The sequence below is a fragment of the Setaria viridis genome, chromosome 5 (genome assembly GCF_005286985.2).
Source record: "Setaria viridis chromosome 5, Setaria_viridis_v4.0, whole genome shotgun sequence".
Lineage (NCBI taxonomy): Eukaryota > Viridiplantae > Streptophyta > Magnoliopsida > Poales > Poaceae > Setaria > Setaria viridis.
The window spans coordinates 3,117,359-3,188,363 of record NC_048267.2 but is presented as its reverse complement, the minus strand read 5'-3'; the positions used below and the strand labels follow the sequence as shown (position 1 = coordinate 3,188,363).

Here is a 71,005-nt window from a genome sequence, read left to right as displayed (position 1 = left end):
CACGGCCACACCACAACACAACCGGCCAGGCCTACGGCTAGCTGGCTACCTCACTCACTCCAAAAAGGAATCGGTTGCTCACACATCTTTGCTTCCTCGGAGGAGAAATCGCCCTCGCTGCTTGCCTGTTGCACGACATGATGAGAGATTTGCTTTGATGCCAGGATGGATGCACGTCTCCATCGTCCGAAACAGCCGTGCAACTGCAACTGCAATAAACGCTCCCCTCTATCTTGCCTCACATATGCCCACACACAGATGGATATTCTATTTTGTTTCTGAAAAGAAAAATACAGTATGTCTGCAAAATTCGACATATATTCTCGCATGCAGTTTTTTTCTTCCTATATATATTGCTCTTGAAGGCCATGAGTGCAGCATGCCAAAGTGGGCCAAGAACAATTTATATATGTTAAGAACAATTTGAATAAAAACCAGTACGGGGTAGATTAAGACGATCAAATTAAATGCCGTTCTTGAACAACCGAGTGAGTCAAGTCCATATTTCGTCGAGAAAACAATTGTAATCAAGAAATTAAAAGTTGATCCATTCCGAAAACAACACATTCATATTGCCTTCTCTAAACCGTTCAAACCTTACTAGGTCATTCTCTTTGATGTAGAGTTTCCAACCACTAACTAACTCCTTGGGTACGTGGGGATTAGACCACGCAACATTCTAAAATCCAACCATGTCCTTCCATTCCTCAGCTTTTTTTCAACTGCCGAAATGCGCCGGATTCTCGTTATTCATGACCGGATGCATAATACATGGACGATGAATGAATCAAACATACATGTTCAATATAACTGCTATGAAATTGATTGACGAATGAATGATGATTAGTTGATAGAAGTCCTAAGAATATACTTAAAACATAGGAACTTATTATAAAAACTATGCATTGCATTCTTTATTTGTACCCTGAAGGGAGAATATTTGTAGTTAGTACTTTGAACAGAATATTATTTCAGATGTTCAGCATAACATTGCTTATTGTAGCTGCCGACCGGCGCCGTATAGCAACAAGGAATACACAGCACTGGCTACATGCGTTCCATGTGACCATTCTCTCAACCACCTCGATCGAAATGTAAAATGCAAGATTCTCCTCTCTCAGCTTTTGAACTTAAACTAACAAAGCTGGATTAACAAGACCGGTTAAGTTGAGCTAGTCGACAAGCACCTCAAACCATCGCTTTCCAGGAAACTCCTCACACGCTAACTGTATTTGCTCTGACAAAAAAAAATCTCAAATTAATCAGAGACATTCATGTGAGGACGATTATATTTCTTATAAGCTAGTAAAGTTTGAATGGTTTGAAGAAGCCATACATTAATTCCCGTATGAGATTTTCGAATCCATATCCGCATCGTTTTATTCAGATTAATTTTGAGATAGATTCCCAAAATTTGCCGGAGCAAGGCCTGTTTGTTCCATACATGCAGGGTATATGCTTTCCCGAGCACCAAAAATCGAAGTCAAGTTAGCCAAGTGGAGCAAATTTTGTTACACTAGTTTTGTCATATGTGCTACAATATGCTAGTACTATAGATAAACAGCATGATGTCAAGACTCCGAGTTCATGCGTGCATACAAAAGAATTTTAAATTCAGGCCATCATCAGTTCACAAGAAGATCCACGGACGCAGCATGGCTCCAATTTTTTTCCTGACAATGATGTAACATTCTTTTAACCTGTTCTGGCCTTTTCTTCTAGCAAGGAACAAAGTATAAGATCGGATTAGGTAAGGAGATATTCCACGTGTGGCGAGAGCATCTATCTCAGTTCATAGTCGTTAGTTGAAGCAGCCTGGGGGAGAAACGAAATCAACAATCTTGACCTCTTCATTGACAAATACTTACATGTCAAACTGCCATGTGGCCTCCTATTAACGGTATCGAAATTGTTGTGAGGCTTCATTGTGAATTGATTGTGGGTTTCTTTAGCCGGCTTATGCACAGTTGCTATGTTGCTGACCTATTTCTAGGGCACTTGGTCATATTTCAATGTTCTTGCACATTATGGAATTAACCTGCTGTTTCCAATCGATGGATAGCCCAATCGGCAAGACACCTCGATTTTCAATTTCATAGTGTTTGATTCCCACCTAACACGGGTTCGGTGTGTTATCCGTGTAGTTTTTTATATTATTTTGTAGAATTGACGTCTACAGCATGTGGTTATAAGATTATTATCTAAAAAATTAACTTCGGTAACCAATAATTGACTTTCTAATCTTGGAAAAATGATGCTACCCCCATCAATTATTACCTTTTCTAGCTCCAAAATGAAAATCCAGCTCCTTGAACCCAACCCAACTCAACCATAACAAATAGACTGAAAGTAAACTGAGGAGCCAGAGCTAGTAGCACTCTATTTCAATCATCATAAGTAGGGTCTCTACTCCAGTTCCAGACCCCCAACATGATGCCTACTCTATCTTATCATCAAAAGGCCTAGCATCTGTCCCATGGCATATATTCCTCTTAAACGTCAAGTAATTTTTCTCTAGGCATACTTATAATTTTCTTCAGGTTGACACTTTTCGCACTCTGGTAGTGAGGCACTTGATCAGTTAGCAGAATTAGGTGTAGCTTTATCGATCACGCATATGCCGGAACAGTGATGCTGAATTGCTGATGCTGTATATTCATTCTTGCAGCTTGCCACCGTCTAGCTTTCAGCCTTTCACATAGTTGTTGAATGAGGACCGGTTCATCGATCTTTCTTTTCAGCCAGAGCAGTTACCTTACCTGTTACAGATAGAGTAGATGTCGTAGACAGACTTCACTAGAAGAACATGGATCAAACTAAACGAGTTAAAGATATGTTTTTTTTTCGCGGAGGGGGAGATTAAATTTAGTTGTTGATCCACACAAACATCACGTTGTGATGCTAAGCCTGATCCGCCCTTCAACCATGGACCCTGACGCAGTCCTCGCCCAGACGGGCAGACACGGTGGTTAGTTGAACATGACCACTTGGTTCATCAGGCACTTAGTTCAGATTTGCGTTTAGCTGAACACATACAGACGTCAGTCGAGGCCCCCAACAACTCCCAGTCAAAACCTCACCAGAACTGCAAATACACACCGAATCTGTTACATCCACGGTTTGGTTTCGTTGCGCCCCTGCTGATCGAATTTCAAACTAATCCGTGTAGCTTTCGTACTCGCGTCGCACCGACAGTAACTGTATTCAGTGAAACGATCACTGACGGTTTACTCGCTCATGAATCTGCCGCAGATTTTTTGTTTTCTTTGCAGTGGCCGGTGAGCAAGGAAGCCGCTGCTGCAGTAGTTCCGTTTCATCAACTGCTTGCGCAAGGCGAGTGACCGGGAGGGAGGCGAAGGACAGCAACGGGCGTTGCAACAGCAGTTTCGTTGGCGTGCAGGAAATCCGCTGCTACAGTCCAGCAACGGAAACCCACGAAACCAGGGCAGATGGGGATGGGGGAGAGAGAGAGAGAGAGAGAGAGAGAGGAGCCGAGGGAAGTTTCAGGAGAAGCCGGTGGGGGTGAAAATGACCTGCCTGTGCTGCCTTTGGAAATTAAGCACCTGCTATGCTACCAGATGAGAACGTTGGTGTCAGAGGGGGTTGTTCTTGTTGATCGGCGCAACAAGAAGGCAGCGCCATCCGCCGTTTCCTTGTTGCGCGGCGCGGCGCGGCGCGGCTTAGTAAACTGAGTGAGCCTTTGTTTGTGCTCGGCGTTCACCTGCCGCCGGCCTGAAAGCACAGTGACAATATGGACAGAGACATGGAGGAGGACATCATGCAATGCAATGCTATGCAGGGATCGATCACACGAGCCATAGAGATTGGTGCTGAAGCACTGCAACAACAAGATTGCAACATGGTTGGGAATCGGTTCTTGTTGTTCATCTTCTTCTTCGTACAAAGGGAAGAGAAGGGGGAGAAAAAGAAAATGAAATAACAGAACAGAGCATGGAAAGAAGAGAGAGGGAGACGGTAAAAAGAGGAGGCAGCAGCAGAGAGTATCTGATCTGCCTTTGCCTTGCGCGGTTTGCGTTACAAGCGGTTTCTTTTGCATCCACCCATTCACAACCAGAGCATCAACATTGAACAATCTCGTCGATCTCATCTCACCTGCTTGTTGGTTGCAACTCGTCTCGTCTCCCAAGCAGAGTCATCAGCAGCGGCAAAACTGAGGTGTGAGTCAGAATCAGCAATGCCACGCTGCCCCACACCAACACGAATCGGCCACCGTTCGTCTCCTCTCCTCTCCCAGCCTTGTTCTTGGTGATTAACTTCTTAACCTAAGCTAAGCTAAGCACGTTCGGGTTCATCCTCGTCGTCACCGGGGCTCTCGTCTTTGACCGCCTCCGGTACGTACAACCGCCGCCCGATGGGCCACCGATCATGTCGCGCCCACGCCGAGGAAGTCGAAGAAGGTCAGCGCGACCTTGTCGTCGGAGCGCGCCTCCCGGTGGCGCGCCGCCGACGGCGCGGAGAAGGCGGACCGCGCGCTCGGCGCGAACGCGGCGGCGCGCGGGGCCGCGTCGTAGCCTGCGAGACAAAGCACACGCACAAAACGGCACGTCAGCTTGGGCACGACGTGGGAACGCACCATCAGAGCAGACCATGCAGCGACGAAGTCGAGGACACTTACCGGGATTGTACGCGCTCTGGTAGAAGCAGGGGGCGGAACCGAGGGAGAGGTCGGTGGTGCAGGTGGACGCGGACTCGTCGGACTCGCCGCCGCTGTACGCGCGGGTGTCCGCCGCCGCTGCCTCCGTGGGGACGCCGTGCGCGCCGGCGGCGGTGGCGGTGGCGGCGGCGTGGAACGGCAGCGGAGGGGAGCCGGCGTAGTGGTGGTGGTGGAGGACGACGACGGGGGCGTAGTGCTGCGGCGGCGCGGGCCCCGGCGAGGACGAGGACGACGAGGAGGTCTTGCGGCGGCGGAGCGCGCCGGACTGCTCTCGCTGCTTGCGCGCCATGAGGACGTGCCAGTGGTTCTTGACGGCGTTGTCGGTGCGCCCTGGGAAGAGGCGGGCGATGAGCGCCCACTTGTTGCCGTAGGCGCGGTGCGCCGCCAGGAGGCGCTCCTCCTCCTCCTCCGAGAACGCCCGGCGGTTGATCCGAGGGTCCAGCTGGTTGAACCACCGAAGCCGGCAGCTCTTCCCTGCTCCATTATTATTCCGTCCAGAGCACACATCGGTCAGGAACACGAACAAACGATTGAAACCTTTTTTCTCTCTTCTTTCCTCGGATAAAGAATGCACGTTCGAATCCACCACATTGCAGTACTCACCTGATCGGCCGTCGAGCTTCTCGGCGATGAGATTCCAGTTCTGGGGCCCGTACTGCGCGACGAGCTCCTTGAGCTTGGCGTCCTCGGCGGGGCGCCAGTGGCCCCTGGCGCAGAGCTTCCCCTGCCCACCGCCGCCGCCGTGCCCGTGGCCGGCGTCGCCGTCCTCCACGTCGTCGACATGGTACACCTCGTCGGCGGCGTCCCGATGCCGCTGCTCGTCGCGGAACGAGGCCAGAGCCGCCGCCGGCGGCGGAGCGGCGCCAAAGAAGGCAGCCATCTCGTGAGCCATGCGGGTCCGAAGCCTGATGAGAGAAGATAGATGCAGTGGAGAGGCGGAAGGAGAGGGAGGGAGAGAGAGGAGAGGGAAAGGGACAGCTTCTTGTTGCCGCTGCAATGGGAGGCGGGGCTAATATAGCAGGACGGGGAGGCGGAGGAGGCTCTTGTCTCGGCTGGAAACCACAGCACAAGCCCAACGAAACAATAAGCAGGAAATAAATGCCTTCTTGTTTTAACACTTTCTCTCTCTAGTTCTTGTGTAACCTCCTCCGTTCCTGGTTGGGTTTTGGATGCCTGCCTTTTTAGATAGAGAGAGGGAGTGGGAGATGGGATTGGTTTGGTTGGGCTTTCAGGCTTCCCTTACTTTGAGACCGTGGCAAAAGGGATGAGAGAGAATGGAGGAGAGAGAGAGAGAGTACAGCAGCAGGCGTTGTTCTTGTGTCGTCCTAGAGAGAGAATTTCTGTGATTTGTTTTTTTGGGTACATGTCCAGAGGCCGCTCGTGTGGGTTTCGGGAGTCCAACCCCAACCACTACCGGGGGCTGGAACTCTGTCCCTCCCGGCCTTGACAAACCCACCGTCAAGAGCCCTCGTCTCTATGCGCACCCACCCAAAACCCCACGATTTTTCCTCCCATTTCTATCCTCCTTCCAACCACATCGATCATCTACCCCGCCCTTGTCATTATTAGCACCGTGCATGACATAAAAATGATGGCGCTGGAAGTATCCAAGGACGGGCGGCACGAGTCCTGTGTGGAACGAAAATATTCGAGATCTTTTTGGGTTAATGACATAGAGCAAGAGGATCTTAGATGATTTTTATTATTCATTCAAGTATAAATAAGCCAGCAGCGGTTGAATGATTTGCAAACGCATAGGAGAGCTGGACGGAAAAAAGTAGAGGTGATAGATTTACAGGTCATCTGGGCTACTTGAAATGGAACATGGGAGATGCAATGGAAATCTATATGGTCAATGTCGTTCAATTCATTCTACTAAACAAGGTAAGTCATGAATGTTCATTTAGCATTGCCTTCTAATTCAAATGGTTGCACAATAACTCTATAACTGTCAAACCCCGGTGAAACAGGGTGCGTTAAGGGTCGTAGTAGTAGCACCAAAACACGCAATAACATACTCCCTTCAAACTCCAAATATCTATCATTTTGGTCATGTGCAATCAACACGATTTACTTTTGACCATCAATATATTTTTAATATAGAAATTAAAATTTAAAAATGGTATGGCTAGATTAGTCTTCAGTAATAGTTTCAAAATATTAAATGTTTGCTATATTTGGAATGTGTTCGACACTATTAGTTTATGGTCAAAACAGTATATTGGTGACTAGATCATTGTCTTGAACTACAATTATTTGAAACTCGGAGGGAGTAAACAAGTAGTTTTATTCTAAAATTGATATGACATATATGTAATGCTTCTAGCCTAAAATCATCATGATTAAAGGAGGCTGCTCATGAATAATCATAAAAGCAATGTCTATCGGGATGGTAACAGAATAATATGGACAACCCGGAATAACAAGTGGTTACAAAAGGCTACAACAAAGGGTAGCATATATTGCCTAAGTTCAAAATTGTACTTTTATTCGCAAGAATTAAGATATACATAAATGATCCAATACAAATTAGGTATTACTTTACACTACATGAAGTCACGATAGTCTATAGTAAAATTAAATAAAATATGTGTCCTTTTGTTTCTTTCTACAAGACATGCCTCCATTTCTAGATTCAAACTTCATGACATATGTTTGACTCGTGACTTGTGGAACATTCATATATGAGAGGAGTGGTAAATAAGAGTACTACCTCCAATCATAAAACCATATTGATTCAATAAATGGCACGACGACAAAATTTAACTTTTCTGTTGCAACAGATATACCCATGTACATATAATTTCTATGTCTCTAATGATACTTTAATAAGAAAGATATGTTTATATCCAAACTCAAAATTTGAACTCCATGTACATCTACAGAAACAATGAGCAGTTAACAAGAGGCGGAACTATTACTCCACCAATCTCTATATGATCTAATACTTCACAATGCAAATAACATATGCATCTCTAACAATAAAAAAACAAGTCTAAAATATATTATATGAATATCTTATGGATATGATCATGTTTATTTGAAAAGTAATCATATAATAATGATGCTTAGCTTCTTCCAAAAAGATTATTCTATTGAATAGTTTAATTTTTAAAAAAATGATATGCAATTATGTGATGCTAGTAGTCATTGCATCTCAAGTTCATCCCAATCAAATGAGGCTATTCATGAAAAATAGTACAGCATTGCTCTCTTATACAAATAGTAGTTTTAACAAAATACCCAACAAACTAAAAAAAACGCAATTACGGCTGGTTACTGTTGATGGCAGTTAGCATGCCAATTTGTGAACCGCAAGAGCACGGACCATCGTAGCTTTTCTCTTAGAATATTTCATCCAAGGTTTATCAATGCGTGGATCAGCAGTGAACTGACTAGGGTTCTCTATCTAGCTAAACGGATCTAGTCCTATCATGAAGCATGAATTACATATAAAGGTAAACCCAATCATGAGATAAGTATTATAGACAGGGTAAACAGATCACATCTATATATATAAGGTAACACAACCAAAGGTAGCATGAGCCTATTGTCTTCCTGTTGTAGTTCTAGCCAAAGTGGTAACCAATCTATGTAGCACCTTGATAAAGAGTCATCTCTAAGAAAGGCGGCTCATAAGCAGCCTACTTTCATATGGTCGCCACTGCGAGGTGCGTGTTGATGCCTCCAGTTTCCCAAAGCTTTACAGGTGTGTGTGCATCCTACCGTGTATGAAAAAAACTTACTCCATGTAATATCTTAAGAAGGCAATTAGTAGTTCTAGCCACATGTAGTGTAGTATTATTACTCCCGGTAGTGTCCCAATGGTATGCAGCCCTAAGATTAAATAAAAATACACATTTGTAAGGAAGCAAGGCCAATGAATATATTATTACTTCCAAATAAAGAAACATAACCTAGAAGTCTTTTAATTTGACAAATGAACATAGAGTTGTAGGCTACAATAGAGTTAAAAACTTCTCTTTGGTTAACACTAGATGGCGCCATGAAGTCTATGTTGACGTGACACACTGGCTAGTTTTATTGGATCTTATTTAACACCATATTATTCTACAATGTAGATAGAGTTTTTCAACTAGCTATGTAGGTAAAACTAGCCATTCAATCCACACAATTTTTGAAGCAACCTTGTAACCGTATACTCGACAAGCTAACACATCTCATGCTGCAATTGCAACAGGGTGAAATACAAACACAGAGGGGAAGGTACGCGTAGTAAAAAGGGAAGTGCATCGTACGAACACGCTACGCTACTCCTTGACGCCGTTGAAAGCCGTTTGGGTGCGGAAAAGCCATGGAACGGAACGCACAGGCAAGGGGAACGGGAGGGGGTAAAATTCAAGAAGGCATATTTCTGCGTGACGTGACGCTGGCAAAAGTACTGGCAGAGAAGGAAATTAAACCTGCACGGCTTTGCCTTTTTCCCAGCTCACCCGTTTCGTTTTGCGAGTCTTGTTCCCGTTTTACCCTCTGGACTTGCTCGCATGGTAAACCCGCAACGCCGATGGATGGACGTGTTCCTGTCCGGTTAGATGGAAATTAATAGCAAAGCAAAGCAAAGCTGCATTGTTTGTAGGAAGAGCACTGTAGTAGTAGTGGTGGTGGTAGTTTAATCTAAAAAAGTAGTAGTAGTAGTAGTAATTGGAGGGAAAGTGAACTGGATGTCAAGAGATGTTTTTGTGTTTCTCACCATAAAAAAAGAAAAAGACGTGTTCTTGTGTTTTTATTTTTGTGTTGCTGTGTTTGAGTATTGGAAAATGTGTGCAGAACGAACATCGTACTAGCTTGTAACCGAACGGGGCGGCTTGGTTTTGGCACGACGCGTGGAACGTTTCTCGAGTTGTAACCGCGTGGAGGGTAGGTAGCTGCTGCGGACATACTACATGCGCCTGGGCCTGGGCCTGGCCCTGGAACACGGTCGCTGCAGGTGCGGGAACGGTCAAAGCCAAGGAAAAGGAAGGCAAGATGAGGCACAAACTTTGTTTGCCAAAGGGGGCACCGATCAGTAGCGCTCGTTTAATTTCGTTCCTGCCTGCGGTCAAAATCACGGTTACTTTAGCCCGGATCGCTTGATTCATTCCCGGGAATTAGCTTTGTCCTGTTATCACCACCAGGACTGCGGGCAGCAGCAGCCGCGATTGTGCTGGGCAGGCGCGACCGTGGTCGGCAAGCAAGGCGATCCAGGCCAGGCATCCGTTTCCCAGCCCGACGACGGCAAAATTGGCACTGCGTCGTGGCATCCGGCCAGGGGGCAGTCGAGTCCGTTGGTGCGCAGGCAGGTTTCGCGTGATGAGGCTAGCGGTTAGTGGCGTGGCGAGCGTAACGACGGAGCCGCAGGAAGAAGCGGGCAGCAGAGCAAAGAAACCGCCGTCCGTCGATGGCTTTGCTTCCACCTCGGCACTCGGCTGCTGCTACCCTCCGCCTGATCGTTCATGCCCCCTTTCGGCAGAGCGCGGCACGCCTCTAATGCCACTAAGACGTGGTTACGGGAAAAACAGTTATCGTCAATTAACCATTTTTCTGGTTATACGATGATAAAGCAAGCAACGAAGCAAAAACAAACAAACCGTGCTAGGACGTACTATCCGGTAGTATCCTTTTTTCCCTTTTCCACATGAACGCATCAACTAATCACTGACAGAAAAAAGGGCCTGAAAGGAGGAAGAGGGGGCTAGCAGCTCGCAGCAGTACAAATTTGACTAAGTACATGACTAGTACATGTGCTGATGTGCAGTGTAGCAGCAGCAACAGCAGAGACCAACGACATCAAGTACCTGCCTGCCGTAAAGACACGAGGAGTTTAGTAGTAGTAGACGGGAGAAACCGGAGGCCCTCCGCGTCGCTCCCAGGCGGCGCCGAGGGCGACTACCACCGCCAGCCAAAAAAGTCCCCGCTCGACTCCCCTCACCGCCATTGCCGCCGCCGGCACTCCAAGTGGCGCTCGTCGTTCCCCCTTCTAACTACCTCTGTTTCTCCCTCTCGTTTCTTCCTTGAGGCCAACGATGGAGCAAACCAGAGGGCCGGCCACCAAACATAGCTGCTCCGTCCCATGCAAAGGACACATCCGGTCTGGAGAGGCTTGCTAGAGGCCTGATGTAGTGCCGAAGCACCTGGATCTAGCTGCTCCCCGTCGATGCTGGGTCAGGCCTACAAATCCAGCGAGGGCACCTCTTGCTCGTCAAGCCTGCAGATCCAGCGCAGGCACCGTTTGCTCATCCAGTGCAGGCACACCGTGACCGGGCACCGTAGGCTAAGGTCGGCGCACACCTCAGGTGGGCAACGCCTCGAGAAGCAAGGGGTAAGCCAATCGCGACCTTTGGAGGACTAGTCTGCCCCGGATCTGGAAAATCCTGGAGGGGAAGCTCGGGGCTCCCTAGGCGTTCCTCTCTCAGATTTTGCGGACTAGGCTGACGCCGGTCGACACCATGTTGTGGCTTCCGTTGTCCTCGATGCAGGCGGATCCACCGGAGCTCCTTACCATGCATTGCCTGGGCCTGGGACTGGGTGGGGTGGCGCGTGGTGGCGGCAGCCGGTGAGGCTGCTGTCTATATATGTGCGCCAGTGGTGTGAGTCGCCGACGAAAGCCTAGTTTCCTACCTGCGACAACAACGATGCCTGCGGGCGCTGTTCTCCTCCATGAAGGCGTTGTCTTGCGACTCCTATACCATCTCCATCGCTGGTACCGTTCACAGATGTGGCGGAGGCTGTTGTGCAGTGAAAGCTTCGCGCCGGAGTGCGAGGGTGTCTCACCTTTGCACAATCAGTTGTGGTCCTCGGCTGCTCGGTGCCTCCTATCTTCTTCATCTCTTCATTGTCGGTATATTTCTTGCACTTGTTGACATTGGTTGTTGGCTATCGTCGTGGTTCGGCGAGTGTCCCCCATTTGGTGCCTCTACTCAGTTGGCGCTCTTCTTGTTGATGGTGCCATCAAAATTTATGCCAGATGGTGTTTCCACCTCTTCCACCATTCCCCTTCAAGGTTTCCTCCCCTTGAATGGCAGTGGATGATGGTATGTGGAGCTTGGATGTCCTTCTAAAGGTGTTACCATTAGTTTCAAGGAAGATCGTCGTGTCCGGTAGGCTCTGGTTTGTGCACCTCTCGCCACCTTTAATCCCCCTTCGTTGATGGTCCCTCAGATGGAGGGCAACAACGAAGCGGCGTAGCTACGAGGGGTGGTGTGGTCGTTGTTGGTGTTTAGACTCGGCAACCTACCGAGGGGGTGCCCGAGGTAGTGTTTTATGCATGGGGCTCGCCGAGATCAGGAACTCGAAGGTGAACTCGAACACACGATTTAGACAGGGTCGGACCGCTGAATAGCATAATACCCTACGTCATGTGTGTTGGTTGTGTTGTATTGGATTGAACTTGTTTGGAGGAGGTCCCTAGCTCGCCTTATATTGCCGGGGCAGGGTTACAGGTCAGTTGTTTACAAGAATACTAGTCGGATTCGACTAGTGAGTCCTACTCTAATTGCTACGAATAGTTTCCTAATTCTCGACTAGCTCTTGTCCTCCACGTAGACCACGTCGTCCTGCACCGAGCCTCGGATCTAGGACTGTCCAAACCTTCTAATAGGTCCATAGATGTATGGGCGACAGTCGTGCAATGGTCAGGGCGTATTGGCGAGTATGTTGTTTAATGGTGGCTCTAATCAGTTGGTTGTTCTTCGGCTTGTGTCATGACTTGTGTCTGAATTGTATACGTGTTGTATTTCTTTGTGGTGTCTAGTTGTACTCTTATTTTGTTGCTGAAAACCTTGTACTGTTTTGGTCTGCTCAAGACCTTTAAATGAAATTCAGGTGGGATTCTCTCCCCGTTGACCGTCAAAAAAAAAGTTCAGTAGTAGTAACTCCTGCGTTTTCAGACCCAACTATTCAAAAGGGAACCCTGCAGCGGCCTCCTCTGCTACCCCCTTCATCACGCCTGCTCAGGTTCAGCGGCATGCAGAGACCCTTCAATCCTGCTGCTACCCTCCTCTTCACTGTGCCCTGCGCGTACTCGCTCCAATGGCAGGGCCAGGAGCAGGTTGATTCTAGTAGATCTCGCCATTTGTTTGTTTGTTTGGCTTGTCTCTTGTCTTGACCCTCGCTCGCACTCGGTCTTTGCAGCACAACTCTCCTTTTCCTGTTCCTGATAACGACAGTCAACTAGCTCCTTCCTTTTTTATCACTCTCCTGCCAGCTACCACGACTCCAGGAGAGACGAGACTGTTACATAACCGGCCGGACCAAAAAGGCTTGATGCCTCTCCTCTCCACTGCCTGAAAATTAACCGAATCCACCATTGCTGAATTGTTTTGTTCATGGCGAACATGAATACACAATGGACTCAAGAGCAGAGCAAACACATCGACTGTCTCATTACTACTGGTCTACTACTTCCTCCGTTCCAAATTATAAGTGATTTCAACTTTCTTAGAAAGTCAAATCATCTCAAATTTGACCAAATTTATACAATAAAGTACTAATATTCATAATACCATGCAAGTATCATTAGTTTTTTTATTAAATAAATTTTTATAATATATCTATTCGGTACCATAAATATTTATGATTTTCTATAATTTTGATCAAATATAAAATAATTTGACTCTCTAAAAAAATTGAAATGACTTATAACTTGGAACGGGAACGGGAGTACATACTGAAAGCAGGAAATCTTATCTTTTTTGTGCATATTTAATGGTGGGGATTTGGACATGTGCGGTGCAGCGAGGCGCTCAAAGATCCCGGCGCTGTTAATGATCCATGCACGTATGCTTTCCGCACTCGCAAACCCTATTAAATTTAAAATAATCGGCATCTTGGCCTTTCCCGGGTCAACAATGTCTGCCCGGATCGTGGCCATTGTTCCCCCTGCTTCCTTCCTCCATCTACTGCCGCAGCGGCGGCGCCGGCGCCGCCCTAATCATCTGGCTTTGCGTCGTTAACCCACCCACTTTAAAACTAACTCGTTGGAGAAGGCACTGCAGGTAGCCAGGTCCATCAACTCATTGCATGCTTCCGTTCGTTCATCTCTGCTTGCATGACATGGCTCATGAGTGAGTGAGTGGTAACGGTGACGTGGATGATGTGTCACTTTTGCGAGGCTCAATGCGTACGATCGAATGAATCAGTTTCCGCTGCGGAGTTTTTCTTTCTCTTCTTTTCCTTTCAGCGAGTATGTATACTGCTGCTGGCTAGGGCAATCATGGATGGATGGGGGCCGAAGCTAGGGTAGGCCGGCCTCTCTCAGCTTTTCGTAGTTTTGTCAAACACTCGCCTGCCGTGAACTGTTGGTGCAGTAATTTTCCTCCCTCCTGTCACTTCCATCTGGTACTGTACAAATCTAGAATATAATAGTGTAGTAGTAGTAGTATGCCTAGTAAACGCCCCTCGGATCTCTGCAAACTGCTCGAGCCTTGAATGAACATTGAGCGTTGCCATGATCCTACCGAAATGGATTCTGCATGCGCAAGTATATATTCATTTCCCACTGACCTTTTTATTTGGAGAGGGGAATCTTGTTTTCATGCTATACGGAACTAAGTTTACTCGATAGTTGCTTTATCAATGTATAAGTTTTGTGACATCAAGCTTGATATTAATTACTATCTTATTGTTATTCTTTTTTGTGTGTGGTATACATAAATTGCTAATAGAGTAATTGTTGGTGAGAGCCTTATCCTAATCAAACAGTGTATATGAGTTTGTAAAAACAGATGTCAAATATATATCTTTTCATGTACTCTCCCCGTTCCAAATTATAGGTCGTTTTAATTTTTCTAGGTTCATAGTTATTATTATGCATCTGGATATAGTGTATATCTAGGTGCATAATAAAATCTACGAACCTAGAAAAGTCACAATTTGGAACGGAGGGAGTACTTGCTATCAAATATAGGTGTGGTCCCTAAAATGCACGCTCAAACCTTCATAACCTCCAAGTTATTCTTATTGATATTACTATCTTATTGTTATTCTTTTTTGTGTGATATACATAAATTGCTAAGAGAAATTGTTGGTGAAACCCTTATCCTAACGAAACAATATATATGAGCTGTAAAAACAGATGTCAAACATATATCTTTTTTCATGTACTTGCTATCAAATATAGGTGTATCCCCAAAATGCTCGCTCAAACCTTCATGACCTCCATGTTATGTATCAACGTTGTCATGTAAAATCTATACTAGTGATGGATTCGCTAGCTGAAATATTTACGAGTTAGCCAATTTATCAATGTATTGAATGAGGCATAAATTGGATCTGGTTTGGTGAAAAGGAAGTTGGCATACCAAATGTACATATGTCCCTATAAGATATACCAAAAAAAGAAGAAGAAGAATACTAGTTCAACTCTACAAGAACAACGTATAGTACTAAAAAAAATTAGACTGCAGTGAACTAAACATCGAGGAGGAAAAGACAAGACGGGTCTTGCAGCACTAACAACAAGGCATGCATGACGGCTCAAAAACAACCAAAAACCCACGAGCAAGGATTCCCATATGCAGCAACAGGTAACTTTGGCCCCAGAAAAGGGTGGCCTCACCCAGCCCCATCTGGGGAGATTGGATTGGATCACTCACCCTGCCATTCATGAATTCCACCAAGAGGTACGTAAAAAGCAGAGAGGAGTAAAGTGGCAGCAGTAGGCCAGAAGGCAGTAGCCCTAGCTCTATCTAGCGGCATTGGCAAAAGGCAGCGCAACTGCACAAGGAACAATTTATGTCACGTACAGTACATGAAGACATGAAGTCTAGTGAGAGAGAGAAAATCAGAGAGATTCGCAGAGATAGAGAAGAGAGAGAGATTAGTGCAGGGTACTCTGGTTAAAGATTTTTGACAGGCCTAGCTAGCTAGAGTTCACAGGGCTAGCATTACCAAAGCAGCCAAGAGGCCATGCGAACACTGTTCTCCCTCTCTCTCTCTCAACCAACTGAATGGTTTCTCTCTCTATGAATTACTGCAGGTGTCAGGGAGACAGCAAAGCAAGTTGTTCCCTCCTTTCCCCTCAACTGTTGTTCGCTTCTGTTTGCCTTTCCACCTCTCTTCTTTGGCTTCTGTTCCCCACTCCCCCCGTATCCACCATTCCACCTGTTTCAGTTTCAAGCTCACGTCTCTTCTTTTTCTCCTCTTTTTCTGATTTGCTACTGTACTGCACATTGCTTCTCTTTATCCATTGCTCCAGTACTACTTTTTCTCGAGTGCATCAAAATGCCCGAGAGGAAAAGAAATTGTTGTGCATGTATAGAGTCCAGTACCAGAAGCATACGGTTGGGAAGAGAATGATCCTGTACATACCGTGTTGCCCGTGTTTGCGTGTTCATTGTAACGGGAACTATTCACTGGTGCAACAGGGTAAGAAAGGAAAACACAACGGTGATCTACAGTCAATGGACACACTGTGGGCACCCAAAGCAGAACGCCTCTCTCTCTCTGCCTCAACCAGTCACCACTGTAACGGCTCGGCGCAAGGCGACAAGCAGAGCCGGGGGGCGGGACCACCCACCTGACACCTCCTCCGCACACGCACACGCTCGGCGCCCGCGCCAGCTTTTTCCCCGACGCGCCGGCAGGTGCGGTCACCACTGGCACGATCCACGAGGTGCCTGCACCACGGGGCCCACCACCCAGGACAAACGGCGTCAACGCGTCCAGATGATGCCCCACCCGTTCTCTGTGTCTCTGGCACCCCGGCCTCCTCCTTCCCTCCTGCCGGCGACTCTAACGGCCGTGAGCGGGTGCGGGGCCGCGAGGCGATCTTGTTTGTCGGGTAGCCTGCCGGGAAAGGTCGGAAACCACTCGGCGGGCAGGAGGGGCCGGGCCCCGAGACCGCACGTGGACGCGTGGACGGCTCGATGCGACGTCTCTTGTGGGGTACGAATGGTCGCGATGATGGGCCGTCTCGTCTCATGGCGCGTGGCTCTGTTTCGGTGTGCCAGGCCCGCCGGATGCGTGGGTGGTGGTGGAGCCCAAAAACCGCTTCCTTTCTCGCTGTCGTCGTTTCGCGTCGGCCCTTCTGGGTTTGGGCTTTTCTCCTCCACGGTGCTTGCTCAATTTCTTTCACACTTGTTTCTTTTTTTCTTTTTTGAAAAGACTTTCACACTTGTTTCACCAGCAGCATGCAGGAAACAAAACGCTGGAGTAACCATTAGCATTGCCAGATTACCATGCTTGCGCTGCTCACCTACATTTCCGGATAGCTTCCTTTGCATCTTCCGCCGTTTGGCTCCTGCGCGTGCTCTTGGCCGCTGTGCTAATTCAAGTGTTGGCCGGGCTCGCGCCGAAAGCGGTTGGGTAAGCATGGCGCATGTCCTGGTAACTAGGAGCAGAGTGTGAACATGTCTCTTGGCGTATCAGGCCCTCCAGTGCTGCTGCTTGGGTTTGGGTAGGTCATTAGTCTAATCGAATCGCTCAGGTCCGTTGGTTTAGTATAATTAATGCTACTGCTAAGTACTCACTGCAGTAGTTCATCAGCTGCAAAAGCAACATCATGCCTGACGGGGTGGACCCACACACCGCAGGTTGCGCGCACGTGGGGGCTTGGACTGGAGCGCGACGCCCCGCGGCCGCTTCTCCTGCTGGCTCCGGCGGCCTCGTGCGCCCCGGCCCTGCCCCGATCGAAACCCGGCACCAGCCGCTGCGAGAAAAAGTACCTTTCATCCTGTATACATGTATATGTACGGATTATTTTTTACCTTTGTACTGGATTATAACACCACCCGATACTAAAAAGATCCCTTTTAATACCAGATGGTGTTATAATCCGGTACTAAAGGTTCTTGTAGTACCTTGTCGTAATACCACTTGTACTAAAAGCCTCTTCAAAAGTGTGCTTGGTATGTGAGATAGTAAGGAAGGCTCGCGCTAGGCTAGAGGTCCCCGAGTGTTCGTCCATATTTTTTCTTTATTTTTTAGACGAGAAAAACAGTTTAGTAACACTAACCGGTACTAATATGAGCCCTTTAGTATCGGTTATTTGACTGGTACTAAAGGACTCCTTTAACACCAGGTACCGGTTGCGAAACCGGTACCGGGAGGGTCGAGCACGGGTAACAAATGGGATTATGGGACTTTGAGCACCGACTACCTGGCCCAACTGATTAACTGGGTTAATTAACTAGTACTCCTGCTGTCCTGCTGCATGTCGTTTTTTCTAACAAGCTTGTTCCAACGACAATTTTATTATGTAATATCTGTACTTTTGTGACTTTTATTTTTTTCAAGTCATCAATAATTTGGAACGGGGAGAGTAGTACCGACCTCTTGTTAGTCTTTTATGTATCGTTAGACTTCCTTGTTGAATTATCATCCTTATTGATTTCTTTGTGACATTGTCCGAATCGCGCATTTTATATCGCGGTAGACTGGTAGTGGAACGTACCTTTCACTCCAACTGTGGCACCACAACATTTTGCTACAACGACAACGATGCTCGTCATTAAAAGATCACAATCTCCATTATCTATTCTTGTCTCCCGGGCGGTACGACGATGACATTCGAGTGTACCAAACCTTTTAACAAGGGTCAAACCAACGTCAAATTTCCAGCACAACCAAGTGCCGTTTTAACTGGCATTGGCCACATGCTTTATCTTCATCTTCTCGTGAAGCGTAATGTACAAGTTGAGGACACATCACTGAAAGCAGCGGCAGTGTGTTTTGAAGAGAAGCTTTTGTCGTGTTGGATGGATGGATCATGGATGGATATGGATGTCCTTAACCGCAGACAGGATCGAGTTAGGCAACATGTTCAGCGCCTTTTCATTCAGTTTTCTTCGCGGCCGCGTGAAGTCGTACGATCCAGTCAAAAGGCAGTGGTAGCTACAACTGCAAGTCGGTGCATGCATTACACAAGAGTTTGAGGTCCTGTTTGGATACACCAGACACAATGCTAAACTTTAGCATAGTGCTAAACTTTAGCACTTCATTTGAGGGTGCTAAAGTTTAGCACTTGGGGTTGTTTCGATACAGTGCTAAAGTTTAGCACCTTGAGTGAAAAATGACTACATTACCCTCATTTATGACTGGCTTAGGGAAAAGTGGATAGGAAAGAGAGGGGGCAACTAGGAAAAAAGTGAGCTTGGAATTACCAAGTGCTAAAAAGTGGGGTGCTAAAGTTTAGCACCCCTCTCCAAACAGGGTCTGAGTTCGTTAAAGGCTATCCGTCCTAAGTCGTTTTATCTTTTTTAATTTATAGATTTTACTATGCACCTAAATAAATATATATTATGTTTAGATTATAGTAAAACGTATGAATCTAGAAAACTCAGACCAACTTATAATTTAGGATGGAGGGAGTAGTATCATTAGTATCATCAGTGCACACGTCTACGGGCGGCAGGAGTCATATTTTCGTGCTCGTGGCAATTAGGGATCTCGACCGGCCGCCGTCAGGATGGCTTTTGCGCCTCAGGACGCAATGCAGAGAGATGGCTACATTTTGCCCGGTTCCAAGGAGAACGTGACACCTGAGGCACTGCCTTTTTTCTTTGTCCTGCTTTTGGTGGTGCTCAACGCTAGCTAGGTTCCAAGATCTGGGGTTTGTATGCGTGTGCCGCACCAGCCATCTCGGCTGTTTATTTTAAGCACGAGGAGTGGAGGACACAACAAAAATCAACACAATCCTTAACTGAGAGGTCGTTAAGCTGATCCAGTTATATATGATGAATAACTGGTGTTTAGAATTTCACCACCGGCCCAGTTTCAGTTGTGACCAGCTGCAAGCCATTTTAGTTATTAGCATCTGTGTCGGCGCATGCAGAGCAGAGGGATCGGCGCACTGGACAGTGGACCAGAGTGAGCAAAACAGGAGAGAGCTCCCAGTGCCAAGCAAACAAAGCCAAGGGCAAGCGAGCAAGAGGGATGCACCGTGCACGGGACCAGACTGATCTCAGTTCGCTACTAGTCAATTTAGCCGCTAACTAACGGAAGAATGTGCAGACCACATTATACTATATCCGAAACCTACTAACTACAGAGGCAGAGACGGTCAGAGAATCTATCTGCATCCCTGCACGATGTGGTCCAGGAGCACTGAAACTAGAGCCGTCCCCTGTTCTTAAGCTAAGCTAGTAGGAGTACCCACTAATTCCCATACTAAGCTACCTGATTTTGTTTGCCTCATGCTATCGTACTATAATGCAGGTGGCGCCTGCCTAAACCCCCTACCACCCAAACCATTTGAGTATCTTGGGTTAGCTACCTGCCCTCACTAAACACCAACGATTGCATTTCCGAGGGCACTCAAACTCCCATAAGCTCGAGATTAGTTTAAGCAGGCAGGGCGTGCAACCAATACTACTCTGTCAGTCAGTTAGAGTATAGGTCTAGTCAAAATTAACGGTGAGGAGGCCGGTCAATACTGCGTGTGTGCATCCTCGTTCCAAACGCCGGCCGGCCGGCCGGCGCGGCCAGCCATGCATGCACGTGCCGTATGTGCAAAGCCGTATGTGCTGTCGTAGGAGAATAGAGTGTCAGTAGGCTTGGTTAGGCATGGATACTTTTTTTTGTTACAGGAGAGAGGTTCTCCAATTAACCGAGCTCCCATGCAGTCTCAGATCAGCTCGCCCCAAGCACAGTCTCGGCTCGGCTCACAACAAAACCGAGCTTTTGTGAGATGCATATGCTTTCTGATTTAGAGGTGACTGACAAGCGTATATAATGATCACCTTTTCTTATTGTATTCTTCTACTTAAATGAGAGTCTCGCACCATTTTTTTTTTCTACCATTACATCCACGATACCTGTTAGTTGTTATTGGTATATGTGTTTCTATCTATGACATAACATTTCCTTTCATTTTTACATTAGTATTTAAATAGCACTAGACAATAAGAGAAATACCTAAATTAATAAATGCATAGATGAAAACCACATGGAACAATGCAGGGCAATGGTAGTTTATGTCAATTTTATTAGAATGATAGATGAGGGTAACTTAGAAGCATGCATTTGGGGTATTTTAGGCTAATTTATTAATGACATATGCATGCAGGTAATTTATAAGCATGTATTAGGTGCACCTTTATTTTGTAATGATAGATGTTGAGTGATTTTTTTTAAACATATGTGGACAACTTAGGAACATGTATTAGGGTTTTGGGTTAACTTTTTTATTATAGCAAAGGTGATTAATTTAGAAACAAATATGAATTACTGGCTATTTGTTACATATGATGATTTGAGTCCATGGAATGTCTACTTCTTAAGCATACTTTTGCGAACTCCTCCTTTTTTAGCATGTCTCATCTAATATTAACGTGGAGGGTTACAAAAACCTTCCAATTAATAGTAGTATAAAATGAGAGAAACGACCTAACTACTTCTATTCTGTAAGAGTTAAACCACTATATTCACCGACAAAAAGAAACGAGTTAAACCAGTATCTGAAACAGTTCATAGTTACTTGGTGGAAGATTCCTCTGTCCCCATCAGCACCTACGCAGGATTTCAGAACTCTTCTTACAGCATCCTAGGCCAAATTTCAGATGATGATGGTAACTACATCTCTGGGTCTTTGGGCAGTAAAAAAAAAAAAATCCTAATCTCAGACTGGCTTCATCCTGACCACGGGGGATTTGATGTTTGCTAACCCCACTCCACTCCTCCTGTACACCACCGGCACTCGCCAGGGCCGTGATCATGTCGCACCAACGCCGAGGAAGTCGAAGAAGGGCCGGGCGAGCTTGCCGCAGCCGTTGTCGGAGGCCGCCGCCCGGTGGCGCGCTGGCGAGCAAACGGAGAACGCGGAGCGCGCGCTGGGCGCGAGCGCGGCCGGCGTGGGCGCGGCGGCGCAAGGGGCCATGTCGCAGCCTGCGGCGCGGACAGACAAAAACAGACACCATGTCAGTGGATGAACACGCCGTGAGATTGACGAGAGCAAAGTTTGCAGGGATGAGGACTCTTACCATCGTAGGAACTCTGGTAGAAGCAGGGGACGGCGGCGGCGCCGACGGAGCCGAGGGAGAGGTCGGTGGTGCAGGTGGACGCGGACTCTTCGGACTCCCCGCCGCTGTGCGCACGGGTGGCGGCCGCCGCCGCCTCCGTGTGGATGTCGTGCTGGATGCGCGCACCGCCGGCGTGGAATGGCGGTGGAGGCGAGCTATAGTGGTGGTGAACGGCGACAGCGACGGCGTGGGTGGGGGCGGTGGCCAACGACGACAGGGAACACGAGGAGGGCTTGCGGCGGCGGAGCGCGCCGGACTGCTCGCGCTGCCTGCGCGCCGCGAGGACGTGCCAGTGGTTCTTGACGGCGTTGTCGGTGCGGCCGGGGAAGAGGCGGGCGATGAGCGCCCACTTGTTGCCGTAGGCGCGGTGCGCCGCCAGCAGCCGCTCCTCCTCCTCCTCCGAGAAGGCCCGGCGGTTGATGCGCGGGTCCAGCTGGTTGAACCACCGCAGCCGGCAGCTCTTCCCTGCTCCATTATTCCATCCATCAGAGCACACATGGATCAGGATTCAGGAACAAGAAGCAGGCGAGACGAAAATGCATGGTTGAATCCACCGCATTGCGTCGTGTTACCTGATCTGCCGTCGAGCTTCTCGGCGATGAGGTTCCAGTTCTGGGGGCCGTGCTGCGCCACGAGCTCCTTGAGCTTGGCGTCCTCGGCGGGCCGCCAGTGGCCCCTCGCGCAGAGCTTCCCCTGCCCACGGCCGCAGCTAATCTCCTCTGGGTCCTCTACATGGCCGTGGTACACCTCCTCCGAAACGACGGCCTGCTCCTGTTCCTGGTGGTGGTGGAAGCGGAACGGATACAGAGCCGCCGCCGGTGGAGCACGGCCGGAGAAACAAACCATCTCATGATCATGAGCCATCTGGGCCCAAGGTTTGAGGAGAGATATTGAGAGGAAGCTGCAACCGAAAATGGAGAAGACAGGAGCAGAGGGAAAGGGACTGCTTGCTGCCGCTGCAAAGGGAGGCTGGCTAATATAGGAGGCGGCTGAGGCTCTTGCTCTGGCTCGAACACTCCAACAAAATGCCTGCTTCTTTTATCTCTCTTTGTTTCTAGTTTTTTTTTTTAAGTTGGATGCCTCGGCTTTTAGAGAGATGGACATGGGATGGGTTTGGCTGTAATTTCAGGCTTCCCTTCCCTGAACTTCTATGACTATGATAGCATAAGGGAGGCAGAGACAGATTGGTCATCCCCAGGATCCGATACACTCTTCAACTTCCAAGTTGTGTAAACTCAGCTGCCCGATTTTTCCTCGAGCGGACCGATCGTGCTGCTACAGTACTCGGGGTGTTTATGATTTGTTTTCCTTGGGTTCATCTTCAGAGGCCGCTCGTGTGGGTTTGGGGAGTCCAACTCCAACCAGGCAACCACTACCTGTGGCTGTGGTGTGGAACATTTTTGTCTCTCCTCTCATCGACAAACCCACCAGGACCCCGTCCTCCCTACGCGCACCCACAGTCCCACACAGAGAGTACAAGATTTCATCCTCGTTCCAACCACACCCATCATTAACCCCCCATGACATTATTAGCACCATATGACAGTGTGACATCAAAATAATCACAAGGATGTATAGCATCCAAGGATTGGCAGCATGAGTTCTGTGTGTGAAAAACATTCAAGGTTTGTTTTCTCGATTCAACATGGTTCCATCATTTGGCCAACAACAAGTGTGCGTGGGAAGATCCTCTAAACCCAAAAAATGTAGCATTTTTTATGAGAATATGTTGAGGATAAAATGTGCATGTGAGTTCTTATTTAATATTAGCCAAAGGTTCTTCAAATTGGATTCATATATTGCTAAAAGCGTGATCTCGTGACCCGAGGTGGCCTACAAATAATCGTGTATTTCACAAATCAAAATGTAAACAGCATAAATGTACCTCCAAGGGAAAAAAATAGAGTTCTTTTTTAAAAAAGCTGTTCCGACAAGATCACATAGTACACGAATATTTTATTTGAAAAATATAGTAGTTCCTTGGTTTCCTACTAACGTTTGTTTTATTGAATTTAAATACTAATATAAATTGTACAAACTACATAAAGCTTCCACCTAGCTAGGTAGGTTAAACTAGCATTTCGATCTACCTACATGAAAGCACATTTCGTACGGAATATGGTGAAATACAAATGGTAATGCAGTAATTCTGTTCCACGGTCAAGAAGGAATGGATGGAACGCAGATGGAAACAAGGGGTAAGGAAAAAAAATTGAAAAACATAGCACTATAGCTGCTGCGACATGAGATCGGAGAAGCAGAGAAATTGCGAGGAAGCCTGCACGACTTTTGTCCCCTGCTCGCCCTTTTAACTCTTTCCTTGTTTTGTCCTTGGTACTCCAAATGGCAAAAGGTAATTTCCAGAACTAGTCCATAGTGCTCCCGCAGGGGCTAATATTCTTAAAAATTATTAAATCTGAAAATTATTTAGAAATTAAACTTCTAGCTAATAATTAAAATTGTTTACCTACTATTATCTCATTTTTTCAATACTTCAACATAATACTTATGTACTTATCTTTATTTGGTTGTGATTGATTTTTAATTAGTAATTACTCTGTAAAATTTTTGATCCACATTCACACTTTTTTCATTTTGTATCGCACCACCATATATTGTGTTTAGCATAAAAATCTATATTTTTCATCAATTCCTCACATACATATATAAATGGTCTAAATGGTGACACTCATCATATGTATATACTTTAACTTAACTTAGTATCTCTATATTAATAATGACATAGATAGGTAATTTAGAATCATGTATTAGTTTACTTTTGGACATTTCTATATGATGCACGTGAAGATAATTAGATTAAGATTTATGTGTTTACTTTATGTTATTTTTAATAACGATGTACGTGGCTAACTTAGATACAAGTTAGATACAAGTTTAGAATGACATTTTAAATTATGCTTTATATGATATGTATGAGTAAATTGGATAAAGATTATTAGGTTACTTTAGATTATTTTTTATAATTGCTGACCTGAGTAATTTAAATATAGGATTAGAGTTTATTTTGAATATTTTCATAACTATAGTGGTGGGCAAATTTTTAGAAAATATAATAGATCAATGACTATGATTATTAGAGTTTACAGGATTGGTGTTTGATGTTTTTGATTTTTCTGAGAATTTTTAGGGTTTGCCTATTTTTCTAGCGTGTCTCGTGGGAACTAATGCGTAGTCCCCAATGAAACAAATAAGATCACATTGCTACGAAAATATTACCATGAACTACATTTCATTTGTTAAATATTCGATCACAGTATTTATATAGATATATACTTATTATCTTCATCCATTTGTGATAGATTTTAGTTAGTATTACTCTATAATATTTTCATCCATATTTATAATCTTTAACTTTTCACTTGCATCGCAGGTATGCGCTTGAATTTTTTTAATGGACCCCAAGTTTGAGCTATAATTTTAACATATATAGAATTCTCATCACTTGCTCTATATCTTTATAAATGGTGACCCACATCATGCGTATATTCCTTAGTTATTATATCATATACCAATAGTGTAGAAAATAAACAATTTAGACTCATATATTGCTGTATATTTTTATTTAAGGTGATTGGATTCAAATGTAGGGTTACCTAATGTTATTTTTAATAATGGTATATGTGGGTATAGATACAAATTTAGGGGTTATTTCAAGTTTTTTTAAGTATTATTGTGGGCAATTTAGTTGCAAATTTAGGGGTTATTTTAAATATTGGTTATAATGTCATGAGTGGGTAATTTTGATGAAGATTAGAAGGTTTCTTTAGTTAATTTTATATAATGGCAGAGGTGGGTAATTTAGGTATATATTTAGGGGTTATTTTAGGCTATTTTTATAATGGCATTGGTGGGTAATTTTTTAGAAAACATAATAGATCTAATGGCTATGATGATTTGAGTCTACTGATTGATGGCCAGATGTTTTGCTTTTTTGTGAGAATCTCTAGGATTTCTCTTCTTTTCTAGAATGTCCACCTAGGAATCCTAGGTGGCTTCATCTGGAGGCTTCAAAAGAAGCCTCCAATTAGTAATAATAAGATATGAAAACTAGACTGTGACTGTGCATACGTTTTCTTAACTAAATGAAGTCAACTATTTATTTTGATACAATAAATGCTACAATTATTTTTGAGAACAATTTAAAGGGAGATGATCAGATAAAAGTAGATAAATGATAAGTATTCTTCCCCAACTTACTAAGTACTCCCTCCGTCCCAAATTACTATTGGTTTTAGCTTTTCCAGATACATAGCATTTGACATGCACCTAGATATATATTATGTCTATGTACATAGCAAAAGTTATATATCTAGAAAAGTCAAAACGAATAGTAATTTGGAACGGATGGAGCAGTTGCTTACCCAAAACGAGTGTGGAAGTTGCAGTACAGTGATGGCCATCTACAGTACTTCAGTGTAAAAGGAAGAATAACATGACCAGGTCGAATGCAGGCATGTGCTTGGACCTGAGTGATCGCAAGTACGCTAGCAACGTCAGGGGTAAACTAAACGGGACACGATGATCAGAATAGGAAAGAGATGAGGGCATCCCTCCGATCCATCTTTACCTTCTCTCTTCCTCCAGTCAAATTTACCGTCACATTTTCCATGTCGTCGGCGACGATTTTACAGTCTCGTGTGAAAGTTTGCTCTATCTAGTTACCTGAAGTAGCTAGGCCACCAGCAGGCTAGCTATCTCCCTGCCGCTGCTGCTCACTGGCAGCCATCTCGGCTAGCAAGCTGCACAGTTCGGTTGTTCCTATCCTAACATCGTTTATGCCCACTCTTGCATCATTGGACAGAACTCATGAAGTGGATACTGTTACGGGCTGGAAAAAAAACACGTTAGGATGCCTGCAGAACCTTCGTGCCGTTGTCAGAACACTGCTAGCGACGTGGTCATTAGGATGCCTGCAGTGTCTGATCAGACATCAGACCATCACGAGGGGGAAAAAAGAACAAAAACAAAAGGAGCGTCGTTGATTATTCCACACGCACGCGTGAAAGGACCAGCGTATCACTGGCGGATCAGATGGTACGCTGGCGCAGGGTTTTTACTAGCTAGCTGGTAACATGTGTAGTGGCAGTGCACGGCAAATAAACCAAAACCTGCGGCACCCTTTTCTCATCACTCCCGTTCTAGATCAATGATTACCTGCGCTATTGCAGGCCAGCTTTTGCTTTATTACCATGTATCACTGTAGTCATTCTAAATTATAGGTCGTTTCGGCTTTTTAAGATACTAGATACATGTTACTTCTAAATGTACAGTAAAGTTTATGAATCTAATAAAGTCACATTGATATATATTTTGGAACGAAGGGAGTAGTATATTTTCTTGACTGCTCCGATCCTACACGGCAGGCAGAGTGGGTGAGGTAGTTTGATTGTTGCTAGCTCGTCTCTTGCAGTTGCAGGGCTTGTGCTTGGAGCTCTTGACTACTTGTCGTTTCTGTAGTCGGTAGCTGACGACTGTCAGTCAACAAATGACATGAAGTGATCCAAGTCCAGTGATTCCACTCCGGCTGCCGCTGGGGAGCTTTATGCAGCGTTCATCAATCCCGGCCCGTCAGCTCCAGCTTGCTTCCCCTAGCTAAAGCCGTCGTAAACTTTGTGCTAGGATCTTCCTGCCAATCCAAAAGAGACTACTAGTATATCGATGGAAACCAGACGGCCAAGTGCCCGGCCCTAAACAAGCTTGGCAGCAGTAGCCCTAAGGCCTGACTAGCCAGCAACCAGCATCGGCAAAAGAAGGAAGCGCGACTGCACGAGTACGTGCACAAGGAACAATTTGTGCCTCGTAGTACACTTGTTACTGCATAACTGTAGGTAGGGAGGGTTTCACAGGCTAGGCCGGGCTAGCGGACTGCTCGCGCTCAGACCATCACTGCACACTCTCCCTCTCTACTTTGAAATTATTGCAGGGCCGGTCAGGTCAGGGGGCAGTGCAGTGCAGCCGTGCAGGTGTGAGGGAGAGTGGGAGACAGTGTAGCAAGTTGCTCCCTCCTTTCCCCTCAACTGTTGCGTTGTCCTCTGCTCTTCTGTTCGCGGGGCTTCCTCTTCCGTCGCTGCTAGTCTGCTACCCGCATTGACGCTGAATACACTGCTATGGTACCTCTTTTTTTTAGAAAAAAATTAGATATAGTATATTCATATACAATGAATATACTACAGATATTATCAAAAAGAAAAATGAATATACTACAGACAGCATTTAACAGACTACAACATGATGCCCTGTACGTACGGCTCCTGCATGGAAAACACAGTGGGGGCAGGGCAGGGCAGGGCAGAACTCGATCGAGCCAGCCGGAACCCACTCACCATTATTAGCACACGGACGGGGTGTCAGTGAGGTGATAACTGGCACGACAAGTACGCGGTAAGGCCTCCACCGAGGTGTACCTTGCCGCCTCCACCGAGGTGTACCTAGCTCTAAGCACTCTAATATAAATGATCTATATATTATTCCTACTTTAATATTAAAGTGCATGTATGAGATTATCTCTTAATCAAGAGATAGTTTTTCTCTCTTCTATTAAAATATAAGAAAATATTCTATCAAGAGATAGCTCTTCTCTCTTCTGTTAAAATATGAAAAAATATTCTATGAGCTAACTCATATGCAACCATTGGAGTACATAACATACTACCACAGCACGAGCCAAACAGTAACGGCCCGGCGCGACGCGACAAAAGCAAGGCCGCACCCTGACACGCCCTTCCGCACACGCCCTTCCGCACACGTACACGCTCGAAAACCTCCCAGCTTTCCGACGTGCCTTCCGGCACGTGGGCCCGCTGGCACGCACGCCCCAGTGACATGGTGAGGCTTGGGAGCTACAAGCACTAACAAAATGTGGGGAATATGGAATTGGCTGATCGATCGGCGCCGAAAGATGATTAATTAAGCTTTAGCTATTTGATTGATGGAGCGTGCCTGGTATGATGTGTTAACTAGGAGCAAAGTGTGAACGATGTATCCCGGCTTATTAGGCAGGGATAGGCTCCTGTCACCTGTGGCGTGGTGATGATCGTTTCGGAACCGTTTGTACTACAGAACCATCAACCATCTAATACTCTTTTCGGAACCGTTTGTACAGGCGGTGATATTGTCCGTAAAAATTAGATCCGAACATTTTAGACCTGGCTCGAACCCGCGACCCACCAAATTTGCCCTCGGCGGGCTTGGTCACGTCATAAATGAAATAAATATAATCTGAACCTTTACGTCAAAGACTTAGCATGCGTTTGGATGGAGGTCGAACTGGGTTGGAACGGTGTTTGGTTGAAAAGTTAGTGGGTTGGATTCATCCCAGTGAGAGAATATTTCCTCAATATTCAGGCTTGTTCCATCCGCTCAAAACGAAGAAATCATTCCGACCCACATGAACGGCGTCTTCTTCCATTGTCTCCTGTGCGCAAGGGAGGCTGGACGGAGTGGCGCGGCGGAGCTGGATGGGACGGCGCGACAAAGCTGGACGGGGCGCCGACCGCGCGGATGCCAATGAGAGGCGAGGTCAGGCGCCGCCGTGGTAGGAAGGCGAGGCCGGCGGAGCTAGGCCACCGCAACTGGGAGGCGGGGGTGCAGGATTGGGATTTGGGGGCGTGGGGGCACCCGCTGGAGGAAGATGATGTGTTGGAAAAAAAGATGGGTGGATGACAGATGAGCCCATAGGACATGTTGGTAACTTATGCTAGCAGTGTCAAAAACAACATCCATCCATCCCTCTCAATCTCTCTAATCAAACAAAAAACTGGAATGAACCCAACCCACTCAACCAAACACAAAGTGGGTCGAACCCAACCCAAAAAACAGGGATGGAGCCAACCCACTCTACTTGGTCTCCAAATCAAACACATGCTTATGGTCTAAGCTAGATCTATAGATTTTCTCTCTTATAAGACCAACTCCTATACATTGTGAGCTTGATTCCATATGGAACTAGCTCCCACGTATGGAAACACGTCCTATGGGAGAGAGAAGAGAGGGAGGGAGGGACGCATGTCTCATTTATAGTTTCAACCCCTGATTCTATACATAGGAGCTAATATAACATGTGATATCAAATCATTATAGGTTATATTTATGGAATTGGGGCGATTCTATATACTGGAGATGCCTGTAGGAGAGAGCGTAAAGAATCGAAGATTGGTGATGTCCGAATGTCCACTCAGAAAATTTAACTAAGGTGCACAGTAATGAAATATTACCGAGACAACAGGATCAAAAGGTTCTTGTGTGAAAAAATTTCAATTTCCCAAGTTTAGTAACCATTTTGAGTTGCATCACATAGGGTGCTCTAGTCAATCTGAGCCCAAGCCCAACGTTTCACAAATTTTGTTGCAAAACTAACAAAATGTTGAAAAATAAAATAAGAATCCAAAGCTCCATGCCACTCTATACATTTTTTTTGGGTTTGGAGGCAGTAGTACCTACTCCTTCCTTCCGTCCCAAATTACTATATATTTTGGTTTTTCTACGCATAAAATTTTTAATATGATTTAGATACGTAGCAAAAATCGTATATCTAGAAAAATTCAAAATAAACAGTAATTTGAGACAGGAGGAGCATATTTTACAGTTTTTGCTGCCTCCTCACTGTGTTAATGGTGTTGACGTTCGTGCCTCAGTATTTGTTGCAGCCTTGTACTGCAAGCTCTGTGGGTTTAAACCACAGTACGACTGGTAATTGTTATCCTAGTTAGAGCAAGTATAATTTTAGTCCTCGGAAATGCAATCGTTGGTGTTTAGTGGGGGCAGGTATACACTATTAACCGCTAATCAAATGGTTCCGGTAGGGGTTTAGGCGCCAACTGTGCATGTAGCAAACAAACCTCGGAGCTGGGATGTTTGGATCCCTACGCTAAACTTTAGTCCCTGTCACATCGAATGTTACTAATTTAGGAGTATTAAATATAGACTATTTACTAAACCCATTGCACAGATGGAGGTTAAATGGCGAGACGAATCTATTAAGCCTAATTAGTTCATGATTCGACAATGTGCTGCTACAGTAATCATTTGCTAATGATGGATTAATTAGGATTAATAGATTCATCTCGCCATTTAGCCTCCATCTGTATAATTAGTTTTATAATTAACTCATATTTAGTCCTTCTAATTAGCCTCCGAATATTTGATGTGACACGAACTAAACTTTAGCTTCAGGATCCAAACACCCCTAAACCAATCAGCTGCTGCTGGAATTAGGGGATGAATAAACAAGTGCATGCACGTTCAGCAGCAGCTCTAGCTAGCTTCAGTGTTCCTGGACCACGTTATGCAGGTGCAGTTTAGTTTCATGTATCTCTGTGTGTTTCTGCATATTCTTCCGTTAGTTAGGCTAAACAATTTGACTGGTGACCTGATCTCGTGCAACTCCCTTGGACTGTTCCTCCGCCTTTTGCTTTGTTTGCTTGCGTTGTTCTGGCATCGGCAATTCCTCTGCATACAATGGCACAAGCTGCTAAAATAATGCACAGCTAGGTAGTAGCATTGTACTAGGATGTTTATAGTTTCAAATTGGAACGCTGAAAGCCTGCTAACTGAACCACCCAGGCGTGCTTATGGAGGCCGGGCGGTGATCTTATTCACTCTATTATGCAGTGGCCACCACTTTTTTTGACTGGTTCTGACTACTCGACGAGAGAAGAAAAAACAAACTGAAATAGCAAAAACTAACAAACAAAAGCGTTTGTTAATCTGTGCCTAACTCCTGTCTCTGATCAAGGGCATCAAAGCTTTCAAAACACACGGTTTTCTAGCGCGACAACTTGAAACAAGTGATGTAGTTCTAGACCCAAGAAGACTCTGTTTCTCAGTCGTATACACAGTATCTTGTTCTTTTTCACGCAAGAAAAATGTGAGATTCGACGTATGTGACGACGATTGCGGATTCGATATCATGGATTACCCATGGCATTGATTGTATGTGCCGGAGATTGTGAATCGACTATCGTTTTCATTGTGGAAAAATGGTGTGCTCTGATTGAAGTGAAAGGGATGTGTTCTGTTTAAGTGCAATGCAATATCTGGAAAGGAGGGGCAATGTGATGGCACAGGAGTGGAAGAAATAGTGGCGGAGGGAGATTATATTGTTGATGGACGGAAAAGACATGATTGAACCACCAAACCCTTGGTAATACAATGTCGATGATGGTTCTGAAGCAGCCTCCAACTGTACCAATCGACCAATTCTAACTTCTTGGAGAAGTGTACTTCTGGGTCACATGGGGTTTTGTATCAACATTTCAATAGAGAGCTCACATAAGTGGTGTTCATGGCTGGATTTCGCGCGTCCTGTGAGGCCCGGATTACACGAAGCACCACCACTCGCCAATGCTAGTGCCCCACTGCCCTAGTTCCTTCACACACACCATGGCTCCCTGAGAACCATGATGTCCAAGACCTTCAGCTACATCTTTCTTCAGAGTAGATGCATCTACTATCTATCAACCGGCGGGCAAATTGGAAACACCCCTAGCCCAGGCCCAGCACACGTAGCTGGAGCAGCCCCGGTCTCAAATCTCAATCCTCCCTCCTGAGGTGCTTCTCATTGTTGGCCCACTTGTACCTACAGAAACACATCAAACCGTACTACCTCTCAAAAAAAAAAATCAAACCGAAGTAGACACAGGCATGCATTTGTCACGACCTAACTCCAAAACAGGTCAATCCGCCCCCGTAAGTCATCATTGGTACGTGCTGCTCAAATAAGTAAATAACAGGTCGCTCGCATATTTTTCTACAAATTTGATAAAAATTAGACAAGTTTGAATAATTAGCATAAACTAAACGTCTTATATTTTAGAATAGAGGAAGTACAATCGTCTCAAGTGTGGTGTTCATGCACCATACTCACGAATATATGGTCATATTCATGTTTGTGCAGATGTGATCTTATTTACGTTTCTGCAGATGTGTTAAGCGAAACATTTGATGTGGTGAATGTTTCTGATCCCAATGATCTGTTACTGCTAGTACAGTAGTACTACACGGAGAAGACAAGTGGAGTATGCACTCCATGTGCTATTCGTTAAGAAAAAAAAGTGCATGGTACAATTTGTGTTCAGGACAGGCACGAATGAACCGTATTGCAGTGGGCGGGCCCTTGTGTAAGATGCAGATATTAGGTTATTAGAGCAACTCCAAGAGTATCCTAAAAAAAATTTCCCTAAAACTATGTATTGGGAGTTCTCCCAAAAAAAAATTCCCCCAAAAACATATCAGTCCACAGCAGATCGCTAATAAATAGCCCCCAATACTTCAAACACAGGCCATGTCATCGTATTGGGCCCATCGGAAGGGACGTGCGGGTGTGTGGGAATCAGGATTGGGGGAAAAACACCAACGCTAAAATATACGCGGTGGCAGGCTGTTTTTTAGCGTCGCTAAAAAATTGGGGAAGGTTTAGGTGGATTGTTGGAGTTTATTTTTTCTCTCTTTTTTCCTAAAAAAGGTATTGGGGGTAAGATTAGCATCCTCTTGGAGTTGCTCTTAGACCTCAAAATACATGTTAAGGTCCGAATCACATAGAGCATCCATGTATAAGGTGGGCCAGCTTTCGTGACTTCTTTGATCAGGTCCGGTTAACCTTTTCTTAGTAAAATAGCTTGAGAGTAGTTTTTCCTCTTATCAGTCGAGTTTTTCTATTAATCAGTTGGAACCGCAAGTTGGTGTGCTTCGGTTCACACAGGGATAGGATAACCCGTGGTGTGCTTTAAAATAGCTTATTTATTATTACAAATAACATGTCTATTAATTGTTTTGCGGTGTTGCTGTTTTCATGAAACGTTTTATAGATCATCTCATGCAACACCACGTCGTATTTTTGAAGATAGGGAAGAAAGAGAGAGGTGTTGTAGTTTTGGTTAAGCAACCATTTCATAAGCGGAACTTAGGATTATTCTACGTCATTTAGTATGAGTTATTGTTGCCATATAATTTACATTATTCATTTCTTCCATGCACAAGTTAAGAGATTGTGGGTAACTTAACTAGGAGCATCTCCAACATATCCTCTTTTCCCAATTCAACTACCATATTGGGAGAGATGGTGAAAAAATAGTGCTCTAGCAGAATCCTTTTACCTTTCCATTTTTTCAATAATTATTGGGACAAACCAATAACTCACCCCAACCTTTCTCAAATAAAGGAAGAGTTATGGCTCTCCCAATACGGTAGTTGGATCGAGATAAGATTATTGGGAGATTGCAAAATAAAAGTGATTTTGTGATATCCCTATTAAGTTATTGGGAAAATTTATTGGGGAACTGGAGATGCTTTAAGACAATAAAAAAACAATCCCATGTAAGACTTGTTTGTTAAATCATTTTAACATCACGTATCGGTGTAGCGAATGGAAATATACATATAATTAGAGAAATTAAAGGTCATGATCTATTTTCAAGGCTTACCCATTCCAAAATACACCTAGCAAAAGTGGATGGAGTGAATAGTCTCTAAAACCTAGTTTATGTGAGTCTAGGCAGGCCTCAGAATTAATGGAGCGAAAATATTCAACTCATGTGCTAATTAGGTTATTTCAACGAAGGATCACGCGCCTCACTTACAGCTCCTGCATGCGCATGGTAGTGTGGAACTGTATGTAGAAGAAGCGACAAGGATTCAGAGCTAGCAGCATGAGCACCAAGCTTTGGTCAACAATGTCTGCAACTCTGCATGCATGCGTGCATGGCCCGGCCCCGGCTGGCCACGGATCACGCATGATGTTCCATACTTCCATCTATGTAGCGGTGTTTCCTCTGCTCCTTCAACTTCTTCAACTTGGAAATGGGGCCATGCGCTGCAAGCACACGTACGCGCAAACATGTTACAAGTATAGGGCCCAGCTCTCGAACATTGCACCCCCCATGGCGTGTGCTTACGGGTCGGAACATTTTACTTAGATGGTAGGATTATTTCTCTTTGAAATAAGGATCGAAGGAGCACATTAGATAGAGGTAGTCTCCGCGTTCGAATTGGTTGGAAAAATATAATGATTCCTGACGATATGGAGGAATAATAAAGATGCCGTCTTTGTGGCGCCACCAGCATGCATGGAGCGATGCATAGAGGAAAGAAGGGACATGGAGCTTCAAAGCTAGCGTACCAAGATGGACTCTTAGTTTGGTTGTGTTCGTCAATTGTCATAAATAGGCTGGAAAGCAGGGAGCGAGTCCCTTTGCTGTCTCGGTGTCTCCCTCACGCCTGCACTGACCTGCCATGCAATAATTCATACTCCCTTTGCAGTGAGAGTGTATAATGCACTGACCAAGCCCAATGCTCCTCATACATGCCTGTGAAATCTTCAACCTACTGTCTTACCTACAGTAACAAAGTTGCTGGTCGTCATCTGGTCGTTTCCGAGCCATCGTCACGTTGTAAAGAATGACTGTTTACTATTAGATTGACGATGAAAAGGGCTAATAAGGGAACAATGTTTGCGCAGACATTTTTGACACGCAGGGACTGACAAAAAGTTGAGATCGATGCCGAGGACACTGCCTCGGAGATTTAATAGGCTTTGCAAGCTTTGCAGCGCGGAAAGTGTACTAAACTATCACAGCATCATTAATTCACACCCCAAGATTCCGACGGGACTCGCCTGGCCCACACGTCAGATTCCATTCACACCCCAAGATTCTTGGTTGGCGCGCATCTGCATCGCACATGCTGAAATCCCCAAATTAAATAGACAAAGAAAGGCGAATCCTTTCAGTACGTGTGCAGCGCCCTGAAGCTCTGTAGGGAGTGAAGACTGAAGGATCACGAACAGAGAGCTGGTTGTACTACCAGATCAAAATTAAAGGCCGGCACTGCAGGAGCAGGATGCAATTACATTTGTCTAACGTTCATTACCTCTGTCTGTGAATTTGACCATAACATCCAACGACATGAAATAGACGTACAAAAGGGGTTTAGTGTAGCTTTTGTCAGTATAGTAGCAACGTGGTTGATTTTTGCATGCATCAAGCCTTTTTTTGTCCGGTTAAGTAACGACCGTGAGGATGATTTTTGCAGGTGCCGCAAGAATAATGGAATCGGAGAGGACATGCTTGATGTCATTAGTTGACTGTCGTTATCAACAAAACAAAGAAACAACCTCACCCATACTGCTGCCATGAAAAAAGGTTGGAAGATTTCTGACTTGCGAGGCAGCAGAGGTAAAGCTGGCCGGCCGGTGAAAACACAAGGGGCGTGATCAAGGGGGGCAAAAGGTTTTTGCTTTGCTAGCTTGGCTGTGGAAATGGTAGTAGTCTGGCTTTACTTTACTTCCCTGTCTTTGCTGCACAGCACATGCAGTCAAATATTGCAATTCTCCTTTTACCATTTCTGTCAGCGGTTTGATGCTTTCATGTGAGGGAAAATAAACTCTGGTTCTGCCACAGTTTGTTCATCTGTTTGCTTTATCAGAATGGTAGGTACTTGTTTTCTTACATTCCATGCAATTTCTTGGTTGCTGCGACTGTGAGCAACATTTAGATTTTAGACTAAGAATTGTAACCAGACTGCCGAAAAAACAAGAACACTGCTCCTTTAAGATGTGTATGTATGATGTATTTCGAAATTTAAACCCTCTAATCTTTGACCAACATTTAGACTAAGAGTTTGTAAATTGTGGAGTGCAACTTTAGCACGGTTGATTCATATATATTGATCGTATAATCATGAACTATATATGTAAGAAACATTAGTCAAATTAGAAATACAACGCCAAGTCACATTGCATCTTATATTTTGAGATGGAGAGAGAAACTTCTTCACTGGTTAAAGTAGGTGGCATGTGTGTCACTTCATACTAGTCCTAAACTAGGTGGACCCCTGTAGATTTAGCGATTGGCAGGATCTGTAGGTCGCATATGCCACGGGATATGGATTTGCCATGTCAAACGTTTTTTTTTTCTAAAAATGTTAAATTGATATACAATGCAAGTACCTTAAGTCCTTAATTGTGACTAAATTTATGTGATGTCAACAAGGTTGATTCTTCTTTAAGCCCTCATTCTAGGTTTGATGGCTATGTTTACTGTCCTTGAGAGAGATACCAAAAAAATAATTATAGTTAGAGAGGTGGAAAGAATTTAGTAGTTTAGCTAGGAATTGATATTTGATACTTCTATGTATAGTTAATTAAATAGATTAATAGAATCTGCTGCATCCCAAAGACCATAAAAGGCTTAAGTTTGATTTCATATGCCACAACTATATGCTTTTGTAACCTGTCGGTAAGTTCTGGCGGATGTAACCTGAAAGGGAAATGTGTTTTCCTTGGCGGTACAAGGGTTATTCCCTGCTGGTTTTCTTTGACAGGAAAAAAAAATTCAAACCTGACGAAGGACATTCCCTTATGGGTGGTAAACTGACAGGGAACCGGAGAGCAGTTAGGCAAATTTTTATTTCCTTGTCAAGCTTGTCCTATCGGTTGTTTCCTCTCAATTAATCATCAGGGAAATTGTTTTTCATTTTCCTATGGATTTTGGTTTTTTTTTTCTATTGGTTTGTTTATCCTCAGGGGAATTCGAGTTTCTAGTAGTGATGGTAAGACAAAAGTTTGCAAACAAAAGATGCCGAGTTTGTCTGCGATTATTGATAACCTATTAGCTCCAAGAGTCATTCCTTAGCCGCTGTCACGTTACAATTCGAAGCCAGTGACTTATGAACATCCATGAGATGCTTATTTATCATCGATGAACTCCAAACATTGACCAATGATTTTCATCTAGGACGAAAAGAGCATTTGACTTGCACTTTGCACCTTCAATTCCGCACCTCATTGTAATTCCCGCCTTGATGATCACCGTTTCCTCTATTCCATTCCTTAATCGATCGTGAGGGCAGGGACGGATTCAGCGTGGGGGCTGGGAGATTTGAGCCCCCTACCCCTTGGAACTTCATCGAAAGAAGAGGGAAGGAGGTGGGAGAAGAATAGGGAAGAAGGAAGAGAGGAAGAAGAAGAGTCCCCAAGCCCTCCAACCTATGTCCGTTGATGTGTGAGGGTATTTCAGACACATACTTACTGACCAGTTAAACAAACAGTTTTCAAATCATGTGCGGTCTTGCTAAAGGAAAACTTGAATGATGATTTCTACACACAAGTAATGCTTGTCCTTAGATACTAGTTTATACGGCCATGGTCTCAAGAGAATACATCTCATAAGTTTGTCCATTAACAAGAGTATAGTTATCGGAATATTTACATCCATACACTTAATTAAATGCTTTGAAAAAAATAGTTGTATCATGTCATTTAATAGGGCCATGAATGGTCATCTCACACGTATATTTTATTTTCCTAGAACTCATACTTGGATCGAGTATCATTTTACTACGTCATGGTGCAAGTAATATGTGGGGGCAGATGAACAAGTGATTTTTCTTTTTATTCTTAGAACAGATGACTGAGTGGTTGGAAGGATAGAAATTGGGACAACAATGGTGCGTCGTCGTCGTGTTGGACTGCCCAAACCCACACGAGCGGCCTCTGAAGCTGATTTAACTCTGAGATAAACAAAACGGAAAACACAATATCTCTCTCTCTCAATCAGGTTGGCACAAGGACGCCGCCCTTCTCTCTAGCTTCCCCTCTGTCCCCTCTCGCCAGTGGTCTCTCTATATTAGCCAATCCTAGCTTTGCAGCAGTAGCAGCTAGCAGCAGACACTCTCCCTCTCCTATCTTCTCCCGTTGCTACTTCTTCTGTCTTCAAGCATTGGATCGAAATGGCCAATGAGATGGCAGCTTTCTTCCGTTCTGCTCTGCCGCCGGCGTCTCCGGCTCCGTTCGAGGAGGAGGTTGAGGACGGCGGCGCCGATCACGGACACGGCGGCGGCGGCGGCGGCGGGCAGGGGAAGCTCTGCGCGAGGGGCCACTGGCGGCCCTCCGAGGACGCCAAGCTCAAGGAACTCGTGGCGCAGCACGGCCCCCAGAACTGGAACCTCATCGCCGAGAAGCTCGACGGCAGATCAGGTAACACGACGCAATGCGGTGGATTCAACCATGCATTTCCGTCTCGCCTGCTTCTTGTTCTTGAATCCTGATCCATGTGTGCTCTGATGGATGGAATAATGGAGCAGGGAAGAGCTGCCGGCTGCGGTGGTTCAACCAGCTGGACCCGCGCATCAACCGCCGGGCCTTCTCGGAGGAGGAGGAGGAGCGGCTTCTGGCAGCGCACCGCGCCTACGGCAACAAGTGGGCGCTCATCGCCCGCCTCTTCCCCGGCCGCACCGACAACGCCGTCAAGAACCACTGGCACGTCCTCGCGGCGCGCAGGCAGCGCGAGCAGTCCGGCACGCTCCGCCGCCGCAAGCCATCCTCGTCGCCGGCCCAGCCGCACGTCGTCGCGCCAGCAGCGGCCGCCGTCCACTCACCCCGCGCGCACGGGAAGCATCACAGCGGCGGCGAGTCCGAGGAGGAGTCCGCCGCGTCCTGCACCACCGACCTCTCCCCCGGCTCCGCCGGCGTCCCCTTCTTCAGCCAGAGTACGTCTGCTCTCTGTCCTGTTTCCTCGTCGCCGCGCGCATGCTCGTCCTTGCGGTGTCGGTGTGTGTGTCACACTGTGCCACTCACGCAGTCACATCTCGTGTTGACTTGGGTGTACCGTGTGTTGACTAACTTGCATGCCGTGCTGTGTGTTGGAATCGTGCGCAGGCTACGGCATGGTCCCGCGCGCCGCCGCCCCGGCGTCGGCCGCGTTCGCGCACAGCGCGCGCTCCGCCTTCTCCGCGCCTTCGCCGGCGCGACACCGGGCGGTCGCCTCCGACGAGGCCGCCCTGCCTTTCTTCGACTTCCTCGGTGTCGGCACGACATGATTGTAGTGCTGGTGGGTTGCCGCGGTGCACAGGAAGAGGGACATGACTTACATGAGACATCATATATTTATTACCGTTGTCAAGATGAACCCAAAGCTAAGAATGGAGTTAATGACATGCAACTTTTTTTTACTGGTCAAAGGCCCTTGAGATGGCAATGACGTAGTAACCCAATTTTTTCGGAGGTCAAGCAGTGTTCTAAAATAGTAAAATCCGTGCTGCTGCATAGGTACTGTTAAGGATGAAGGTATTTCTTGCATCCCAGTAACCATGACTATGCTCGTTGAACACGAGTACAATTTTACAAACGGCCTCTGACCGCTGGGCCGGGCGGTGCTTTAGGCTTTGGGGCATTTGGCGGTGTGATGCCCAAATGTTAGAGGTCTGAAGGCCTTTCATGCATGTGGCCTCTCTAAATGGTTTCGACAGGTGATCTGTTGCGACTTCCGAGCCTCTCTCCTGTTAACTCTGCCGCGAGAAGCCAAGAGCGCTATCTCCGATCGTGTGAGCTTCCAACTTTCCAAACGATAGTCTGAGAGCCGAATTCTATGTGCACTGTCGGAGCTGCACATTTGCATTGTTACATGGAAACATACACGGACACCTTTCACCTCAATTATGGCGCAGCATTGTTCTAGACTGAAGGCGACACTTGCCGTCTTGCATGCCCTGACTCGCTGTCTCCAACGTAGATGTATTCAGCCTCTCGAGTACATATATAGCCAGCGACATCTACGCATACCAAACATTTCAGCAGAGATCACACTCCCGTCCAAGCTGGGAACACACACTTTCTGCATGGCACAGCCTCACGCCTGGAAAAAACGGTGTCTTTCTCCGAGAAACACCCAGATTTCTGTCAATTCTCCGGGGACTGATGGAAAACAATGTGGTTGTAAGCTTGCCGCAGGAGGCGATTGATGGCTGCCCCTGATCACAGGCAGGAGTTAGGCAGTATGTGCAGCATCTTTACTTGTTTTCTTCTTCACCGTCCCTGTAGAGTCAGATGCAGTCAAAAAAAGTGGTAGTCGGCGCATAAGATTTCGTTGTTGAGAGGCTACTACGATATGATTACGACACAATTTATGTTGCGTATATCTCCGTTTGAAGTTTCATGCACCGATTAGTACTAAGCTGATAAAAAGATTGATGGACAATTTACTTAAACTAAACACTGCCATCAGGATTCAAGATCTTATTCACCACTTAATACTTCAGAAGGAAGCACCAGTCGGAGAGGATGGCCACATGCCAGTAGCACGACAGGGCAGCAATATAAGCACGGTGGTCGTACATACGGCTATTAGTGCCTCATTTTGTTTTAGCATAGGTAATCCGTAAAGCCGACCGGCCTGTGTAAGAGCGAATCCACATCTACTACCCCAATGCAAGCAACTGATGCGCACTCGATCGCGTCAGGTAGTCCCCTCACGTGGTCGTGCCAGGTCTGCAGGCGGACGAGCTTGTGGTAGGTGTTGAACCACTTCCAGTGGCCCAAGCACAAGGCGGACGCCCCTAACTAAGTTTATGGGGTAATTACATTATAAAGTATAAATACATTTTTGTTATTTTTGAGTTTTGGAAATATGGGTCATCATTCTGCGTTTAAGGTGAGCCCTTAAAATTGGAGGCCATGTATTGTACGGCCCTGATATGCACATTGGTATCCTTGTTCTTTCTTTCTTTCTTTTTTACGGGTGAATACTGATGTCCTCTGTCGATAGTCAACAAACTATTCGAAGTGAATACCAGCTACATGCAGCATTTAGTTTTCCAATACCTATCGTATTGGATTGGTACCCTTGACGATTTGAAGTTAAAAATCGACAGCAACCTTACAAAATACACGTGCCTTGAGAAAGTCAATATATAAGGCACTAGATTTACACTCCGAGAAATTTCAAATATATTATAACCTTCATTTTTGCTGTCTAGTTTTGCAGGTTGGCGTTCATATGAATATGCACAATCATTTAGCTGTATGCTCTTGATAAATGTTCTTTATTCTGAAGCTTCATAAGTTCTGTACATACCATCTGGCTGGCTAAACTATGTACTAAAATCTGGCACCACCTGCAAAATAGATAAAGCAAACCTTCCATTAGCATTCACTACTTAGTTCATCAACCTGTGCTCCAGCACATGGCAAAAATTTTAAAAGTTTGTGGATAAATTTGGGGCCCATGATTAATTAAAATTGATCATATTTGATCTCTCATGTCTTCACATTCTAATAAAAAAAATATACAGACATCTAGTAATCTTTAAGCCTACACAACAATGCTCAAGATGTTGAACTTTCTCTATTAAAAAACTATGAGTATAGTCTTATCCTTTTTAGTAAAAACAATTTAAACTATTGATACAATATGTTGTCATATTTCAGTAAAAATGTATAAATTTATCTAAAGTAGCATCTAACATGATTATTTTCACAAAGTATTAATATAACTTTGAAATACATTGCTAGTTTCATGGGTACGTGATACGTAAGGAAACATGTTTCATCATTGCTAATAAAGTATGAAAATATGTACTTGATGCTAGGAGTAATCCTGTGCGTGCTGTCCAGGTTCTGAGTGTCTAGGTGCAGAGCCTGTCCAGGTTCCGAGTGTCTAGGTGCAGAGCATATTTACTCAGCAGATTTCCAGCTGCTAGTTAGTGAGAATAATAAGCCAATCAAGGTAGTGATGGCTGTAGTAACAGACAGCTTGAGACACTTGACCTATCGGGCTAGTCTCTTAAATATGGTCGTTGCTTGGTCATCACACTGTTCTTGTTTTGGATGACCAATATCTGGAGCCATGATTACTTCATCCAATGGCACCGACAAGACAATCCTGTAGGTCGAACGTCTTCGCCACGTACGACCAATGAACCAGCATCTTCTCTCGTGCCTCCGCCTCCATAACTTACACAACCAAAAGTCGAGCAAGAAGAAGATCCATCTCTCCTCATGCAAAAAAAGAGAGCTCAAGTCTTTTTTGCAATAACCTCAAGACCTATATACCATCTGCCAATCTGGGCTGCCAATTTAAAAAACCCAGCTCCCATTACCATTTACCATCCCGCCAAATGCATAGCGAATCATCTCAAAGAGACAAAAGAAAACATAGGACATATGGTACCGACGGGTAACGTCCAATGCTCTACTTGCTCTGTTCCAAATTGTAGGTTGTTTTCACTTTTCTAGATTCATAAATATTATTATGCATCTAGATATGTACTTACATCAAGTGCATAGAAAAACTATACACCTAGAAAAACTAAAACGACCTACAATTTAAGATGGAGGGAGTATTTCAGTATCATAAAGGTAGTTTAGGGATCAGATCCAATTAAGCGCATAGAGAGCAAACTGTGTCAAGCCATCAACGAGGTCCAAAAGCAACAGCGTAGTCTGGCGTTCAAACATGAAAGGAAAAGCGAAGTAGGATCTGTCCATTTCAACACACCGTCCGCAGAGCTCAAACTCAGCAGAAGAACATGGAAGACTTGACGTTCTGGTGCAGCCGAGGCAGCTACGGCAGCTGCGCAGGGGCGCCGCTGGCCGACGACATGTCGTCGAACCTGACGAACTGTTTGACCTGCGCCGCTGCCAGGTGCGCTTAGTACACCGGGGCAACTGCAACGGGAAAACAGGGCCCCATCAGCTGAGCAATTCAAGTTGGAAGTAGAAAGTAACTGTTTTGACATTTATTCAGGAACGGTGAAGTGAAATAGACTTGGCTTACCGACAGATATGGCTGAGGTGCTCTTCTTATACCTGAAATGATCACAGTATTTGCAAAGTCAGATCAGAGGATTGCAAGATCCTTTTAATTTTTTTGGAGTACATGCAGTGTCAGTGTGCATACACATAGGAGAGGGAGTGCACGAGCTCCTGCAGGTCATCAGGACAGAAGCCGATCTCATCATGCAGCACTTGGTAATGTGTTGGCCTAGTTGTCCCCTGAAAACAACACAAGCACATTCACTGAATCAGGTCCAAAGAAAGAAAAAAGAAACCATTGAAACAACACAAGCAGCAAGAAGCATTGTCAAAGAAAACTAAGTAAACAAGGACAGGGGACACAGTTACAATCATGCCGGCATGTGCACACATGTAGAAATCGTAGTTCCTGGGATGGCAGACTCCCATGTCCACAACAGTACCTGCACAGTTAGATTTCACTACGAGGAAATTAAGAGGCATGGTTCCTGTACAGGATCCTATTTAACTTAAAAATCGAGGTTTACCAGCAGGGACATTAGTCACGTTGTCATCTCTGGGGTCTTCGGGCTCGAAAAACCTTGTGTGATGCTTCCAGGGACGCCGGAGAACAGGGTGGATAATATGATTAAGCAGATTCGCCAGAAGCTTCCTGGGCCTCCAACTTTTCTCTTATGTGTTCTTCCAGTCAGAAAGAACTGTGACATTTATGGTTTGCTGCACTAGCTCGCCCGTTCTTTAATCAAGCAGGTTCAATTTTCTGAGCAGGTTCAATTTTCTGCAAATTAAACAGTTTAAATATAGTCGAAGACTTCTCAAATATATACAATATCATGTATAAACATGGACCTACAATTCCCTTCATTTCACCACAACGAATGAGGCGCTGAACAAAATCCTGCATGTCCCACCGCGTTGAAAAATTAACGGCAGCCCATCTATTCACTTCCTTGGGCTCAATGAGCTTCTGAAGAGAACAGAATAGAGAAAATGATATCAGCAACAGAAATTAATATTGAACAATGAACATGCATCAGCAGCACAACATATAGAACCCTGACCTTGTTGTTGAAGTTCCACCTCCCATTGCGTGCAATAAGATCTTGATCATGTCCAGCTTTCAACTAACACGCATACAATTTAATAAGATATACAACATGCGCATCATATAATCATATGTCCAAAAATAACGCCAGGGCAATTTTGACCAACCAATGGACAGCAAGGACCGCTGTAGTACCGTAAGAGCCTTCCTGTACCTTTGCAGTGAAACCAGATGGCAAATCTACAAAGATATTCTCAATGACATGAGCACATTAAGCTCTCATTTAAACAATGACAAAAGGAAGAACAATGCCCACATACTTCTATTGGTAGATATGCCGGGTGCTTTGGTTTCCCCACATTCAAACAGGGAAAGTGTGCCGAATCTTTCAGTTCTATATGCCAATGCTGCTTGAAGTAATCGTAAACTGTTACTTCCACTGTATCAGAGCCATTGCCATTTCTTTTCTTCCATATGAACCTAGATCAATAAACGCATGTTAAACGAGCTCTGGTTAAAACTAAAATTATTTTAGTCTCACGTTTGTTCATACCAAGACTTTTCACTCAAACCAAAAATTTTAAATTCAGCATTCGAGTGGGTGGTTTTGATCCTCAAGCTCTTCAATACATGCTTTGCCTGAAAAGTTGTGAAGAATGGACAACATTAGAGCATCAAAGTAATCTGTTAGAACGATAATTTTCTAGGACTAGCAACATTAATGAAAAAATGAGCAACATCATGGCTGTAACTTACTTTGCCCCAGTCAATTCTACGAATGTCCTTGATATCCTGATTGGCTAAGAGAAAATCAATGGCAGGCCCTGGTCTCACAATTGTCGTTGTAGACACATCTGTAGCGTCGAACAATATCATGGTGCATATGCTTTATAACTTTGTCATGGCACAACTGTAACATCATGCAAAATTAGGCCTCTAGATGATAAACATACCAACATTAAGTGAGAGACCACTTTGAGTAACTCAGAAGCTGGAATGATATCCTTGCAGTGTTATCCTAAACGCTAAACGGTAAATAGTTGGTCACCTGCTATTTAGCCATTATTCGGTCTAAATGGCTGATTAAACGGGCTAAACAGTCAATTAAACGGAAACAGCTTGCCACCTTTTAGCATTTAAATGCTGTTTAAACGGCCTAAACGACCGTTTAGGCGAACAGTGTATCCTTGCAAACCCTTAATTCCACTATGCAAGTTAATTAATTGGGAAGGCTGTTGTGGAAAAAGGACTGTCGAACCAGAAGGCAGCCCCTAAAGTGTCAAAAAAAAAATGTCAAATAGACTAGTGAAGCAAGAATTTCCTCACAATGTTATTTTATATGTATCTGTACAAATAAATGGAGTGACATAAAAAAATTCTAGCTGGCTCACTAGTTCTTGACGGTAAATATTGCTTACTTCTTCGCAGAGTTTTGCCTCAGGATTATGTCGAGGACTCGTATAGCTTCCTCATAGTTCTCTGATTCCTGACCTCTAAGGACTCGGGCAATAGCATCCATCGGAACCGTTCCCTTCTAAGTACAACTCCACTATGAAGATTTTTACCTGGGACGGCTGTTTCATCCTTTTCATGTCACTGCCCCCACCAGGACTAGTATTTTCTCCAGGGGTCCTACTTGTTGCAACCCTGACATTGTGAGAAGTTGCACAGCTAAGGACAACAGCGCGAGATCATAAGCAATAAGAGAAACATGTAACAGAGGTGGATTGGTCACTTTGCAGATGAAGCATCCTCCACTACTACAGTGTACTCATTCCTGACATGCTGCAGGGCACCAATCGTGAATAGGCTCTTGTCACCGTCATAAGCAAAGCTCACATTTGTGAGATCAGAGGCATAGATCTCCTGCAATTTGTCGATCACTTTTCTACCTACACCTAATTGATCGACAGGTTGGTCGTCTTCATACTTAAGATTCACCTGCATGTGACAAAACATATCAGTGTGGACTTATTTGAAGAAATTCAGGAAACAAAAAGATAACAAATTGGGATTGCTACAAAGTACATTCATGGTAGTGATAGAATATAACATCAGCACTGTGAACTGATACTTTGAAGTGGTTTGCAAGAAGCCTTATTTTCTTCCCTTTTGTGCCATATTCATTAGGCCTAGAGATTGGGAGTCTCTGAGAAATTTGCAACTTGCCCGGGTCATCTTTGCTAGTGGTGGTTCCATCTTAGAAGAGATATTTCTGGAAAGAAAGCACAGAAAAATAGTAGCAAAATTAATTGATATGATGAGTTGATCATCATTACACAAAAAAAGGAAGCTGAAGAATCAGAGATCTTAGAATGACATTAACGGCCATCCATCTCAAGAGGAAGCTTATCCAACTTATAAATTATTTTCAGAAGGCAACTAAGAAATTTTCAGAAACAAAAAGGAGCCACTTGACCAACGAAACACCATTAGCCCATCTCTTCAGCAAAAGTCAAATTCAAGCGATTTTTTTTCAAGATTTCCATATCTATTTAGTGCCTAAACCAAGAGTGTTTTGAAGTTGTCACCGAAATTTGTGCAATCTACAGGACTCGATGTCCTACGTAGAAAGAACATGCCTACACACACGCGCCACATTTGCACAGAGAGATCTAACTAACAGTGGAGAAAAAATCAAATAAAAAAAGAAAATGAGAACATGAATATGGAAAAACCCTATGGCGTTGATCTGCAACTAATAACCGGGCGACGTCAGGCCAATTACCACCGACTCACTCATTCACAAAATACTTTTTATCCCCCAAAAGAAAAAAACAAAAGAAATGCATATATGGTAAGATGCCCATGCGTACGCCTGCTAAACAAGAAATGTGAAAAAGAAACTCCATGCACACCCAGGAGATCCATAACCTGCGCCGTTACGAAGACACCCAGGAGATCCATAACCTGCGCCGTTACGAAGACACCCAGGAGATGCATAATCTGCGCCGTTACGAAGACATAGGAGGCACTCCTGCTTATTAATTAAAGCAAGAATAGAGCAGGTAGTTCGCAAGAGAAATGGAGGATCGTGCAGACGATGAAGAAGGCAAAGGCTTACTCGTACGCCTCGTCGACGCCGGCGCCGCGCGGCGACTCCACGAAACCCTATCGTTCTTCTTCAGTTCAGTCTTCCTGGCAAAGACGGGGTAAAACCCCTCGTTCTACTACCTACTGTATGGGCAAGCAAGCAACCCAAAAGCCCCTGTTTGTTGAGTAGGTGGTCTTCTTCACCCAGCCAGACCCTTGGCCTCCCGCCCGTTGCCTCTGTGGCGTCTTTATTCGCTTCAGTTTCACCTCGGCACTTAAAATGCGGGGCCAGGGACAGGAGCACGGGGCCCAGCTTAGCCCATGTCTGGCACGGCTTCTCGGCCACCTTCTCAAGCCATTTTTTCCGAAGCCCTGCCAAATGGGGAGAGCAAAACGGCTTCACCACACAAGCCAACCAAAAGCCAAAAGACGCGTCACTGCGATGGTGAAGCCAAAAAATATGGCATCTCCCGGCTCATCCCAATTCCTCTAGATGCTTTCCACACTTGTCCTCGAAACCATGCACATGTAGAGTCGATCGATAGCGGCGGCACCGGGAGGCGCATGCGTGGGCATGGGGGCAGAGCCTGGCAGCGGTGCGGGGAACGAAGGCGCGTGCGCGAGCACGGGTCAGATCCTAGCGGCGGCGGCGCAGGCATGGACACGGGGGTGGAGAAAGGCGGCAGTGGCGTGCCGGAGGCACGGAGAGGGGGGCAAGCGCGGAAAAAAATTAGACGCAGGACTCCTGCAACCGAGTCCTGGTGCAGGACGGCCCCAGATCATGACGCGTGGGCGGCCTTCCCGATTGAACGCCCGCGCCCCTCGCGCGGAAGATGAGCCAGCGCTGAAGAAGAAAAAAAAAGACGAGCCCCTCGCGTGCGTGCCTCTCGAGCCGGCGGAAGACGAGCCGACGCTTAGCAGGGCTTCTCTGCGCGTGCAGGAGCTCCTCTCGCCTCATGGCTCCAGAACGAAGGGTTACCGAATCTGTTGCCACAGCTTCTCTGATTCGTTTCACAAACAAAATCTGGGATATTTCATAATCTGAAAAAGTTTAAATCTAAAGAGTTGTATGTGGAAGTGATGTGTAAAAAAAAATGACAGGTCCATAAAGTGTGATGTGATCCTAATCAAATAATATAAATAAGTTACATGGTACCAACTGACATAATACAGATCCAAATAAAATTATGTGTAACACAACAAAGGTTACATGCTTTCTTGATTTGGCATTCCACCAAAATTTAATTTTTTAATAGCCGGCTGTAATGTGGCAGCTCGATCAACTCCAAGTAAGAGATTTGTATATCCTCCTTGCATATAAGGAGCACCCACGGTTGAAGAATCTCTGTACATATTAAATTGTGACATTATGGCATTAGCATAGCCACCTTGGATCAATGGAGCAGCCATGGATGAAGATTGTCCATACACATCATTTGCAGAGTTTGGCACCATACTGTTAACATCCTTTTCACCATCATTAAGATCCTGTACCAAATCAAATATGAAAAGTGGATATAGTCCAACATACATGACTTACGATAAATAATTGCATATAAGGAATTCAAATATGAAAAATGGGCACAGTCCAACACATATGACTTACGATAAATTGATCTAGATTAGCACCTTCGTATACTTCGGATCTATTTTCTACTGCAGTTGTTGAATCTTATCCTATATTCAAACATATCAAGTTAACTATATTGGCATATAATAGATAAAAACATGTAGAATTGATATGAGAAGTACCTTTCTTTTTACCACTTTTCTTTTTCTTCCCTTTATTCTTTTCAAGGGAGATGGTCCCTCGTTTACTCTTTGGACCTTTTATCACCTGAGGAATTCTAAATGATATTTTACCTCTCAATGTGTCTGTAACACAGTTTGTTGAAACTAGAGGGACCTCACTGGCTTTTGTTGCATCCTGCTTAGAGAATTATTTGCTTCCAAGTCCAACTTATCTATGGCATTCTCCAAATCAACAAGAAGTTTCTTAGACAGTGAACACTTCAACGCAATGGATGTCACCTTTCGTGCAATACGTGCAGCATGCGTTTTCAAGCTTTCCTTTTCAAATTCTTATTTCTCAATATAGAATCCTCTCTTTGCATATTTTGTCCATCTATTCAATATGTATTGAGATGGCAACAAGAAAATATCATTTGCATTGAAGACTTTGAGGGCATGCTTGCACAGTAAACCTATATGTGGATATCATATTTCATTACTTTGTATTATAAACTATACTATTGCAATAAAGATTTTTGTACGTACCTATGGATTTGTATTTTCTGCGAGCACATGTAATGGTAATATCTGCTTTGTTGAACACAACCGTTGCTCCATAATCAGAGTACATATGTGTAACCGTATATGTCAAAATCGACCCCTCAGTGTGTAACAACTTACAAGATAATGAAAATTGTTCATTAAATTCTTCCTGAAACTCTTTATACATCCGACTTGTATATGACTCGGCCACAGTCTCCAAAAGAGGTATGTGTGCAACTGGACTCTTTCGACGTGATTGAAAATCTTCATCCAACTCATTATTATGAAGACTAGCAGAAACCTTGTCACATTCTTCAAGTAGTTTCGAAATACCCAGTTTCCTACGAAACCTTTTCTTGAATACGTTATTCCTACCTTCGCTTCTTTGAGTGGAGTTCATATCAGCTGTAAATGAGTCACGATATACAGCAGCCCACTTTGTCCTCAAATCATATAGGTTTAACATCCATTCATTATCCTTAAGGTTGTACTCACACAACAATTCATCCTACTTCTTGTTAAAGTAAAACTCAGATCTATCTTCATAGACACATCCCTTAAAATCAGGAAGAAAATTCTCTTGATGCTGCTGGATTACATGACCAAGATGTTTAGTAGCATTTAGATAAATATACCACAAACAAAGACGATGACTTGTGTTTGGGAATACATAAGCAATTGCACCTGCCATGGCCGCATCTTGATCAGTGAAAATTGTGCAGCCCCAACAAATGATTCAATAGTCTCATTAAACAATAATGCAGCCCCAAAAATTATAGTCTGCTTGTGATGGTTGGTTCCCAGGAGCGGAGCAAAAGGCATTTCAAACTTATTAGTCTGAAACGTGGTGTCAAAAGACACGGCATCACCAAAACATGTGTAATCCATGATAGATTGACCGTCCGCCCAAAAGAAGTTAGCCATCCTGCCATCTTCTTCATCTATTTGAATGGCATAAAAAAATGTTGGATCCTCTATCTGCTTATTTTTTAAGTATTCCAACAATGTTTGTGCGTCATTGGATTCTAAGTATTTTCTACGCTGCCGACCAATCTCATTGTTACAATCAATCCGTGAGAATGGCACTTTGTCAGCTCCTCCATAAAATTGCACCATAAACTCAAACACTTGGGCTGGCTTCATCCCGCCCTCCCTCATCTGGCCAATTAGCTTCTTGTCCACTTCTTGAACACGTTGTTGGGACCTAAGCTTCTGTCTTTTATTTGGACTTGCACGGTAATGGTTGTGATCAAGCACAACTTTCTGCACTGACCAAACCCCCTCCATGTTGACACTAAACTGAATACGAGCATCACAACCTGTCCTTGTAGTGTCCTTTGATGACTCAATTTGTCGATGACCTTGACTACTGCAAACTATATATTTGAGATAGATACTGCCATCTCTTTGACGCTTTGTGTCGCTCTTTCTAATACTGAACCCAACCTTACTTGCATAGGTGTTGTACATATCATAAGCTTCCTTCTCGGATTGAAAAGACATTCCAACTTCAGGAACGATGAAATAATTTTTCGCAACTTCATCAACCACCTGTTGTACAATGAGTCGAGAATTAAAGGTGCCTTACAACAATACATATTATTATACTATCACTGCAATTTATTATTCACGTTCCTTCAATTACCTCATCCGGCCCCTGATCACCTTTACTGTCGCTCGCTCCGTCGCCGTTGCCCGGCAGGGCATGCTCCAACGACTCCACCTCCAGAACCAATGGCACCATATGGATCACAGGGTCACCGCCACTTGATTCTGCACGCGCGCCAGCTCAAACCCTAGGCGGCGATAATACGGAAGACGAGAGCTCCTGCATGCGGTGATTCCGTTAGTAGAAAATCGAGGCGCAGTTCAAGGACCTCATGCGCTACCTCTGGATGGAAGCCCTGCCTCGTCGAGCGCATCCAGGCTGCCGCCGTCGCTGGGGTGCCGCAGACCGGCACCGCGAACACGCCTCTACGCGTCGCCCGGCAGCACGGTGCCGACGACGGCCTCTACGCGTCGCCCGGTGACGCCTGTTGGCCCGCGATCCCGCGATCACCAGCTGCTGAACAACCCCGTCGTCCCGGAGCTGTCGAGCACCACGGCCGTGTTGTCGTCTTCATCCTGAGATTATGGAAGGCCCCAGATGTTGTTTGTGAAACGAATCAGAGAAGGGCTCGTCAGCGCCATCTCGTCTTCCGCCGGCTCGTCTTCCGCACGCGCACGAGGGGCTCGCTCGTTCCTAGCTCGTCTTCGTGGCTTTCCTTCAGTGTGGTGGCTCGTCTTGCTGGCTCGTTCCTGGCTCGTCTATTTTTTTCTTCTTCAGCGCTGGCTCATCTTCCACGCGATCGGGAGGGCTACCCACGCGTCGTGATCTGAGGCCGTCCTGCACCAGGACTCGGTTGCAGGAGTCCTGCGTCTAATTTTCTTCCGCAAGCGCGGGGTAGGAGGGGCAGAGACCGACTGCACGATGGCGTCAACGCGAGAGAGGTGGGCAGAACGGAAAAGAAAGAGGGGATGAGAAGGAAAAGAAAAAAAATTGGAAGGGAGAAGAATGTATGGGGAAGAAAAAAAGTGTAACAACCTAGCCTAATTAAATCATGTTTAATCTTAAATAAAGTCATTAGAGAATAAAGAAGAACAATTGGTAGTTGTGAAGACAAGTAAAAAGACACTTTTGCCCTCACAAGCCAAACAACTGTTTAAAACATAACTCAAATTTTTGCTTAAGAACTTAAAAATCTCTCCAACTAAGAGTTGTAGAACTCAACTTCCCTAACAACTTTTATTTTTGGTGTTTTGTTTGAATCTGAGCATAAGACCTTAAAAAACTCGAAATTCAAAACTGTGTCAATTTAAGAAAAACAGATAAAGTCTCAAATTTGAAGTTCTTTATCTATAGTTTCCAAATATGAACTCAAGCTGAGCTCTATATAAAAGTTTTAGAGCTTCGAGTCCTTAACAATGTTGACTAAAGGAGTAAGCTCGAGATCTGCATAGAAGGCTTTCAAAACCCAGGTCAAAGTCGGCCAGTTTGGTCAACCCAGCCCCCGACCTGCAATAAGTCTGGAATCGGTTCAACCATGCATCTTGGCATGAGCTTATCTCATGAAACTTGAACAGAACACCAGAAAAACCCTTTGTAAGAGTTGGAGAGCTAAGTTCATACAATAACTTCATCTTTTGTACCATGGGCAAATTCACCTCAGAAGCTTTCCAAAACTGGAGCTCAATACAGCCAAAAACCTTGAAAAAAGCCAAACAGCTGAAAATTCTCTAAGTCTGGAAATCAGGCATTTCTTCAAACTTTGAAGCTTTTTATCTTCAAATATGCTGTAAATTTGAACTCAGTTCAATTACAAACGTTGAACTTGGATTTGAGGACTACAACTTTTGTAAAGGGAGTTAAGATCACGCAGATCAAAAATCGGGAGTAACTCGTGCTCGAAGCCCGCCCCATCGCTGGCTCTCGCAAATCCCTTGCACCCATAGCGTGCCAGAGCGCGTGCGTCGCGCTAGGCCCGCCGCTCGCCGCGTGGCCTCCGCTCACCGGCGCAGCGCCTCCATTCGGTCTCCGGCCGTGGCAGGTCGACGCCTCGCGTGCCCCGCCGCCAGTGAAGCGTCGCGGTCCCCCACCCTGCTCCCGGCAGGTCCGCCTCGCCCGAGGGCATGCCTTGCCCACTGCCCTGCCCGAACGCGCGCCCCCGCGGACGCCCTGCTCGACACCACCACCTTCACCAACCGCCGCCCCGGCCGCGACAGCTGCCTCCTCGCCTCGCCAGTGACACATCCCAGCAAAGCTGTTATTGCCGCGCACGCTCGCTTTGCTTCGCCCGTGCCTGCTCGCCTCGCGTGTAGTGTTCTCGCCTATCGCGCCACCTCCCTTCTCTGCGCCAATGGCCTCGCTGCCATTAATGGCCGCAGCAGCGCCCTGGCTCCCTCTGGTCCCCAGCTGCCAGTCCCGCCCCGCCTCGCTCGCCTGCTCCGCCCAGCCCTCCGGCGCTGCCTATGCCCCTTTCCCCACTCGACCAGCCTCGCCGCGCTCCCCCTGCTCTGTTTTGCACCCGGCGCCGAGCCACCTCTCCGTGGAGCCCCCACCTCCGCCGCTCCCCGCTCCTCGCCGCCACTACCGCTAGCTCCGCCGTACCCACGCGAAGCTTCCCGAGCCGCTTGTTGGGGTCCCTAAGCGCCGACAATGCCGGCACACTGCCCTTGCACCGTTCTGCCCCCACCGAGCCTCCTCCGCGCCCCCAATCACCGCCAATCGTCTTCCGGTGAGCTCCCACACCTTCCCTACAACTTGTTGCCCTGGATTGGCCGGCGTATCGCCGTAATTTGGCCGGACCGCTGCCGTGCACGCCTCCAAGGACACACTTGTGTATTTTCCCGTCTTACAGGGGCCTTAGCGCTAAAGTCAAGGACCTCTGCGCATTTAACCTATAGACCTAAGGGCTAGATCGCAAGATTGCCACGGTTTTTCTTTTGTTTTTGGCAGAAAATGATCCAAACTTTGAAAATACACCATAAATTGTACAAAAATAGGAAAAATGTCAAACCAATTTTTCTAGACTCAGTATAAAGTATAGTTTCTAATAAAAATAGTTTTGGCACATGTCTCTGCTAGAATTACTGTTATATGTTTTAATCCTTGTTTAAACTATTTAAATCGTAGTAAACCATAGAAAAATGCTAAAATGATGAATCCAACCCTCAAGTGCTTGTCTTAGAGAATAGAAGCTGGGAAAAATCATTTGGAGACTAGCACGGATGTTTAAGTCTCTGTTTTAGTTTTATAATGGAAATCTAAGGTTGCTTTTTGTCTTTTTGTATAATAATTCATCCAGAGGTGAGAAAAATGTGAAACCACATTGAGTAAATCAGTGGTGTAGCCTAGTTCACAAGAAAAATCTGAAACCCTATTTGAAGGTTCTTGGAACCCACCTACCCTTTTATAGGAAAATAAATGAGGAGAAGTTAGGGTATATGGTTGCCCTTCGTCAAAAATTCTGAAAAATTCACCAAAGGCTATGTTGCTTCTTTGTAACACTCTGTTAAGATTTCAGCAACAATTTCTCTGAATAACTCGAGTTAAAAATGATTAAGTACCTATCACATTGGGATGATGAAATCATTTTAACTATTTTTATACTGATCCAATGCACCCTAAATTTTTACAGTAGCCTAATGATGTTATATCTAATCTATTGTTAAATTACCAAGGTCATACCTCACTGTTTGAAGACTGAAATAAAATTTGTGAGATAAACCTAACTAAATGGAAGAAAGAAACCTTACGTAAAGGTGATGGTCTCTTTTGGAAGAGGTAAAAAAACATTCAGAAATAGGATAACCTTCCGATCTAAAGTTTAATAAATTTAAGTTGCATATATGTACACAATCACCATCAAATCAACCTCGGGTTTTGTACCACAACACACCTTCCCTTATGCAGATAAAGAAGGTATAGAACCTTGTTTAGATGAATGTGGTCATAATGTAAATTACACTTCTGTGCTAATTCATATTTTGCATCCGATATGAGAAAGCATGGGAGTTGAACTTGATGCATTTGCATTTCGTGTAGAGCTGAACCTTGCTGACGGAATGTACGAGCTTCACCCGGCGCCAGAATCTGCATCAAGTCGGAGCCAAGCCCGTACCGGAGCAAACCGAGGACCAGTTCGCTAACTCCCCGTGTAAAGGCAAGTCCCGAAGCATGATTTCCTATTTTTAAATACTTGCAATACAATTGATTACTTTGATTGCGCATTTACGTTCCAGGAGTTGATTGAAACCGTAAAAATGCATGACTTAGTACCCTTTTGATCTGAACACTAGTATGATAAGCCGAGTAGTTGCAATGCTTAATAGGACTCGGTAAAAGTCAAGTGATTGCCTGTCACTCGCGAGTTATAGGAGTTGATTGCTTTCTTTTTGTTACATTATAAGGACGATGGACGGGGTAGGGCTCTGTGAACTGTTTTTGGTGGTCGGTGGATTGCCCCGTCTGTCTACCTGAAATTGGACTAAGGTCGAGATGTGATAGTGTTCGTGATCAAGTGTTGAAAGTATTAATCTCATACCTAGTATTGGATGGGGAAGCCTAGTACCTGATTGAACCGGAACGTGAGCGGATCGTTCCACTGTCTCTGAAACAGAGTTCCCTTGCGGCCGCATGTGGTGACAAGTGCGGTCATAGAACGGCAGAGGCTGGGTCTATGGAGCCTTGTACTAAGGGAAGTGGGCCCGACACGGGTCTGGGAATTGATGGGGATGGCTGACAAATGAAGCGACCCTTCACGGTGCGCGAATGTCGTGGGATTAGGTTCGCCATGCATGGTTAAGAAATTTGAATTGATTCGTCTGCTTCTCACAGTTTGGGACTACTTGATCGCTATGCTACACTGAGTAATAATGAAAAATGATGATCTAATATTGTTACTTGTATAAATTGCTTGGAAATTATGCTAGGTTTAGTATAGTTGCTAACTTAGAATGGTAAAACAACAGTAGAACTTGTGGCTAAAATATTGAAAATAAGGACCTACACTAGTCGCTTTTGGCAAAAACAAACTCCAGAGCCAAAAAGCTTGCATGTCTAGGTGTTGCCACCGGTTGGTTAAGTCTTGTTGAGCGTAATCGCTCAGTCTTGTTGTGGCACATCTTTTTAGGTGATGTTGATACCCTTGAGCTCGCTGCAAGTGGCACTTGGCCTCCCCAACTTCCTCCTGGTTGGACGGTTGAGTGGGATCCCTCCTCGGACGGCGAGGACAGGGATCATTGATGTCATGATCGGCTTCTTAATGATATCCTGCAACGATGTCTAGCTTCCACTTATTTATTTCTGTTATTTGAAAACTCTGCAAACCTTGTTTGAATTTCGAACTTGATGTTGTAATAATTCGATGCACTTGTATAATTGAGATGGACTGTTGTAATCTCTGTAACCACTCGCCTTCGTGCGAGTCTTGCTTTCTCGATCCTGAGTTAAGTGGTTTATCGGATGAAATCCGACGGACGACCAAGTTGATTTGTTTAAAGTACATGATCGCGTGTTAAGCGACTTAAGTGTATTTTAGCCAAGTAAATTTGGGCGGTTCCGCCATAAAAAGGAAAAAAGAGAATGAATGGGAAAATTAGGAAGAAAAATAAAAAAACAAAAGAAATAACCTAAGGGTATTTTTGACATTTCACACATCCTATCCATTCTAAAAACTAGGAGAAGTCGTTCTACCACGTTTTTCCAACAAGACAAGCTAGAGAAAAAAAAGTCTATTGGAATATTAAGGAGGGGAGGTTTCTAGTTCATGATGTCCATGGACTACACATCCATCGAGATAATGTTAATTAGCAAGGAAATTGATTTGCCTAATGCAAGAAAAAAAAAAGATAGTGCATTGGCATAGTTACTGAAAATAAGACTGGGAGCATAACAACTATTAAAAAAACTACACAAAAGCCGGAGTGAACATGATAAAAAAAAGGAGAATATTAAGCCAATAAAGTTCAAGATGTTCGTATACCTAAAAAAATTACAAGAGAATATCAAAGAGTACAGGTCTATTTATGATGTGCATGGACCAGATGTGCACCAAGATCTTGATCATTGATGAGGAAATTAGATTGCTCAAGGCATAGAAGATGGTGCATTGATGTAGTTGCTAACAAAGACAATAAGAGAAGAACATCTCGAAAGAACCTACCTATATAGCTCATCGCTATGAGAATAATGAGAAAATACCTAGAGAGAAAAAAGTTACATGTTATTACCTATTATTAAGATAGCTGAAAGTGTATCAGACACGCTATTAGCGTGGATCATCTTGCTAGTTTAGAATACAAGACGGGTATCAATCAAATTTTATGTATCTCCCGACGCGCTGCTCAAGCTCGACAAGCTCAGCTCATGGTATTTATCCAAAAAGAAAAGAAAGCTCAGCTCATGGTACGCCAAACCACCCCTCAACGTGACCGATCACCCGGTGGATAACGGGGCTATCGGGGGCTCGGGGCCACGGGCCAGCGTGTTTCCCTGCGAAATGGTCCGCATGGAACGCGCGTCCCGCCCCCACGCGCCCCGTCCACCCAAGTCCACGTCACCACGCCACGGCGCCACGCCACCGCGCCTACGCCCGCGACCAAGTCGGTCTGCGCGGCGAGTCCTTCCCCGTCCCCCAAAAGCCGGAAGCCATGGCCCCCCGCCGCCTGCTAGTGCCAGAAAACCACACGCATAGGCAGGCGCACGCGCGCGGCAGCAGCAGCACAAAGCCTATGGCGGCAGCGGTGCTGCCGTTCTCGCCGCGGCGGCCCTTCTCGTCGCCGTGCTTCCTCCTCTGCTTCCTCCTCGGCTTCGTCGCCGGCCTCTTCCCCTTCGCGCACCGCCACCTCCACCACCTCGACCTCCGCCACCACCCGCTCCCGGACGACCCCCACCCTTCTTCGCCACCGGCCCTAGTCCGTGTCCCAGCGGCGGCGGCGGAGACAGACCTGGAGCCGCCGACCCTGATAGTCGTGACGCCGACCCGCGCCCGCCCGCTGCAGGCGTACCACCTGCACCGCCTCGCGCACACGCTCCGCCTTGTCCCGCAGCCGCTGCTCTGGCTCGTCGTCGAGCGCGGCGCCGCCACGCGCGAGACCGCCGCGCTGCTCCGCGGCTGCGGGGTCATGTACCGCCACCTCGCCTCCCCACGCTGCGACGACGACGCGCCCGACGCTGCTCGCCGGTGGCGGCCCGGGCGCCCGGCGGCGGAGCCCCGCGGCGGCCTGCGCCAGAGGAACGCCGCGCTCGACCACATCGAGCAGCACCGCATCCACGGACTCGTCTACTTCGCCGACGAGGACAACGTCTACTCCCTTGACCTCTTCCAACAGCTTCGAAGCATAAGGTAAATCGACCATGACATCACAATCCTCTTGATCTTTCTTTCCTTCCAAAGGATGCTACAACTCTCACAATTTTGCATACAAATTTGCGATCCTGTTTGAATTCACAATCAATTTAGTTTACATGCAACAATCCCATATTGGAAATGCGAAACCCAATTGCGTAAACCAGTGAGCAATGCTGTGATGTTCAGGAGTTTTGGCACCTGGCCGGTCGCAATGCTGGGCGTGGGGAAGAGCAAGACGCAACTGGAAGGGCCGGTCTGTGACGATAGCAGAGTGGTTGGATGGCACACGAACGAGAGGAACAGCAGGTCGCGAAGGTTCCATGTGAATTCGTCGGGCTTTGCTTTCAATAGCAGCATGCTCTGGGATGCCGACAAGAGGGCGCACCAGGCGTGGAACTACATCCGGCTGCTGGACACGGTCAGGGAGGGCTTTCAGGTAACCTGCTTTGCTTGTGTCCCTGTCGAAAAATTTTCATTGTATAAATCTGAAACATTCATGCTGCTTTTAGAATAACCAGGTCAATTTTGATGACCAGAGCAGCCGACTGCGGTCGGCAATTGTTGTTATCTGCTTAGGGTAGCGCATTCCAAAACGAGGCATTGATTGAATTGCTCATATATAGTCTGTATTCCCTGAGGTTTGCTATGTGCTAATTCGTAATTGCCAACCTTGCTTGCTTGCACACATGAGAGACTATCTCTCCAAATTTTGTGCAAAGCGTACTAAAAATTTGTTCTTACCCTATACTGATTGAAGTCCTACAGTATCATTTGACAAAGACAGTTGGTTTGTGGGCTGTTGGCATCCAATTAGGCCTTCCTGAGTTTGAATAGTGTGACAAATCGGTTTGTTGGGAACTATTACTACTATACTACTTCTCAATAGCTCCAGTGTTTGACCTCATATCCAAGAAGATTTAGCTAAACCACTTGATGCCTCTTCATCTCATAACTCACAACTTTTTAGAGTCAATTTGCATAGCGTTGGTATGCATTTTTCCTATTGTATTTCATTACAGGGAGATGGAACTGAACAATATGTCATCATTCTTCAATCAATAAGAAAACTAACTGTCCAAGCAAAATAAAATAGGAAGTTTTTTAACTAGTTCCCAATATGGTCACACTTCAAGTATCTGTCTTATATTCTAGAAAATTTTCCCAGCACAAACAATTGTGAAAGACATTTCGTGCACGCAGCAACTGAAATTAGTACAAAAACATTTTTCTATATCATCCCTGTATATTGTATTATGAAGTTACCTTTTTTCTACCTGGCATTCATAACCTACTCAATTTTTTTGTCAATCTGACTGAAAAAAGTTAAATGCATGCAGGAGACAACATTTATAGAACAACTTGTTGAAGATGAAACTCATATGGAGGGCATACCAGCTGGTTGTTCAAAAATTATGAATTTAAATCTTCGTCTCGAAGACAAACATCTTGGACATCCCAAGGGGTGGCAAATGACTCAAAACCTGGATGTAATCATTCCTCTCTGAGAAGAAACAGAGGCACACAGCACGGCTTGTCATTCACTGCAGGTAAAAGATTGATCATTTTGATATTTTTTTCTTAATAATGATATAGTTAGAGTCATTTCTATGCAATTTTTATTTCATATGTTAATGTTCTGCATCTTAGATATCTTCCTGATATTGCTCATGATTTACCAAATGCTATGAGTACCTATTTTGTTTTGCAAATCATGAGTAACTTAATGAGGAATAAGTGTATAAATTTATAAAACAAGTGCAGAGACTAGACTGCTGAAGCTTGGGATTGGTTGATAAATGTCATTGTCGTCCAGCATTTATTTTTGTTGAGGCTAGGATGCTTAATGTGTTGCGTGTTTGTTTGTCCCTGCAGCTTACGCCAGCGAGCACATGGAAATAGCAGGGCATGGCCATGTCAATCTGGAGGAAGTTGTCACTCCACCGGAGGGTTAGGTGTACATACGTCATGCAAAAGGAAATATGCACTTACTTTTCACATATTGTTAGCAAACAGCTAACTTCCGATTAGGTGTACATACATTATGAAAAAAGAGTAGCATACGAGGTTCCTGCGTGTTCCAAACAGGGCCTTAGCCTTGATTAACATTCGAAAAGAAAAAAACGCCTATTTGAAAGAGAGAAGCAAATTTGAAGATGCGCAGACGTCAATTCAATTTATAAAAGCCGAGCCGAGCAATAACGCAGTGTGAACCATGTTATTGCCTTGGGAGAACCATGACCGGAGAGATTGGTGTAGTTCGATTCAGGCCTGGTTTGGTTACTCTTCCTTATTTTTAGCACCCGTCACATCAAATATTTAGATACTAATTAGAAGTACTAAACGTAGATTATTTACAAAACCCATTACATAAGTGGAGGCTAAACGGTGAGATGAATCTATTAAGCCTAATTAGTTCATGATTTGACAATGTGTTACTACAGTAAACATTTGCTAATGATGGATTAATTAGACTTAGTAAACATTTGCTAATGATGGATTAATTAGGCTTAATAGATTTATATGTCGTTTAGCCTCCATCTGTGTAATGGGTTTTATAAATAGTCTACGTTTAATACTGCTAATTAGTATCTAAACATTCAATATGACACGTGCTAAAAATAAGCAAAGGGAACCAAACGGGCGATCAGTGATTAGACATGAGTTGACATGGGAGAGCCTTCCACTGTCACCCTCAAAAACCTGCGGAATACAAATGGTACAACCAAGGCTGATCCCTCGTTGAATCCATCCAATCAGGACCTGGCTACACTTTAGCGGTGCTGATTCAACGTAGCTAAACCAACAAAAACCAAAATGCCCCTCGTTCGTTCACACCCACCGGTCCCCGCGCGCCGCTCCCTCGCCGGGGGAGGCGCCGCCGTCACAGCTTGCCCGCCCGCGATGGACCTCGCGGCCGGCCTGCTGGACCCCGAGGAGCTGTCGGAGGAGGACGAAGAGGAGCAGCTCGCGTGGCTCCCTCGCCGGGGGGAGGAGGGGGGCCGTCGGCGACCGACGAGGCGCAGCGCGGGCCCGACAGGGCACCGCCCGAGGGTTGACGCCGGGCCGGGGAGCCGCCGCCGTGTGGGGCCGCAGCGCTAGCCGCCGGTAGCAGTCGGAGGTGGGGAGTGTCAGGGCGGACGGGAGACTCGCGGCAGCTCCGCCTCCGCCGCTGGGGGGCCGCCGCTCCCTTGCGGGGGACGGGCCGGGAGCAAGGAGCAGGCGGCGGGCGGGAGCGGCAGCTTCGGGTGGCCGCTGGTGGGCGAGACTCTGGACTTCGTGTCCTGCGCCTACTCGCCCCGCCCGGAGGCCCTTCGTCGGCAAGCGGCGCCTCCGGCACGGGAGCTCGGTGTTCCGGTCGCACCTGTTCGGGTCGGCGAAGGTGGTGACGTCGGACGCGGAGGTGGGCCGGTTCATGCTGCAGAGCGACGCGCGGGCGTTCGTGCCGTCGTACCCGCGTTCGCTGACGGAGCTCATGGGCAAGTCCTCCATCCTCCTCATCAACGGCAGCCTGCAGCGACGCGTCCACTGCCTCGTCGGCGCCTTCTTCAAGTCGCCGCAGCTCAAGGCCAGGTCACCGCCGGCATGCAGTGACGCCTCGCGCCGGCGATCGACGCCTGGCGCGACTAGGGCCCCGGCGCGCTCATCCGCATCCAGGACCACGCCGAGCAGTGAGGGAACGAAGCTAGTCGGGAGGAGAGGGGAGGATAAGAGAAAAGATAAGATGAGAGGAAGCGTAGCATGGTACCAAGTTGCATTTAACTAGCCCTAATCCTTATATTCCTTGGCTCAAGTATTGCATGCTCTTGTTACGTTTGAGGGATAAACATGATGTGTAACCAAGCTAGCTAGCCTTGCATGCTCTGTGTCTATTTGTCGTGGATTTGACAGCCGAAAGCAGCAGGAGAAGAGCACGGCAGGGTTGGTATTGGTACACTTTGACTACGCCGTGCGCCGTGCAGGGCTTCAGCAAAGGACCAATAGAGATAAACAAGTCATGGTCTCAGTTCGTCTTCGGAGCCACGCACGCAGGCCCTCGCGTCTTCAAATCCAGCTGCTTCTCGAATAATTTTTTTATTTTAACCCTTGTAAATCTAATTTTTTTAAAAAATAACCCCTCCCAATCTAAATTAAAAACTAGCTCTTTTGGTCGCGCATGCGACTTATAACAGAATCACGCCACATGTAATGGCGTGACTAAAATGCCACGATGACGCGGTCACCGCGTGGAGCTGATGTGTAAGAATGAGATAGTACGGTCACGCCAAGTTGCATGGAAGGATTATGGTTGAACGATTTAGAGCAATGAGAGTTCAAAGATCAAGTGCAAGTTGGCAAATTATCCCGTTTTCAGCCTCAACTGGAAATCTCACCGAGTCCTGAAAACAGTGATAACTATGCATCTTTCGATTACGTTTTAAAAAGATTTCATTTATCAACTTCAGAAAAGTTCACCTGAAAATTGAGTAGGAATATCGGGTAAATGGATTTAGGAAGTTGAGGAGGACCAAAACGGAGACTTGATTACTTATTTTGGAGCCTAAAATGTGAACTTATCACTGTTTGTGACCATGGCAGGAAATCACTGAAACTCTGAATCTAAGCTTGAGATCACTTAACCTATTTATAAATTGGATACTTCATTTTATACACCATATTTTAGAGTACCAATACTTAAAATAGAACATATACACTCCATGTATTATAACTGACAAGTTGGAAGAATTTATGATCTCATTAGCTAATTAAAATGTAGAAGGAAATAAGGCTAAGTAGATTGAATTTTTGTGCACTTGAAGAAGGCTAGCAAGGCATGGAGCTTGTCACACCATACTTGCTGGACTGCTTTGTCAGTTACGTCATGCAACTTGGCGTGACCGTTACAGCTCATTTTTACACGTCAGCTATACGTGGTGACCGCGCCATCGTGGAATTTTAGTCACGCCATTGCATGTGGCGTGACTCTGTTATAAGTTGCGCCACACCTTTTGGCGTGACAAAAAAGGCTAGTTTTTAGTAATTTAGATTGTGAGAGGTTATTTTTAAAATTTTAGATTTAAAAGGGTTAAATAAAAAAATCCCTGCTTCTCACTTCTCAGCGTTATCCCTGGAATATCACAGGCAAGAGAGAGAGAGAGAGAGCATAGGGGGTTTGTTGTGGTAACAATGGGCGGACCATACAAAAAAATATATCGTGAATTGGACGGAGTACCACTGAGGCAGGTGATTTTTTTTAGACGGACAGTACCACTGAGGCAGGTGGGACTTGCACTCAATTTTCAAGGAGGCGACAACACGGAAGGTGCCTCGCCACCAATCCCAGCCGGCACTCGGCGCACTCCGGAGTCCGGAGTCCGCAGTCTGCAGCCTGCACTCGACGGCAGTCACGGTGCGCCGGCGCCCTGCCGCCCTAGTCGAGCGATCGGGAAAGACGAAGAGACGAACGGGAATGATAGGTAGCAATCGAGTGATTTTTATTTTAGTTTCACTCCATTTTTCAACCAATACAATCAAACCACGTAGTAGTAATTGGGAGAAAAAAATGAGTGACGCGAAAGCCTAAATTCACTGGATTCTGAGCGCAAGCACAAAGAAACGATGGAAAAGGGAAATTGAAACAACCGAAAAAAATGGCTGACAAAACAATAAAAAACTGAAAACAATACAGAAACAACCGAAAAATTTGATGACAACAGTAAAAAAACACTAAGACAACATACAGAAAAAATCGAAGATATTCCAGACAAGAACTAACAGCGAAAAAAAATAACAAAAGAGAACAAATCAATGTTTGAGAGTCTAAAAATTGTTCTATAGATGAAAATCAAATGTTTTGAATCTGAAAATCAGTTCCTCTTCAGATGAAAATCGAAAGTTCTAGAGATTGAACATTCGGTAATGCTACAGATAAACGTTCGGAATCTTAAAAAAATCGGACGGCGCGATATATGTTGCAATAGTTAAGAATCCATGTTGTAAATTATTGTTTCTGCATGTTTCACGATGAATGTTGCATGAAACATAGTGTTAATGTTGCGGCGAAAATTTTTTGTCCCAAAGTTAAACGACGTAGTCATGTTTTTACATATTTTTCATATTGCAACCATAGATTTTCAATGTTGCGTATGTTTTATTTTGATATTGCAATGGAGCATTTTTCTAGTGGATGTCCAGGCGCTAACAGTGCCGTTGAACATTTCACATGAATTTCATAGGAACCACATCGAGGAACAGGCAGCCGAGGAGCGAGAACTTATTTGAACGCGGCAATCGCAGAGGGCAGTAGGAAGTGGTGTAACTCCTAAAGGATCTACACTGTCGGGTCGTAGAGATGGATCCCGGCACCAAGGAGTGCTGCACCAGGAGGAAGGTGACCATGAAGACGTCGCCCCAAAGGGCGGCGAGCACGCCAAGCTTGCATTGCGCGGAGCCATGGATACTGGACCGGCGGCGAGAGGCGTCAGCAGCCGCCGGGCGTCCGCAAAGAGCTCACCGGCGCAGAAGGGCGAGGCTTGCAGGGTTGGTGTGAAGCTACTCGAGAAGTCCTCATCTCAGTGGCGTCCATGGCTGCTACCTGCTGCCTGGGATGAAATTTCTAGAGCCATACAGTCCATTAAAGCCATGGTGCCATCATGGGCTGAAAGCTGGCCTCCGGCATACTAAATGAATAAAATGAGTGGCCCAACAAAAACGGAGACAACCCAATAGGGCAATATGGCAATACGGAGACAACCCAAAAATGGATCGGCGGAGAAGCCACGGCGGCCGGTCCTGGTGAATCGCAGCCATTCCCCCATCCCTCTCTCACTCGTCCTGACGTGCGGGCCCGGCCCTTGACGCCGTCAGCACCCGCCCGCGTGGGCGCAGTCCAGTGGGAACCAGGCAAGGTCCACGGAGACCCACGAGCGCGGGGCACGGCACAGTGCGCCGGGCATCCCTCAGCGTCAGCCGCCTCTATATTGCTACGCACACCGGGCCAAATGCACACCAAAGTTCACTTTTCAGAGCGAGCTCTCCAACCTGTAACCCTAACAAACAACATCCAAGCCAACCTAAGCCCATAGGAACTTGTCAAAGCTCCACCCGCCGTAGGGCAGGATCCGGGATAAAGCCGAGCTCATTGTACAAGTTTCCTAACCTTGGAATCTATTCTCGCACCACCCCACATCCACATCATTCCTAGGAGCCATCCCACACCATCCAACGTCCTGATCCAAAGTCGAGTCATTATGATACCCAGCTGAAACCCTAACTAGTACCAAAAACTAATCGATATGCTGCTCGACCATAGCCTGCTCGACCATAGCCCTCAAAATCCTTAGGACACATCTTGATTCCAAACCTTAGAAACTATCCTTAACCTCTCGTAGCCTATGTAACCACACAGAAATCACATGAAACATGAAAGGAACCACATAAAATATAAGAGAAACCACCACTAGGCCAAAAAAACATTTTTGCTGGCGGGTGAAAGGGCACTGTGCTGGCAGGCCTAGCACCCGCCAGCAACTTTGAGCCACCCGTCAGTAACTTTGTGCCAGCACAAATGGATCTCTAGGCTAGCAGGTGATCGCTCGCTAGCACAGACCTCTCTGTGCTCGCGGGTGGCCTAACCACCAGCCAGCACATTGAGCCCATTGTGCTGGCGGGTGGTTAGGTAGCCCTAGCACAGTGATTTTTGAATAATAAAAAAAGACCGGCCACCGACGTCGCCCGTACTCTGCCGCTCGTCCCGCCTCCTCGCCCTGGTCTCCGCTCGCCGCTCGCGCCTGGCCTGGGCCACTTGGCCTGAATCTCGCCGCGCCGCGCCTCGCTGCCGCAGCAACAAATGGATGGTACTCCCATCGAACCCAAAACCTACAGCCAAAATCAAGAATCTCACTAAGCAAAAAGGATCCACAAGTCAAAAAATCAAGCATTCCAATAGATAGCTCGCTAGAGAAAAATTTCATTGTAGCAGGTTGCTGGACTCTGAGTTGTCACCTGGCCGGGGTAAGCGCGTGCGCTCGTTCTCGCACTCCTTTGGGGGCCGAGATGCCCCTACCCGCCGTGGCCTAGATCTGCTCTCCCTTCCTTTGGGGGCCGCCGGATTCTGCAACCAGGGCACCGGATCCGGGCACCGTCAACCCCATGGCCAGGCCTCTCCCTTATTCAAGCACGCTGTACCCACAACAAGCAGGTGCCCATTGAAGATAAAGCCATGGTGCAGACGCGAAGTCAAGGTGCATTGCCCCGCTGCCCCGTCCTTGCGGCCAGCTGGACGTTCAGCCGCTCCCACCGCCTCTTCCGCAGCCGCTCCCACCGCCGCTCCCGTGGCCCGCTGAAGCCGCCACGCCCCCGCCAGAGCTCCCGCCACCCGCAGTTGCTCCCACCACCGCTCCCGCTGCCCGCCGAAGCTGCCGCTCCCACCGGCTGCCGCTCACCGTCGTTGTTGTGGCCCGCCGAAGCCACCACCGCCCCCGCGGACGCTACTCCTGCCGTCACCCTGTGCATCGCCGGCCATGCTCCCACCCACCTGTATGAACAGATAAGGAGAGAGAGGAGAAGGAGAGAGAGGAGGAGAGAGGACAAGAAAAGGACGAGAGGATAAGAGAAGGGATAAGATAGACCAGGACCTCCGCGCTTTAATTTGGTTGGAAGACATAGGGACGCCCGCCAACGGAGTGCCTCGGTGTTGGCGGGCCGCATAATCACCCGCCAGCACAAATGGGACGACCTATGTAGCTACTGTGCTAACGGGCGCTCCCCCGCTGGCCCGATGAAACTTTGTGCTGGCGGGTGCCAAACACGTCCACCAGCACAGTAATTTACCAAACCATAAGAGTGTTGTGGAGTGAAATTTGCCAAATCATATGAGTGCCTTCACTGAATCTTTCCCAAAACTCTTAGAATTAACTTATAGAGTAAAATAAAATGCTAAGGTGTATATGTGCTAGTGTGGACATTTGGAGTCCAATTGGGATTTATTTGCATTTGTTGTGGGGGATTTGTATCAAATACAAATCAAACTAGAAGAATTAACTAAACCTAACCTGAGACCAAATCGACCTAGCTAACCTCACCAGCCCACCTATCTAACACATCAGCCTAAGGTTGGAGCAAAAACCGGTTTTCTGCCCAGACAGTCTCCGCGCCGTAGCCGCTGACTGCTTGGTCCCACATGTCAGCCGACCACGCCACTGTACATCTTCTTCCTCACAGAGCGCACGCGCGTGGCATGAGCGCAACAACGACGTGCGTGCCGCGCATGACGCCGATCCGCCTGCGCCACCTTTTGCTCTGGCACCTCCGGATGCTTGCCACGCCACCCAGCCACATCCCCTGCCATCCAATCCACCCCAAAAACCTAGGCACCGCCTTCTTAAGCCCCCGCACCATCGAATCCCGGCCTCATCCGCAATTGGGTTTTCCCCTTCATCCGCCGCCGTTTGGAGAAGAGGAGAAGGGAGGAGGAGGCGTAGGAGATAGGGGAAGGACGTCGGAGGAGGAGGAGATTGCCGGGACGCCACCGGAACGCCAAGCCCGCACCGCTCGTCATCGTTTTGTCTCGCCAAGCACCGCAACACCCTCGTCTGCAAGCCCATTAGGTGAGCCTCACGAGCTCTGCTCTCCTGGATGAACCGTCACCGCATCTGCGACCCAAATCATGCATTCGCACGCGTGTAGAGCCCGTCATGGCTAAACCCAAGGCAAAACCGGAATATCCGGTTTCCAAACTGGAACTTCCGGTTCTGCTCTTTTCAACCTGCAGTAGCTCCAAAGACTTGAGGGAAACCTAGCCAAACAAACTCTGAACCCAGGAGTGGTGAACCATAACCTTCCCAGGACCACCCAAAGCCCTTCCTAGGAGATCTCCCCAAGAGAGATCTGCCCGTGGAAAACCGAAGCTATCACTTACCAAACCGGAACTTCTTGTTTCAAAACTAGAATATTTAGTTTTCCCAAACCGGAACTTCCTATTTCAAAACTGGGACATCCAATTTTCCTAAAAACCAGAATTTCCTGTTCTAAACCAGAGCTTCCGATTTTCCAAAGTAGGAGCCTCCGATTTTTACCCCCAGAAACAAGAAACACCCCTCTACAGCTTAGGCACTGGCCTAAAAACTTTCCAAAGCCACCTGTGAACCATAGTTGCAGTTTGCATCCAGTTTGCAGCTGACCTATGGCCAGTTAACTGCTAACCCCTTTGTTTCTTGGTTTCGCCTATCAAATCAAAATATCAGAAAATGATTTCTACTTCAAAAATTTATAACTAAGTCTTTCTAATATCAAAAATATGAAACCAGTTTCATAATTTCTCTAAAATCATGAAGCACGCGTTAGACTAGGCTTTGTTCTTGTTTGGATCTCTTTTGGAGTTACCTTGCAACTAGACATCTGGTAATTATGGTAATTGTGTAATTAGGAGCTGCTAAAGATTCGGAGCTGAACCCGAAGCCGGAGCCGTTTGAGGACTACTACGAGGAGGAAGACTACTTAGGTTCACGCCCATTCGATTTGAACACCCATTAGGCATTGCTAAATTAGTATGCTAGCGCTTTATTTCCTCGCATGAAAATGATGAACCTTGCATAGCCTACTTTATGCCTTGAATCCTTGTTTGACCTACTACCGTGCTACTTACATATGTGATGTGCGATGCTTGCATGTGTATGGGATATTGTGATTAGCATTCTTGGTGTGTGTGGGATTAAAACTGGTAGGAGAAGGTGTTTTTGGGATACTTGACAGGGGTGAGTTTTACACAACCCAATCCTCGGATTAGGGGCTTGGGGTCCATTCTCGGACGTTCCCTGTTTGGTATTTGTTGCGAGTACACAGTTATGGAGCATAGGAGTTGGTGGTGATACTTGTTATGGGTGCAGTTGCTGACCACGTTGTGGAGACACTTTTGGGAGTTAGGAGCTCGCCTCGATCTAAAACCAAGTGGGTCGCCGTGTTTCACGGGAATATGTTAAACGTGCATGCCACTCACCGAATTATGGGTCTAGGCCTGGATCGAGACTGGCAAGTGCGGTACCAGATCTGCTATAGGATAGAGTATCAATGTAAGGGGGAGTGGTGCTAACCTTTTGCCCCCTGATTTGCTTTTGCCCCCCAATTGGCCCCGATGGGAGTGCTTCACAGTTCCGGGGTGGTCTTCTGCGGGGGATCACATCTGAGCCCGGTTGCTGGATAGTATCGTAACTCGCAGGTTCTTCGCTCGATAGGGTGATGTTCTCTCGATCAACGGATCATTTGGGCTCACTCCGAGATGGTCCCAGGTGTACACATTCTGTAGAGTTAAAACTATATGTATAGCCGCATCCTCGATCATGGACAACCCTATGTCGCGATGACTCTCCATTGTTTTGGGACTCTCTACCTCCCCCTTCAGCTACTTATGAGTGTGGTGAGCCGCAATTGCAGTCAGGGAGAGGAGAAGTTGCTCCCTCTTCTGCCTTTAGGATCCGGCTGTAGTTGTTGAGAGGCAAAGAGAGGGAGTCTTTGCCTCGACCCTGGTGAAAGGGACCCTGTCGAGGCAGGTGTACTTGATGTGTTTAGAGATATGGATGATGGATATGGAGTTTTAACTTTATGCTTGTTGCTGCTTAGGAAACCCGAGCCTACTCCTTGTCTACTTTTGACCCTTAGTATTAGGCCACTTAAAGCTTGCATACGGATGGTGACGTGGACCTATCCCATTCCTTGGGGATAGCTTGTGAGTTTGTAGGTTACGAGTCTGACTTCGACAACAACTACGATGGATGGTATGATTGAGGGCTGAGTGCTACGCTCAAGGATGCATGTGGAGATGATCGTGAAGATGGAGGCGTTGCCAGAAGCTAGTTTCCGCTGCATTGGTTTTATTCATGTCGTTCAGCCCAAGGAGCATGGACTAGCTCGTAGTCTCATATTCTGGAATGTAATAAATATATTTGTATTGTTATCATGGTATGGATGTGGTATTTATGCTGAAATGAGTTATGTATGTAATAACTATTGATGCAGGGACTATCACGAGGATAGAGGGAGTTGGGTTTGCGGTAATGAAAACCCAGTTCATTTCACTTGGTATGGGGCTACCCAATCATATGGATAAAGTACAGGCTCTGTAGAGTTAATTAATCTATTCGAATAGCCGAGGTTTTCGATCAAGAACCCACTTGGTTAAAGCTCTATTGATTAGTCTCACCCCTTTCAAATATATAGTAGGAAAATGGTTGTTCATTTAAAGGTAGGACCTTGATAGTCGCTGTTGATAAAATCTGAGCACTAGTAGGGAAGGTCCCGTTTCCAACTCCAGGGCCAAAACAACCAATATAACACTTTGCATAAAATTGCTATTACATAAATAAACCCTAGCAACCCCCCTAATCTCCTTGCATATCATTAATTTGCAACATTAAGATACTTGCTGAGTACTTCTGGCAAAAGTACTCAATCTTGCTTGTTTTGCCAGGTCTTCTAAGCACCGTTTTGATTGCTGCTGGATAATCTTATAAAAGGTGAGTTAACACTGCCCTAATTCTTTCTTTTTCTATCCTTCCTACTTTGATAATTATTCCAACTAATGCCAGTGTCAGCTATTGATCCAGGGAATGGCAATGA

General features: G+C 45.8%; 4 protein-coding genes and 2 pseudogenes across 4 annotated transcripts; 2 read left to right on the top strand and 4 right to left on the bottom strand.

Annotated features, from left to right (window-relative positions):
- Positions 1 to 3,860: 3,860 nt before the first annotated feature.
- Positions 3,861 to 6,201, bottom strand: LOC117855563 (uncharacterized). Its single transcript, XM_034737949.2, has 3 exons — positions 5,279 to 6,201; positions 4,637 to 5,149; positions 3,861 to 4,533 (listed from the first exon to the last, which is right to left on the bottom strand). The coding sequence occupies exons 1-3, from the start codon at positions 5,565 to 5,567 to the stop codon at positions 4,385 to 4,387; spliced, it is 951 nt and encodes a 316-aa protein (XP_034593840.1). The 5' UTR covers positions 5,568 to 6,201; the 3' UTR covers positions 3,861 to 4,384.
- Positions 6,202 to 21,035: 14,834 nt separating this feature from the next.
- Positions 21,036 to 23,101, bottom strand: LOC117855771 (transcription factor MYB56). The gene is made up of 3 exons (XM_034738146.2): positions 22,203 to 23,101; positions 21,592 to 22,095; positions 21,036 to 21,496 (listed from the first exon to the last, which is right to left on the bottom strand). The coding sequence occupies exons 1-3, from the start codon at positions 22,492 to 22,494 to the stop codon at positions 21,324 to 21,326; spliced, it is 969 nt and encodes a 322-aa protein (XP_034594037.1). The 5' UTR covers positions 22,495 to 23,101; the 3' UTR covers positions 21,036 to 21,323.
- Positions 23,102 to 38,211: 15,110 nt separating this feature from the next.
- On the top strand, positions 38,212 to 40,325 carry LOC117858645 (uncharacterized). The gene is made up of 3 exons (XM_034741754.2): positions 38,212 to 38,620; positions 38,728 to 39,132; positions 39,302 to 40,325. The coding sequence occupies exons 1-3, from the start codon at positions 38,374 to 38,376 to the stop codon at positions 39,460 to 39,462; spliced, it is 813 nt and encodes a 270-aa protein (XP_034597645.1). The 5' UTR covers positions 38,212 to 38,373; the 3' UTR covers positions 39,463 to 40,325.
- A 2,658-nt stretch (positions 40,326 to 42,983) lies between these two features.
- LOC117854576 (protein argonaute 4B-like) lies at positions 42,984 to 47,911 on the bottom strand (annotated as a pseudogene).
- Positions 47,912 to 48,732: 821 nt separating this feature from the next.
- On the bottom strand, positions 48,733 to 51,270 carry LOC140220123 (protein FAR1-RELATED SEQUENCE 5-like; annotated as a pseudogene).
- Positions 51,271 to 57,685: 6,415 nt separating this feature from the next.
- Positions 57,686 to 60,571, top strand: LOC117855608 (probable glucuronosyltransferase Os10g0205300). The gene is made up of 4 exons (XM_034737992.2): positions 57,686 to 58,411; positions 58,604 to 58,853; positions 59,755 to 59,964; positions 60,290 to 60,571. The coding sequence occupies exons 1-3, from the start codon at positions 57,717 to 57,719 to the stop codon at positions 59,920 to 59,922; spliced, it is 1,113 nt and encodes a 370-aa protein (XP_034593883.1). The 5' UTR covers positions 57,686 to 57,716; the 3' UTR covers positions 59,923 to 59,964; positions 60,290 to 60,571.
- The last annotated feature ends 10,434 nt before the right edge of the window (positions 60,572 to 71,005 follow it).

Bases quoted from the DNA above. Each gene is read 5' to 3' on its own strand.
- LOC117855563 (XM_034737949.2), bottom strand. From the start codon at position 5,567: ATGGCTCACGAGATGGCTGCCTTCTTTGGCGCCGCTCCGCCGCCGGCG. The intron at 5,150-5,278 runs GTGAGTACTGCA...ATAATGGAGCAG, and splicing joins GAAGCTCGACGGCCGATCAG to GGAAGAGCTGCCGGCTTCGG. The intron at 4,534-4,636 runs GTAAGTGTCCTC...TTTGTCTCGCAG, and splicing joins CCAGAGCGCGTACAATCCCG to GCTACGACGCGGCCCCGCGC.
- LOC117855771 (XM_034738146.2), bottom strand. From the start codon at position 22,494: ATGGCTCATGATCATGAGATGGTTTGTTTCTCCGGCCGTGCTCCACCG. The intron at 22,096-22,202 runs GTAACACGACGC...ATAATGGAGCAG, and splicing joins GAAGCTCGACGGCAGATCAG to GGAAGAGCTGCCGGCTGCGG. The intron at 21,497-21,591 runs GTAAGAGTCCTC...TCCGCGCCGCAG, and splicing joins CTACCAGAGTTCCTACGATG to GCTGCGACATGGCCCCTTGC.
- LOC117858645 (XM_034741754.2), top strand. From the start codon at position 38,374: ATGGCCAATGAGATGGCAGCTTTCTTCCGTTCTGCTCTGCCGCCGGCG. The intron at 38,621-38,727 runs GTAACACGACGC...ATAATGGAGCAG, and splicing joins GAAGCTCGACGGCAGATCAG to GGAAGAGCTGCCGGCTGCGG. The intron at 39,133-39,301 runs GTACGTCTGCTC...AATCGTGCGCAG, and splicing joins CGTCCCCTTCTTCAGCCAGA to GCTACGGCATGGTCCCGCGC.
- LOC117855608 (XM_034737992.2), top strand. From the start codon at position 57,717: ATGGCCCCCCGCCGCCTGCTAGTGCCAGAAAACCACACGCATAGGCAG. The intron at 58,412-58,603 runs GTAAATCGACCA...TGTGATGTTCAG, and splicing joins CAACAGCTTCGAAGCATAAG to GAGTTTTGGCACCTGGCCGG. The intron at 58,854-59,754 runs GTAACCTGCTTT...AAATGCATGCAG, and splicing joins CGGTCAGGGAGGGCTTTCAG to GAGACAACATTTATAGAACA.